General features: G+C 36.1%; 2 protein-coding genes and 1 long non-coding RNA gene across 4 annotated transcripts; 2 read left to right on the top strand and 1 right to left on the bottom strand.

Moving 5' to 3' along the window:
- Positions 1-469: 469 nt before the first annotated feature.
- Positions 470-3553, top strand: LOC125648239 (uncharacterized). Of its 2 annotated transcripts, none has more exons than XR_007360228.2 (5): positions 470-585; positions 1131-1229; positions 2041-2177; positions 2451-2564; positions 2822-3553. It is a non-coding gene; the product is annotated as an uncharacterized LOC125648239 (long non-coding RNA). The 2 variants fall into 2 exon arrangements; XR_007360229.2 differs by lacking the exon at positions 470-585 and adding an exon at positions 610-749.
- Positions 3554-11703: 8150 nt separating this feature from the next.
- Positions 11704-31335, top strand: LOC125656331 (uncharacterized). Its single transcript, XM_056160863.1, has 5 exons — positions 11704-12361; positions 16949-16990; positions 22871-22918; positions 26916-30137; positions 30240-31335. The coding sequence occupies exons 1-5, from the start codon at positions 11713-11715 to the stop codon at positions 30902-30904; spliced, it is 4626 nt and encodes a 1541-aa protein (XP_056016838.1). The 5' UTR covers positions 11704-11712; the 3' UTR covers positions 30905-31335.
- Positions 31336-55882: 24547 nt separating this feature from the next.
- On the bottom strand, positions 55883-57544 carry LOC130053527 (ryncolin-1-like). Its single transcript, XM_056160862.1, has 6 exons — positions 57532-57544; positions 57153-57308; positions 56797-56933; positions 56585-56681; positions 56278-56442; positions 55883-56130 (listed from the first exon to the last, which is right to left on the bottom strand). The coding sequence occupies exons 1-6, from the start codon at positions 57542-57544 to the stop codon at positions 55883-55885; spliced, it is 816 nt and encodes a 271-aa protein (XP_056016837.1).
- Positions 57545-60948: the final 3404 nt, after the last annotated feature.

The following is a 60948-nucleotide window of genomic DNA, read 5'->3' as shown; positions in this document are numbered from 1 at the left end:
GATAACTGTTTCCAATGAATTTCATAAAAATCTACATAGGGGTACATTACTTCAGTAGTGTCTGTAATGAAAATAAATATGGAAATCCTTAACTAATTTGCCTTTTCTCATTACTCTGAATGTTAATCTATTGATTCCAAACAAACAAATGCTACCTAAACCCCAGAAATCCAGGACAAAGGACCCACCTTAAGTTACATTCCCCCATGTATTTCTTTTAAAATCAAACTTGTTTAACCTTGAGGACCGTCATATAACAGTTATGAAGATTAAGATCTAGAACTGCTTTTTAATACTCATGTTATTCAATAATCATAAACAGTTGTCGGGTTAACTAGATGCCGAGTTAACTAGGTACCGAATTTACTAAGTGCCGAATTTACCAGGTGTCGAATCCACCAAGTACCGAGTTTACCTAGTGCCGAGCTCCCGCGAGAAGCGAGGTCAACAGGGTACCAGTTCAAGCTGACTATAGTAATCCTAGCCTGGTACCCGAGGCCTTCCGATGTTCAAAGAACGAAGGCCAGGCATCGGATGTCGAATGGATTCTTCCACTGATCAAAATCCAATATGGCGGACTCAATGGTAAGTAATGGGAATGTACGTAAATGAGCGTATCATGGCTTAATTAGCTGTGTCACTTTCGATTTTATGTCATTAATTGCCAGAGACAGACCTTAGGAAATGTATAATACTTGGTTTTCCATGTGACACGCTTGTTTGATATAGTCTTATCCCTTTGTTTTCAAGTAAGTAGGTGATGATCAACTCGCATATTTTTCACGTGTGTTAAATTAAATCTAACCGTGTCACTTCGTTTTTTCTACTATTGATGGGTTGTATTGGGTTGCTGGCGAAGATACATACTGAGTTTTATAGATGACACGCGCCAGTTTTCTTATTTTAAACCGACAATTTCAGATCGAATTTCCTCGACTCATTTTTGGATAATTTTTTATTACATATAGATCTAATGACGTGCTTTACTTTGATAAGACTATAGGCTATAGCTGAAGTTTATATGATGACTTTCTTGTACGATGATAGGGGTGTTTTAAGCTTTTATTGGACTTATAGTGTACAATTTTACAGATTCTCAATATTATGTATATTAATCGTTTTAATTTCAGATGAATTTCCATACATATGGAAAGAAGAAACACTTGATAGTAGATGAAAAAACACCCTCATATATAATGCTTCATGAATATGCAAAACCATGCCAACAGGTATAATAAGATATATATATATTGCTTGTGTAGCAGATAAGGCTATTTATGCATTTTATAATTCAGTAACAATGGTGTCTGACAATGTAATTATTTAATTCTTATGTTGACCTGCCAACTTTATGCTTGATCCAATAGGCTTGATTTAAAGTTTCTGTTGTTACTTTGGTTTACTGTGAATATTCTTCAGATTTCAGTAGGGGATACTAACAATTTCATTGTCAACAGTTACTATTCCTCACTGATTCACTGTCCTGTTTGTCTAAAATTATATTTGTGGGTCGGTCCACAATTTTTATATTTGCCAAAAGTTATACATTGAGGTATTCTATTTTTGTGTTAGCATTATATTTTGCATTTGTTTGTAACTCAAATTCTTTGTCTTCTTTATGAGAGAACTGAGTTCATACACTTCAATTTAAAAATCTTAGGCTGTAGTAGCCAGGAATTCTGTATCACAACAAAAACAAATTTTACATAATGTGAAGTACACAATATGGCACTATAGTAACATTTCATTGTTATGCTTTTGCACAAACTCATTGTACTGCTTGGATTTGATAATAAAATCACACCTGCTAAAGCTTCAAAGAAAAAATGTAGAAGATCACAATCTGGAGAAACCCAAGACATTCATCCCCAAAAACAAAGTTTTGCATTTCTGTTTCTCTCACTGTATTGCAAATTTCAAGATAGTTTTCAATACATTAAATTTGTGGTACTTGTGTACCAAATTAATGACTCTTAATATAGTTTTGTGGAAAAAGGAAAAGAAAGATAACCAGATTGATCTCTTTATTTTACCATGTAGTCTACAGACTCCAGATGGAAAAAGACAGAGAAAGAAATTCTAAAGGGGTATTCAAGGACCCATCCTCCTCGAAACCAATTCATATCGGAAGGAATTAACATCCAACTTGAATGAAGAATTACAGACTTCCAGAACAGGTTAACAACTAAATCAATTTGTTACAGTCTGTTATTTCAAGTTTCCCACCTCTTACAGCAATAACAAAAACAATTATTTCTGGCATCTAAAGGTGTGAGAAGTTTATCATATTCTAAAATATGTTCTATTTGTTAGTGGAAGAAATTTAATCCCAAATTGATTATATTAGATACTGACAATTTCTGTATTGATAAAACACAATAGTGAAAAATGCATGATTTTTTGTATGGAATGAACTGACCTACCTTGTTTTATTTCATGTGATCATGCAGACCCTTTAAAAAAGGAGAAGCCAGATCTTCAGAAGACTTCCTTGAAAATGAGAATTTTTTGAGTGGAAGTGAAGAATATGGCATGCATACAAGCATTCCCTCCCTCTTGTTTGTGTAAGTAAAACCTGCATGAATATAAAACTTTAGATGAAAAGGGAAATATATTGACATTCAAAATTCACAGTTGGTTGTTCATCTTCTGCAAAAATTACAGACTTGTTTCATTATTTATCTATAGTAAAATACATGTAACGACATAATTAATATTTATGATGTATGTGCATTGTGTATTTACTACTATTCCTGATCCATATCAATGCAAATCTTCACTGATTATACTGATGTTTTGTGACATTGTTTTTAATTTTTAGATCAGAGGTGAGCTTATGGAGGAACTTTGAGAGTGTCAGTTCTCAGATCAAGAAGTTAGCTAACAGTAGGAGGAGTAGTAATTCATTCCACTGTATGGCCAGAGAAATATATGACATAAAAGACCTGAAAAAGGAGATTTGGCATTGTTTCATGTGGAAATTGAAGAATCTTTGAAATGGATACATGCAACACAGACATGTTTCAGTTACTTGGGGATAAAACTTATGAGGAATTTTGCTAACTTTCAGATGGGAATGTGTTGCACAAGAAATGCTTGATCACAACCTTCTTTTATTAGAAACCTTTTCTATGCAAATAATTATTTTAAATGAAATTTAGCTATTTCATTAGACTAGTAAACATGTTTTCTGTGCAAGTGTGTGTAATTGACATTAAATGCTATGATATATTGAAGTATTCTTAAACAATGGAAGATCTCTACTAGTTCTTTCAAAGGAAAGCCAACAACAGGAATCGAACCTGTTCCTCCATCGTACAGATACGAAAGTGTGCACCAGTACACCATGTTGGCATATATTAAGAACTAGTAGCCTTGGAGGGTAAATATTGTATTATTCTTGTACAGTTGATGTGATATATATATATATATATATATATATATATATATATATATATATATGTGTGTATATATATATAATATACATACAGCTTAGTGTATATATAATGTATGCCTCATGTTTGCTAGTCGTCAATAAAGCATTTGAATTGAATATATTCCTTGTTCATGAAGAAAGTCTAATATCCTGAAATTTAGATAAATCTAGCATTTCTGTTTGTGAAATACCTTTAAATCTAGCTGAGAGAAATGTCTTTGTAACCCAGTGATTATCTGGGTCAGAATATGTCCTCTGCACCTGATTGCATATTATGAGAAAAGAGTTAACATAGCGTGATCATTGAATAAGATTGTTAACTGAAATATTGTGGCACAATTAATTAGGAACAGTCTGATCCTCACTGCTCAAAAGGCCAAAGTATCAAGTATAGGTCTAAATACAGGCAATTGATGGTGGCCCTTGAATATGAATGAATTTTAAACAATAGAGAATCAAACAATGACTGTAACTGACATATATACATTGAAATATTCTCGAGAGGGACGTTAAACAATATACAACTATACAGGCAATCGATCTTGAGGCCAAAACTTATTTCCACATTGTGTTTACATAATTAGTGCATGTAGGTTTAACTTGTATCTTTCTAGAATAAAATGTTATCTTTCTTAATATCAATTATTTACAAAATGCAAGGGTGGCTCATAAACAGCTAGCAGTTGCAATAATATTTATACTGCTTAACAAGAATAACCTGTCAAAATTAGTCGAGGAAATTCGATCTGAAATTGTCGGTTTAAAATAAGAAAACTGGTGCGTGTCATCTATAAAACTCAGTATATATCTTCGCCAGCAACCCATCAATAGTAGAAAAAACGAAGTGACACGGTTAGATTTAATTTAACACACGTGAAAAATATGCGAGTTGATCATCACCTACTTACTTGAAAACAAAGGGATAAGACTATATCAAACAAGCGTGTCACATGGAAAACCAAGTATTATACATTTCCTAAGGTCTGTCTCTGGCAATTAATGACATAAAATCGAAAGTGACACAGCTAATTAAGCCATGATACGCTCATTTACGTACATTCCCATTACTTACCATTGAGTCCGCCATATTGGATTTTGATCAGTGGAAGAATCCATTCGACATCCGATGCCTGGCCTTCGTTCTTTGAACATCGGAAGGCCTCGGGTACCAGGCTATAGTAATCCATATCAGTATTGTCGATCAGAACTTTGTGAAGAACAAACGGAGGTGATTGTTGATGACAAATCGATATACAGTTATCAATGACGACATGATCAGGTAAATATATCAATGAATGGAAAAAAAAAGAAATACTATAATTTATACTTTCGATTTGATTTCCTTCCTTAAAATCTCGAAAAACCCATATTCTAACATGAGGGAATGTTTTATACAAAGGCGCTTGAGTTTTAAAGTAGAAACACATAAAAGACGGGTAAATATTCATATTCATCTGGGTATTATAATATTCTGTCGTGAGTTTTTCTTAGAATGACAGCATTTACATTTGGGGCCCTCACAATACATCTATGTACATGTCACCTTTTAAAAATCTCATAGGGGATTTTGTGCGGGGTGGGCAACTTCTCGGGAGTGCGACGTTTCAGTACTTGTCATATACGACATTTCGGAGTTCAGTGACGACAGTTCCGTTGCGCGACGTTTTGGACACGACAGTTCGGAAGCTGGTAAGTAAAATTGGTATTTAATGCTATTTCTCCGTTTTAAAATTGACATGTATACTTCTTTTTGATGTTTTAGATAATGTGACATCTCATAATTTAATTCTTATAAAATCAATGATTACCCAAAGGAAAAGCACGAGTGATGATTATAGGAGCACCATAATGAAGATTGGCTTCTTCTCAATCCCCCCTTTGAGGGAAGGCGATAATTAGGAGCATCTGAGTTAAGATTGGCGTCCCCTCAATTTCAATCTTCTATCGTGTCGTTCTTCTCACAGACTAAGACAGAAGGAAATCCAAATATGCCCAAAAATCATCCTACATGTAAATTTTCTATATCAACCATTTCCAAACTTTCTTCTCCAGAGCCACTTGGCCAATTATAACCAAACCAGGCCAAAAGCACCCGTGGGTGACGGGCTTTCACGTTATTCAAATGAAGGGCCATGCCCGCTTCAAACTGGAGATAATAACAAAAATGCAAATATAGGGTGGGGTCATTTAAAAACATTCTTCTCAAGAACCATTGGGCCAGGAAAGCTGATATTTACATGAAAACGTTCTGACATAGTGCAGATTCAAGTTTGTTAAAAACACAACCCCCGGAGGTAGGATGGGGCCACAATAGGGGATCAAAGTTTTGCATAACTAATAAATAGAAACAAATCTTTAAAAAAAATCTTCTTAAGACCATTGGGACAAAGTTTACATTTGCATGAAAGCTAATCCTGACATAATGCAGATTCAAGTTTGTAAAAATCATGGTCCCCGGGGGTAACATGGGGCCACAATAACTAAGGATCAAAGTTTTACATGCGAATATATAGGAAAAGTCTTTAGATATGAGCCAGGTGACTCAGGTGAACAATGTGGCGCATTGACCTCTTGTTTAATAATTTCAATAATCAACTCCCGAACCGTCGTCACCGAACTCCCGAAATGTCGCATCAGGTGCCGAACAGTCGCGTACCCGAAATGTTGCGCACCCGAACTGTCGGTAATTCTTTGTGCGTAACAGCATTTTGTCAAAGCTCTAGATTTGCGGCATTTTGTTGTGAAGTAGATATTTGTTTTGCAAAATTTTAACTTCAATTCAATTTGTTAACAGCATCATTCATACATTGGTATGTATTCATTTATAGAACAACAAAAAACTGAAAGTGAAACAGTCTGCATGTAGAACTTTGTGTTATACTAACAGGTATACCGCAGATTCCTTGCTTTATGTGAGTAATTGCATGATATTGCGAAATGACTCGTAGACGTCAATAGTGAGAACATAAATTCGCGGATATGAGTATATGGCGAGTACATCGACTAGACCTTTGGAAGCAAGTAGTGAATGTTAAGTTGATAGAACACCTCACTATAGGTTTACAGGACCCGGGATGAATCTCGGTTATGTCTATTAACAATTTTCGCTTTGCGTGATACAGGGTATGCTTATGAGGAAGCACAGTGTAATATCTAAATCATGTCCTTAGTGCATACGTATATATTGCTTTGTAAATAAAAAAAAATTATCAATCAATTTTATCGTATTAGCATTTCTTGCCCGTCTTACCTTTCAATCTACCATATTTACATTTCTAGAATGTATTTTGTGTGTATCCGTTTACTGCACAATGAATTGTGTTGAAAATATGTGTCAATAGGATAAGTCTAGGCCACAATTAATCTCAGTTACGTACAAAAACGTAACAGGCGCAACTGTAAAAGGATGTAACAATTGAGATTTATAATTATTGCATCATTATAGCATATATATATATATATATATATATATATATATATATATATATATATATATATATAAGGTTTAGAAAAACATGCATTCCTTCAACATTTGTATAATGACTTTCAAAGATTCCATGCAGTCATTAAATATTGATGGCGCTGGTGGAGGTGTTAATGTTTACGACACTTGTCATGTATTATCAATATCAATATACTTTGAAGCAACTATTGCAATTGGTAAGATTCCTTTGCTATCAGTAAGAGTTAATGTCCCTCAATATTGATGTTACATGAACCATTATCCCCTCTTTTGTCTCTTTATATTTACGAAAATTATTAATTAAACGAAGCATTTTCATATATTATAAACATCTCCAGATGCTTTGTACACAGAGCATAGGGAATGTAAAAGGGATACTACTGGGATGGAGGTTGTGAAAGGTACCTGAAAGATCAAGTGCTTGACCATCCCCCTTTCACAAATTCCTGGATATTCCTATGATATATATATTTTACATTAGACATTAACACAAAGTCAAAAGGTGTGTTTTACTCCTTTAACTTTAAGGAAACTGAAAAAGAAAATAAAGACACACAATTTGAAAGAAATATATATCGATTTTGATAAAATTATCAAATTAGCAAAAAGCACATCTAATACACAATCACCAAATTTTTAATCACATGGAATTGCAGGGAGCAGCCCGTGTAGTATTCAGCGCATGCTTTTTGACTGTTTTTAAGGATATGCAGGACGTTTCTCAATTTATGTACATCATTTTTCTTGACTTCCTATTTACAATTCACTTGCACTCTATCTGGTTTGTACAAAAAGACACTGTCTTGGGGTATATTGCCAGGTGTAGAATATTTTGATAGTTCCTGGTTGCTGCAAGTAAAATGTAAATTCAGCTCTTATAAGTTATATAAGGAATATTTTAGTGGACAAAAATCATCGGGACAATCTGATATTGAACCTGTGACCCCTGCATTGTTAGTCAGGTGGTATAACCACTGAAGTACCCAACTGTTACACAAAGTCGTGTAATATTATTAGATACAGAAACTCCGAAACCATACAAGAACTCTTCCTATCAAAGAGATGAAAAAAGTAATTTCAGAAATGTCGTATATTTCTTTGACAGTTTTTGATACAAAGTCAACATTGGAGACCAACACCTTGAGGTTAAATTGTGGATGATTCTTACAAGTGCATACCACTTGGTATTCATCAGGGTCTGTATCCAAAGCATAAACTTAAAAACTTAAAACAGATTTCCAACACATAGTGCGAATGCAAGATACACTTTATTGGTTGACCGGTTTCGACCAGTGGTGGTCATCAGCTTTTAATATGTCAATGAAAATGTTGGAAGGTTTGTTCACTTTCACAGTCAACATGTTCTCAGTAGAGGTGTGGAAAGACATAATCTACATCTGCAAATGTTCATGTAGAGAGAACACACACATAACCTACAGCTACAACTATACCTGTCCATTTATCTAATGCTAATACAGACATAACCTATATTTACAACTACACCTGTCCATACATGCCAACTTTCTTGATTTGTGCGGGATTATCCCGATTTGAAGGAACTGAAAAGGCAAATCCTGATATCCCGATCGGGATTGCAAAAATACCCCGAAATCCTGATTTTCTAAAAATATATCCCATTTTACGACAACATACCCCCATTTCCAACCAGAATTTGAAATGCCGCGTCATTTCTGAACTGGCCAATCAGAAATCGGGACAATAGTCAGCCATTGCTGTTTACCTGTGTCGTAATGGTATCGGGGTGGTGTAATTTACCTGGTCTGCCTGTGTCGGGGTGCTTATTGGACAGTGCGAAGCATGTTTTGATAGCAATTAATCGGGAAGACGGATTTTTGCCTCTCGCTGACAGCATCCAAAATTTGCGATAAGGTACGTCAAATATATATTTTTTCCAACTATAATAATATAGGTTATCCAAATCTATCCGTCTATAGCGATGTATTATACAGTCTATATAGTGTATTATAGTGAATAAATAGACTTTGTGATGCGTAATTCGCACAAGTCTGTACTGAATTTTATGTTTAGCAAGTAGCCTTAATTTACAAGTAAAATCGTATATTTTGATGGGTTTTTTTCCTGGTAATTATTTCAGATGTCACGGGTGCAAAGGTTTTGTTACCAAACTTCATAGCAGGGCAGATCACTCCTTTTCTGGTTACAATGCAGATTATTCCATCAGACTCTGCAAGCCCATGTATACAGACAAGCAAGATCGCCTTTATAGTCGTACCTAAATGCATGTGCTTTAATTTAAATTTTGATATATAGACCAGCTAATGTTTATTGTATGGTGTAAAAGGATTCAACTTTAAGTATTATTTGATAATATGTATGTGACTTGTTGTTGGAGAGGATTTTTTGCTGAATGATTTTAATAAAATATTTATGTATATCTTTCAGAGTTTTTATTTTTATATAGTTAATGGTCAAACACACTTGATGTTGTGTTAATATATGATACATTTACAATGATTTGATTGGTATTTTATTTGAAAAGACAAATATTTATTTTCATGGTAAAATGTCGTGAATTTTGAGCTTTGAAAAAAGGTCGTCGCGCGCAAAATCCCTCATGGGGATTTTTAAAAGTTGGCATGTATGCCTGTCTACTTCTCTAATGATAATACAGACTTAACCTACATCTACAACTACACCTGTCTACTTCTCTAATGATAATACAGACTTAACCTACATCTAGAACTATACCTGTCCTTTTATCTAATGAGAATACAGACATAGCCTACATCTACAACCACACCTGTTCACTTCTTTAAAGAGAACACAGTCAGCAGAGCACACGGTGTGGAGTTGTCCAAATCGAATTAAAGTTGGGTCCTTTCATCTGCTCACGTATATTGCTATATATCTAATTTTGATTATTATAGATCGGATCGAGTTGTTCTCGTTTGATCTAGTGTCTGTATGTTTTCATCATGGAGAGCTCAGCATTGGAGTTAAGGATGATCATCACTGTTGTTTAATACCCTAGGTGAGTAATGTATTGCATAGTTAAAGACGATCAGTTGCTAATTTCAGTTTGTTTGGTTTTTATACGCCCGTCTTAAGACGGGACGTATTTTGGTATGGCGTTCATGTCCGTCCGTCTGTCCGTCCGTCTATTAGCTTTTTCGTGTCCGACCCGTAACTTAAATACTACAAGGCCTAGAATCATCAAACTTTGTCTGTAGATACATCTTGGGTAGAAGGCGTGTCGCACATTAAAACCAGGTCACTGTGACTTTTCATTAAGAAGATATGACCATATATGGCAAAAACTTGTCCGGCTCATAACTTGAAAACTATTAGACCTAGAATCTCCAAAATTGGTCAACTAATGCATCTTAGGTAGAAGGTGTGTCACATCCTACTTTAAGGTCACTGTGACATTTAATTAAGGTGATATAAAAAAATGTTTTAATGGGTACAATCTATACTGTTAACAATATGTGATGGGCGTATCATGTGCCGTGGCGGTGCACTTTATTTTTTATTGAAGTGTTTTACACATCGCTGGTTCCCACCGCTATCCCCGACAGTTTCAACAAAACGAAATCCACGTACGAGTACTATACATTTCATTGCCGTTAAAATATATTTTCTGTGGCATTCTAGCATTGCTCATGACCGCTGCAATATTGTTCAATTAAATTCCTGTGCTTCCTGGCATTTATTCCCGTCCATGCGTTACATACCAAGGATGTTCCGATATAACAGCTAAACTGTCATGCTAGCGAAAGCTGTCATTTCATTGGTCAGGTGTGAAAGGTTAAATAACATGACCTCACACGGAATGCTGTCAGATCCTTCTCCAGTGTAACGGTTAGAGAAGATCTAATCTTATTAATATAACCAAGCGACGTAGGTTTTATTAAATTTATTAACAACTAAAGGCAATGGCAGATCTGAAATTAACAAATCACACATACATATGCAACAAAATATACAATTACATAAATTCATATTCGTATTTCCCTTTAAAGAAGTCAAAATATTCCAATGAAATGTATATGATCGACTTTATTACTTTACTTCAAAAAGTAACAAAATTTATAGTCCTTGATCAAAAAACGGTCATTTCATAGTAGAGAAATATACTGATAAAAAAATAGTTCAACGTACATAATTATCAATCAGTTAATAATAAACATTTCAAATATATACCTTAAGGTGTGGCACAACGGGCAGCTACATGTATAGGTCTACTCCCTCTAAAACAAATTTCCCGCACTGATGAAAATAGCCCGCGAAACTTATTTATAGAAGAAAAAGTTATTAAACTGGTTTTAGCTAGAGTGAGTGAATTCCTACAAACAACCTGGCCAATAGAATGTTGTGAATAGATTTCATTCAATTAATATAGCACAGCTTAGTATTGACAAATGTAGAAAATTCAATTAGATATAAAAATCACCCTGCCACATTAAGATTGGGAAATCACCGTTTGTCCCTCAATACATTGAGTAGACCAGTACTCCTTTAATAACCATATACCCATATATAATTTGTCAAAATTTTCCAATCACATTATTTTTCATAGCTTATCATACTGACAAAATACACGGTCTGCTTTTTTAACATCGAACAAAATATGGTTTAATACGGCACACATACCATTAATGAAGCATACTAATGCCATACGCAGACGAAAGTGATTCTTTATAAAGCAGCTGCCGAGTTACACTGTCCTAAACTTGCATCAAAGTAATTGTTAATAGATAGAAATCATACATTAAAAATAATTCCTGTTTACATTCCCTCCACAGACTAGTGCCCGACTTGATATAAGGTAATGACGAGTTCTTATGAATCAACGCCAGAAACAACGAACGCAAACAGAGCGTGTCGAGTTGTACTCGGTCCCTGCACGGATGGTCTACGTGATTTATTGCGTCACTACGTCCCACCACACTCATTCCATCATGTCATTAAACAAAACAAGCTTAATCTTCCTCGACTTAACAGAGATCAACGAGACCTCATCTTACCACGAACTGGGAACTATGCTGGAAACTATGTTGATATGGACATTTCATTACTGTATATCTTATTGAGGAATATATCTAGCATACCACCACAATCCAATGGCTGGGGCAACGATCCTGACCCCAGTGACAAGAGCGTCTCTGCCACCATTGAGAGGATTCGATTGGTTCGGAATCGTTGTGTTCACTCATCTGATCCATCCATGTCCATCTCAGACTTTCATTCCATTTGGTCCACCATTAGGTCTGCAATGGTAGATCTGGATGCTTTCCTCATGAATGGAAACAAATATGAAAAAGATGTGGATTTCCTACATAGAGAGTCGATGGACCCTGAAAATGACCTACATTATGAGGAAGAACTGAAGAAGCAGGTGGAGGAAGATAAGACGACCAGGAAAATGATGGTCAGCCTTAAAAGTATGGCAATATTATGCAATATCAGTTTTGAGTTTTGTAAGTGTATTACTATATCATTATATATCATATCATATTGATCAGCGATTGTTTATTAATGTATGATGGGCCAATGAGTTGTGACCGGTCAACAGGGGATGCTTACTCTTCCTACGCACTTGATTCAAACTCTGGTATACACAGGAGTCCTTATCTTATAATTTTTCTAATGACTACAGATGTTGTGTTGTTACCTTGTAATGGAGACGTGGACTTCTTATAATTTTACTGATGACTAGATTTTGTTTTTGTTACCCTTAATCACTGCAGTTGTATTTTAGATTTGATAAAGGTCACTGATAAATTATGAGGTGAAAATTGTTTACTCTTGCCATAATTCTTCACTGAAGCTGCAAAATAAGGATGAATAATATCCAATATAGTTATTAGGAGTAAACTCAAGTGACCTATATTGCAAATGATCAAAATCCGCTGTGCATCGTTCGTTATCGATTGAACATCTTTAACTTCTCCTTCATAACTGCCATTTCAATTCTTTTCTAATATAATATGAAGCATCTTTGACACAAGGGGGGTATAAATTGAAAATTTCAGGACTCCTGCTTCCCATGGGTCTTAGGGGTGTGGCAAGAACTGTCAGAAATATACCAATTTTCAAAAGAACTGCACATGTGTCAGAAAAACTAAATGCATAAAAGTCAAATTCATGACCTATGTAATAGAGGTTCTGAATCCAGGGCGGGCCACACTTGGTATTCATATAGTATTTATCTGTAAAATAGTTTCAAGAAAATATCTTTAATGTTGTTAATACTAAATTGAAACTAATGGATATTTGAAATGAACAGGTATCCCTTTACCACAATTGGGAATTTCATGATTCCAGAGATAGGGGTTTTGGTATCAGGATAGGGCCAAAAGGTTACATGTTATTGATTAGATGTGTTAACTATTCAACATTTTAACTTCATCTTGATAACTTACCATTCCAATTCTTTTTGAATTTGGTATGAAGTATCTTTGGGACAATGGAGATATATATGATTAATTTCAAGACACCTGCTAATCCCTGAAGCCTCGGTGACTGGGCTAGAACTGCCAAACAATGACTAATGTTTAAAAATGTTCTCTACAAAAACTGTAAATTTCATGATCCCCAAGGTAAAGGATCTGATTTCAGGATGGGGTCAAACTTGGTATATTACATGTATAGTAAAAGTTACATATATTAAGATTTTTAAAACATCTTTAAACTTAATACTATTGATACTGAATTAAAGCTAAATGGATATTTAAAATGAGCAGAAAACCCTCTCCAAATAGATAGATGCATTCAACAAACAAGACGGGACAGTATAGGTATATCCCAATTTCAAATAGATATATGTGAAATTCGGGATGCATAATGTCTTGATGTAACAAATTTATGATCGAGTAGTCTGCAGTCATCTTTCACAGTTGATAATTCTGAGACCACAAAACTTGTCGTAGTCATTGTAGGTGTTGTATGATGCAGATCCCTCCTACCTGCAACAATGCAAACCCTTTCCAATGTTAACTCAGCTATCGGTGTCGGCGGCATCGTTGTAAACTTTTCACATTGTCATCTTCTTCTCCAGAACCACTTGGCCAATTTCAACCAAACGTGGTAAATAGCGTCCTTGGGTAAAGTTGATTCAAGTTTATTCAAATAAAGGGGAGATAATAAAAAAAATGCAAACATTTTCAAAATTCTTCTTCTCAAGAACCACTGGGCCATAAGAGTGGACATTTTTCTGATGTAGAGTAGATTCCAATTTGTTCACATCATGGCCCCCGAGGGTAGGACGGGACCACATTAGGGGATCAAATTTTACATGTTCATGTACGTGTGTAGAAAAATCTTCTCCAAAACTACTGGGCCAATTTTATTCAAGCATGATTCAAATCATCCTTAAGTGAAGGGGATTCAGGTTTGTTAAAATGAAGGGTCATATGCCCCCTTCAAAAGGGAGATAATTACAAAAATGCAAAAATAGTGTGGGGTCATTTAAAAATATTCTTCTCAGGAACCACAGGGCCAGGGAAGCTAAAATTCACATAAAAGCTTCCTGACATATCGCAGAGATTCAAGTATGTAAAATTCGTGATCTCTGGGGTATGTTGGGGCCAGAATAAGGGATCAGAGTTTTATATGCGAATGAATAGGGAACCGAACTTGTCACAGAACATCTTTTACATGAAATTTGTAACTATAAAAGGTCATTACCGTCTACAAAGACAAATGGTAATTGGTGAATTTGTAGTCAAGATTAATGATTAAGTTTTATAATTAATGAATTTTAGATATTACCATTGAATTTCTTTTCTGAACCAAGCTGCTTGTATGATTATAGATTTGCTCAAGCGTTTTTACCTCACCTGAGCTAAAAGCTCATCTTCTCAAGAACCACTGATCCAGAAAAGCTGATATTTACATGAAAGCTTTCTGACATAATGCAGATTCAAGTTTGTTCAAATATTGGCCCCCTGGGGTCGGATGGGGTCATAATAGGGGATCAAAGTTTTATATACAAATATATAGAGAAAAACTTTAAAATCTTCTTCCCAAGAACCACTGAGCCAGAAAAGCTGATATTTGCATGAAAGCTTCCTAACATAGTGCAGAGTTAAGTTTGTTCAAATCATGCCCCCCTGGGGTAGGATGGGGCCACAATAGGGGATCAAAGTTTTACATACAAATATAAAGGGAAAATCTTTAAAAAATCTTCTTCTCAAGAAACACTGCGCCAGAAAAGCTGAGATTTATATGAAAGCTTCCTGATATAGTGCAGATACTAAATTGTTAAACTTCTGGCCCCCGGGGGTCGGATGGGGCCATAAGGGGGATCAAAGTTTTGCATACAAATATATAGGAACAATCTTTAAAATTCATCTTCTCAAGAACCACTGAGCCAGAAAAGCTGAGATTAACATGAAAGCTTCCTGATATAATGCAGATTCAAGTTTGTTAAAATTATGGCCCCCGGGGGTAGGATGGGGCCACAAGGGGGATCAAAGTTTTACATACAAATATATAGGATCAATCTTTAAAAATCTTTTCAAGAACCACTGAGCCAGAAAGAACTGAGATTTATAGCAAAGCTTTCTGATATAGTGCAGATTCGGGTTTCTTAAAATCATGGTACTCGGAGGTCGGATGGGGCCACAATAGGGGATCAAAGTTTTACATACAAATATAAAGGGAAAATCTTTAAAAGTCTTATTCTCAAGAACCACTGCCCCAGGAAAGCTTATATTTACATGAAAGCTTTCTAATATAGTGCAGATTCAGGTTTATTAAAATGATGGCACCCGGGGGTCGGATAGGGCCACAATAGGGGATCAAAGTTTTACATACAAATATATAGAAAAAATCTTCTTCTCAAGAACCACTGAGCCAGAAAAGCTGATATTTACATGAAAGCTTTCTGAGATAATGCAGATTCAAGTTTGTTAAAATCCTGGCCCCCTGGGGTCGGATGGGGCCACAATAGGGGATGAAAGTTTTACATACAAATATATAGGAACAATCTTTCAAAATCTTCTTCCCAAGAACCACTAAGACAGAAAAGCTGATATTTGCATGAAAGCTTCCTAACATAGTGCAGAGTTGAGTTTGTTCAAATCATGACCTCCTGGGGTAGGATGGGGCCACAATAGGGGATCAAAGTTTTACATACAAATATAAAGGGAAAATCTTTAAAAATCTTCTTCTCAAGAACCACTGAGCCAGAAAAGCTGATATTTACATGAAAGTTTCCTGATATAGTGCAGATTCAAGTTTGTTAAAATGACGACCCCGGGGGTCGGATGGGGCCACAAGGGGGGATCAAAGTTTTACATACAAATATATAGAGAAAATCTTTAAAAATCATCTTCTCAAGAACCATGCACTGAGCCAGAAAAGCTTATATTTACATGAAAGCTTTCTGACATAATGCGGATCCAGGTTTGTTAAAATCCTGGCCCCCGGGGGTCGGATGGGGCCCCAATAGGGGATCAAAGTTTTACATACAAATATATAGGAACAATCTTTAAAAATCTTCTTCTCAAGAACCATTGGGCCAAAGAAGTTCACATTTACATGAAAGTTTCTGACATAGTGTAGATTCAAGTTTGCAAAAACCATGGCCTGCTCCAGGGGTATGTTGGGGCCATATTAGTGACTACGGTTTTACATGCAAATATATATGGAAAGTCTTCTGATGTGGACCAAGGTGACTCAGGTGAGCGATGTGGCCCATGGGCTTTTGTTATTGCTAGGAACTGCTGTGCAGTTAAACGTTGTGGCCGGTGGGCCTCTGCGTTTTATTTTGACGTTTCCTGGAGAATGCAGGCAATTCCATATGATCTTCGTAAAAAAAAGTCTGAGAGGGATTCATTATATATTGCAACTAGATCCCTACCAGCTCAAAGGTCATAAGCGTTGAACGTGCAACATGATGCAGGCCTAAATTTCGCGACCTTTCACCAGCAATGGTGACGTCTCCCTATGAGTGAAGAATTATTTAGCGAGACGTGAAACCACAATTTTGTCCAGGGATGTGACATGTTGTATAGAAAGCTTGTTTCAGTAATGAATTATTTTTCATCATATATTTGCAGGGAAGGTTGAGGAAACTGCAGAGGAAACAAAGAAGTTGCATGGTATGACATAAACTTATATTTGATATGTTTGTATGGAGATAGATGGTACTGTAAATACAATATACTAATATGTTTGTATGTTGATAAAATGGGCAAGAATATTGAACTTAGATAGTACAAACATTTGTAGGAAAATGAAAATGTATTCATCACCAAGTATACAGTTTACCCAGATGAATTAAAACTCAGGCTGATTATTTCAAAATATCTAAAGTTAGAAATATGAAACTTGATCTTGGTACATAATACATTTTAGAAAATGTATTTTTGATTCTGATATGATAAAACATAGATGCAAAATTAACTACATTAGTTAGTCTTTGTTTATTTAGTTTGTAATTATATCGTTCACAAAATGACATTGATAATATGTTCAAAGTCCTTGTGCTACATTGAAGTGAAGAAGGGAATTGTGTTTAAATTGCATGTGTTTTACGTATGTACAATATTAGTACACAAGTTGAAACAAGGTACAGCACCATAATTCTAAATACTATTTCAATGTTGGGGCATATTTTTGCTGACATGTTGAAGACAAGATAAGACAGCATTCGACCCCTTTTGAATATAATTTTTATTATTAAAGAAATAAAAACATTTCTTAATTCTAAACAACTTGTTTAGGGACAAATATTAGTGTGTTACCTCTGAAAAGTGATAAAGAACCACACAAAGCAGATAGATAACAACTTCATTGCCGTGGGCTACAAATACTTAAAGGCGAAAAACAAATACATGTATAAGGAATTTACAGTTTGACCAACATGTGATACATTGTTGTGCCATTGGAGAAGGATTACAAGTTTAACGAGAATAAGGATTAATCTGACGAATAAGTCAACTCAGGGGTTTATTTTTTGTGTTTTCATACACTGGTTCACTGACCACGATGGGGGTCAATGTTGAGTATTTCAATATCACTTTTATTGTTCACTTACACTGGTTCACTGACCAAATGATTAAGCAACACTTTTTAATAACTCATTTCAATGTGTGTGGAATTGGTTGGTTGACTGTTTTTGTTAAATAGTCGATTTCAATATGTGTAGAGTTGGTTTATTGCTCGTATTACGTCCCATTAATATTTTTCACTCATATTTAGACATCACCAGCTGTATGTTAAGTACCACATATTTAGACCTATACTAGTTCTGAACCGTAGTTATACTGTAGCCATCGTCGGAAACCGACGGTCGGTCGCACTTCTTTTACCTCCTGTGTGACACAACTTCAACGCCATTTTTTTTCGCTGGAAGGTGTGACGGTTCAGCTTCTTTATGTGTTTTGTCGCTTTACCATTCCTTATTGCGATATTCAACCAATAAAAAGCCCCCTTTTTCCAGTGTTCGGGAGTATAGAAGAACATGGCTTTCAAATGGAAGATTTTGACAAGTTCCTAAGCATTCAGCGATATCTTCTCTGTCAGTTTTTTTAAATAAAATGTATTCAAAATATAAATACTCCTAACAACTTATCTCTTTCCTCTTTCTTCTGGTCCACTTTCGTGACCATTGATTCATTGAATTTGCATATCCTATTTTATTTATTCGTACAAAGACTGCATGCAAACGATACGTCTATTAGGTGAAAGTTGAGACACTCTAGATAATAGCTTTACTGTTCAAGTGACGTTTTTGACAATAGAACCCTGTAACCCCAATCTTTGATAGTGGCACAACAAAACCTACTCTTTCTTGAGCGCCGTCATTACTGCTGACGCATAGTGATTCCCATTTGTCCTCAATACATCATTAAAGGTCATGGATTTTAATGAGTTAAGTGAAAATATCGCCTTTGTGTACCACAGGAGGTAAAAGAAGTGCGACCGATTGTGGGTTTCCAACGATGCGTAGCAGTGTGAGTTCTTTAATGTGTCAACGCCTGCCACAACTCGGTACCTCCATGTTTAAGGTCATATTTGAAAGACTCGAGAATTTCACTTCTAAATGCTGAATGTTAAGCGACAGAATTATGTGTGGAGTAAGCTATAGGCTGATAAATTCATATGAACATACGTTTACAACTATGAAGGAGAAACTTCAAACTTACTGTGAGACTACAGTCCCTGAAGCGTTCTACTTTACCATTTTTCCGTTCGCTCACCGTGCGTTCACCGTGCGCTCTCCGTTCACAGTTTTGCGTTCAGCGTGCGCTCACCGTTCGTTCCCCGTTCACAAAGCGTTCAGCGTGCGCTCACCGTTCATTCATTGTTGAGTTTTTTCATTGTCATTCGGAACACCATGGTGAATGGACCAATCTTGACAGCAAGGCGAAAATGAAAATTGAACGTGTGCGAAAGAGTGGAAGGATACTTTCTTACTATATCAGAAATTTAATTTTAAAGTACAAAATGTCAGGATTATTCACTGTGAATGCCGAAAGGTTCATTTGAGCTTTTGTTAAAACATTCTAAATGAGAGACGAATATAAGATCTTGTCGTTATGAATTTAACCCTAGAAGAACAAAAAATAAGGCAGTTTCAGGTAATGAAAACCTCTTCCCCTGTGTTCACGATTTAGCATTTACAAGTTTGGGCACACATTATTATAATTATTTTGCATTGCTTGACAAGAGTTTTAAACAAGTAACCCCCCTACTTTGAAAAATAAAAACAAACAAACGATGCTACATAATGTACATTGTACCGTATGTACGTGTCAAAATGTCAAACTCATATAGCTCTTTTTATGCCTGCAATCTATGGTCAAATCAATAATAAAAATAGAAAGTTTGGTATTGATTATTTCCTCGAATCGATGTAGCTGTGACAAATGAATGACACATAATGTAAGTAGGAATATTAATACTGTTAGCAGTGTTGAGGTGTTGACACAGGGTATACCGTCCTTATTGTTTGTTTACTTCATCTATCTTGACTCCTTTCGGGGGTGTTTTTTAATTACAGGTATCCCAAACGATCGAGCTCGTAAAATTTGAAGCCATACATGAACACCTGATAATTCTGGATGTCATTACACATGTAGACTATAGTGTTTTCCTTTTCACATGCATTGTTTATATATTATACCCATGCATTAAATGTATCTGTACATGTAATGGTATACACAATGTACATATGAAATTTGCTTTTGTTTGTGTATGACTGTTGCGTGTATTAATGTACAATTTGCGATAATTTCATGAAATATATACATGAATACTCGGTACTTGTACAAAAATATATTACATTGAATATATCCAGAACTGTAAAATATGCTGTATCATGATTCCGGTTTATTTAATTCTTTTTTAGTAATTGATGAAATGTACATGTATTTTATTACATGATTATGAAATAAGTAAAATCTCAGGAAAAAATCAGAAACATTCCGAGTAAATAGATCATTTTGCATTCAGCGTGCGCTCAGCGTTCGTTCACCGTTCACTTTGCGCTCTGCGTTCGCTCACCGTTCACCAAATTGCGTTCACCGTTCACTCTGCGTTCGTTCACCGTTCGCTCTGCGTTCGTTCACCGTTCGCCCACCGTGCGTTCACCGTTCGCTCACCGTTCAAGTGGGAAAGAAGAACGTTTCAGGGACTGTACATATGCCAGAAGTGGTGTTAATCAAATGTGGATTCTAAAAAACTCTAAAACACTTTTAGTAAACTTGAAATCGCAAAACTTTTCCCAAATCAATAACATCAAAATCTATGACTTTTCAACTCTATACACGACCATTTCTCACGATAAATTAAAGACTAGACTTTTTGACATCATATACAGTTGCTTCTTGAACAAAAATGGAAAAAGGAAATATCCATATCTAGTGATCAGTCATCCAAAAACTTACTTTGTGAAACACCACTCTGATTCCACGCTCAAATACTCTAACGATGAAATAAAAAATATGCTAGAGTTCCTCATTGACAATATCTTCGTGGTCTTTGGTGATCGGGTCTTCCAACAGTCTGTTGGAATTCCCATGGGCAAGACTTGTGCTCCTTTGTTAGTTGACATGTTTCTATATTCATATGAAGCAGAATTTATTCAAAAACTTCTACATTGTGGCCTTCAATTCGACATGTAGATATGCGACGTTTTGTCTATTAACAATAATAACTTTCATATGTCGATTCGATTTATCTCTGTGAGCTCGAAATAAAAGACACCACAGAGTCGTCCACTTCTGCTTCATACTTAGATATTTTATTGAAAGTATACATTAACGGCAAACTGACCACTCAACTGTATGACAAACGGGATGATTTTAGCTTCTCCATCGTCAATTTCCCATATTTATGTAGCAATACATGTATTGCATTATTACCTGCACATTGTGTTTATATCTCTCAGCTGATTCGATATGCAAGAGCTTGTTCTGCATATAGTCGGTTTTTAAATTTAGGCAAGCTGCTGACAAACAAGTTGATGGTACAAGGGTTTCAATAGTCTCGATTGAAATCAGCATTTCGCAAATTCTATGGTCGCTATAACGATCTAGTTCCTCAATACAACCTATCATTGGATCAAATGCTGTCTGACGTGATTCATACCGATTGTTAGGCCGTTCTAATGGCACACTGATTTTGACTACGTATAACTCCGTGTACCTGATCAGGATATAGGGCTCACGGCGGGTGTGACCGGTCGACAGGGGATGCTTACTCCTCCTAGGCACCTGATCCTACCTCTGGTGTGTCCAAGGGTCCGTGTTTGCCCAACTTATCTATTTTGTATTGCTTATAGGAGTTATGAGATTTATCACTGTTTGTTATCTTCACCTTCCATGTACAAGAGTGAGGAATTGATATAAGTGCACTTGTCTTCCAATCTCAAAAATTCCAATGTTATGTACTTAATCATGTTTTGTTTCTTTGAAATAAATGCAGTTTAGAATTACATGTAATTGGTTGGTGAAGAACGTTTTGAGGTGTTAGATACTGTGTGGATAAAATCAAGCTTTATACAATATCTTTTTAGTTCACCTGAGCCTTCAGCTCAAGTCAGCTTTTCTGAGCAAAATTTGTCTGTTAAATTGTCTGTCATCAGCGTCGGTGTAAACTTTTCACATTTCCATCTTCTTTACCAGAACCACTGGTAATTTCATCCAAACTTGGTGCAAAGCATCCTTGGGTGCAGGGCTTTTAAATTTGTTCAAATGAGAGGACCATGCTCCCTTCAACGGGGAGACCATCACAAAAATGCGAAAATAGGGTGGGGTAATTTAAGAATTTTCTTCTCCAGAATCACTGGGCCAGAGGAGCTGAAATTTACATGACAGCTTCCTGACATGCAAATCAAAGTTTGTTAAATTCATGGCCCCCAGGGATAAGTTGGGGCGACAATAGGGGATTGAAGTTTTACATGCGAATAAATAGGGAAAATCTTTAAAAATCTTCTTCTCATAAAACACTGAGCCAGAAAAGCTGAAATTTATATGAAAGCTTTCTGACATAGCGCAGATTCAAATTCATCAAACATGGGCCCCCGGGGATAGAATGGGGCCACATTAGAGGAAGATGAAAGTTTTACATGCAAATATATCTAGCGAAAATCATTGAAAATCTTCTGAAGATTTACTGGGCCAGAAAAGTTTACATTGACATGAAAGCTTCCTGACATAGTACAGATTAAGTTTTTTTTTTACAATCATGCCCCCAAAGATAGGATGAGCTCAAAAATGGGGATCAAAGATTTACAGACTACTATAAAAAGAAAATCTTTAAAAATCTTCTTCTCAAGAACCATTGGGCTAAAGAAATTTACATGAAAGTTTCTTGGCATAGTGCAGATTCAAGTTTGTAAAACTCATGGTCCCTGGGGTATTTTACATGCAAATATATAGGAACATTTTTTAGATAGGGGACTTGGTGACTCAGGTGAGTGATGTGGCCCGTGGGCCTCTTATTAAGTAAAATGTTTTATTTCATTGTTTTAGGTAAAGTAGTGAAACTAACTGAGTCCCCAATCCCACCAAATGTGAGAGGTAAGTCAATAGAATAGCCAATCATTAGAAAGTACATTTAAGTCTTTAGTTAAGTTTAATTACATTTATACACAAATATCAACTCTGAACAAGCTTTCCAGATATTCAAAATCGGCAAGCACTGCTAGCATTCAAAATTGTCAAGCACTGCTAGCATTCAAAATTGGCAAGCATTGCTATCATTCGAAATTGGCAAGCATTGCTAGCATTTAAAATCAGCAAGCATTGCTAGTATTTAAAATCGGCAAGTACTGCCTTGCTGTAGTCCACCATGCCAGCAATCTTGCAAAATTGCTTCTGCAGCTACAATTATTAAGTAATCAATTAAATTCTGTACATCTTGGTTTTTTCTCTGACATGCATTGCAGTAGGTGAAATTTTCATAGCATTGATAATATTGCAAGTTTTGAATAATTATAGGATTTGACGCAGTATAGATTTCCAAATCTCGTACTGCTTAAATTTCTTCTAAAATGAACTCATTCACTGCTTGTTCAAATGAAGGGTAACACCCGGAGATAATGGCGAAATAGTGAAAATGAGTTGACGAGTTTTAAAAACCATTTCCAGAACCACTGGCCCTATTTCAACCAAACTTAGCAAAACGCATCTATGGATGAAGGGAATTCAAGTGTGTTCACGTGAAGGGCGACAAGGGGAGATAATAGCAAAATAGTGAAAATGAATGTGAATTTTAAAAAATTTCTTCACTAGAGCCAATAGGCCAATTTCAACCAAACTTGGCAAAAAGCATCCTTCTGCGAAGAGCTTTCAAAGGGAGGATAATCACAAAATAGGGTGGAGTCATTTAAAAATCTTCCTCCCAGGAACCACTCAGCGAGAAAAGTTAAAATTCACCTGAAAGCTTCCTGACATAGTGCAGATTCATGTTGTTCAAATCAAGACTCCCGGGAGTAGACTGGGGTCACAATAGGGGATCACATTTTTGCATGCGAATATATAGGTAAAATCTTTGAAAATCTTCACAAGAACCACTGGGCCGAGAAAATACAAATTTACATAAAAGATTTCTGACGTAGTGCTAATTCAAGTTTGTTAAAATCATGGCTGCCAGGGGTAGGATGGGCCACAATAGGGGATCGAAGTTTTACATACCAATGTATAGAGAAAATATTTAGAAATCTTCTCAAGAAGCATTGGGCCAGAGAAGTTTACATTTACATGAAAGCTTCATGACATGTTACAGATTGAAGTTTGTTGACATCACAGACCCCGGGGTAGGGTGGCGCCACAATAGGGGAGCAAAGTATTACATTCAAATACAGTGGAGCCTCGTTAATCCGGACACTTTGGTTCCAAGCAAAATCGTCCGGATAAATGAAGCGTCCTTATGATTGAATCGCATATTTTCTATCTTTACATAAGTAACCAATATATGTCTACTTTATTGATGCTAGTGAATTAAACACATTCTATCATTGGATTTGACCATTTGCATTAATAAATAAATTATGATAATGTTAATATTTACATGTATTTCAAAGCACTAAAATTTTATGTATGTGTTCAGTGTATTTGCGCATGCTTACATTGTGTATATGAGCCCTACAAATAAATATACAAAACTGTGTACCGTATGCACTAAAACAAATAATGAAGCACTTTATGTAACTATAAGTAAATAAATCATTACATTAGTAACTAACATAATAATTCACACTTCAAACATTTCATCACACTTTTACTTCTTAAAGAGGCCGGTGATTTCCATTTGTCACGATTCACGGGTTCGGCGGTCTGTTAAAACAATCTTCATCGTCCAAAGTTGACATAAGAATTTCGTGATTATCAAGTCAGTTAACAACATTCTTTAACCAAAATTCAATCTGTCAGGGTTTATATTTCTTACTCTATAATTATCCTAGCCAATATCGGGAGCACAGAATCATTGAAGCTCGTAATATCAAGGCCTAATACTGCTTTGATCTAGCCACGCGCACCCATTATTTTCATGATGCGATAATAACGGAACAAAACTCGGGTGAAACTAACATTACGGGTACATACAAAATTTAATTGTCATTTTCCTTAAAATGGTAATTTTCTCACTTCTACCCAGAGTTTAAAAATTCGAAAGCAATAAAGCTCTACAACATCGTAACAAGAATCAATCGTACACAGGTACATTCTACATGCGTGACATTCTAAACGTTAAAAACTTACTACGTATACATGTGCATGAACATACATATATATTTCACGCCAATCAACAGTATAAAATCCAGAATCTAGAAGTATAATCTACACATTTTAGATTTGCATAAGCCGATAATCAATTTACGAATCAATGCAAATGATATGTGTAGCAGTTAAAAAATTATCATTACCGCATGATGTTTAATTTGTTAATACTATTAGGCTATTGATTAAGACTATAAAATAATATGCTACAGATTTATTCACAAAATTCAACACTTCACACAATAAAAATCTTATGTGCGAAAATTGGCGATACAATGTCTCGATCGGCACGTGCTATCTAATTGACATAACATCACACACCACCTAATTATAGAGAGATGTTGACAGGGTACAGGTAATCGCTTCAATTAGAGTTTAGCTTGTTTTCTTTATAATTTGCGCCTTGCTAAAATTGTCCAACACAGACCTTCCTGAAACAAAATTACCGTTCGGATTAACGGTACAATTTTCAACGCAGTATAACGTTTTGTAGTAATAAGTAATCGTCCGGATCCGGAACGCAAATTTCCGGATTAATGATGCAAAATAATGTATAAAAATTCCGTTCCCTAGAAAAATCGTCCGGAAGGTGAATCGTCCGGATTAATGGCGTCCGGATTACCGAGGCTCCACTGTACATAGGGAAAATCTTTAAAATCTTCGAAAGAACAAATGGGCCAGAAAAGTTTACATTTACCTGAAAGGTTCCTTACATAGTGCAGATTCAACTTTGTAAAAGGCATGACCCTTGGGGTAGATTAGGGCTACAATAGGGATCAAAGTTTTACATGCGAATATATAGGTAAAATCTTTAAATATGGGCCAAGGTAACTCAGTTGAGCAATGTGGCCCACGGGTCTCTTATTGTCCTCCAATACTGGTACTTATAATTAATAGTACAATACTAAATTAATTCATAACGATTGACTCAGTTTTCAGCAATGAAGAAAGAAACGAAGTAAAGAAATTAGAAGTGTATACATCCATTGTATGTCTTCTTAGAACTGACTTCCAGACGCTCAACATTCACTTCAATCTACATGTTTGAAATCATAATTTTTTTAAATTGCGTAAGAAAAAGAAATCGGCATTAAAAACAATGTAACTTAAGCTTGTACTGATATTGTTTTATAGTGACTGGCGGGTAGATTTTCATGTTTTGTATTATTTTCTGTCAGAAAACATTTAGATCACTTTGAATAGACTCGGGCACATCATTGTGTGAAATACGGATGCCAGTAAAGAAAATGTAAACCATAATGAAGTAGAGGTACATTATCGTGAAATACATATTAAGATCAGCAAATTCTGCTAACATTCAAAATCAGAAAGCATTGCTACCATTAAATATTGGCAGCTTTCAACGTTTTTCTGTACTGTATGTTATGTGAGCATTGCTGCCCTGCCCCTGCCCCACTATTTAATGCTCAGGGTACATAATGTTTACTAATATGTCTGTATAACCATCGTTCAATGATATTTACCGTGAACTTTCCTCACACTGCTTGACGATATTGAGCTATTCCGTTGTTTGTCGATGAACTACCGAACAAATTAAAGGCCGGACCTGCTTCCGTTCATTTAACCTTCATAAACTATTGATACCATTTTGACATTTGAACTACATAGTTTTGAAATAAACGTATACTGTGTTATATGAATATACATATATCCATACTGAATGTGTCACATCAGGGTGTTGTTTACATTAAAGTAATTCACTTTTACACATCAAGCGTATTATGAAATGAAACATCATTTATTCAGCTGTAAGTTCGTCAATATGTAATTTCAGAGCAATACGATATTGAGGTTCAAAGATGGACAGAGGAAAACAAGCTTTACTATGAAACCCACAGCTTCCCGTCAGTGATGCAGAAAGTGAGAAACCAACCATACGTAACATTTGTCGGAGTACCTGGGTCCGGGAAGTCGGCCACGGCTCATCACATCGCCCTCAAGCTCCAGGAAGAAGGTTATCAGGTTGTACCAATTGATGAAATCAGAGAGCTAAAGCAATACTGTGACACAAAGAATCCGCAGGTTTTTGTTATTGATGATGTAGTGGGTGTCTTTGGCCTCCAAAAAACTAATTTAGATGTGTTGACTAATTATGAAAAGAAAATAACACAGCCTTGCATGGATAAGTCTAGAACTTTGATGACATGTAGAGAGGCTGTGTTCAATGAGACACTGTCTTACAAACCATTCCTTACCAAAGATGAGAATGTGATTAAGTTACACAGTTCTTATAATGCATTAGATGACGAAGACAAAAAACAGATTCTCAAGAAATATGGTTTAAAGGAAGATCTAATATCGCCTGAATTGCTGACATCAACATCTCACATGTTTCCCCTTCTCTGTAAATTATTTTCAAAGGAAACAAAATTCAAAGCTCTTGGTCCAACGTTTTTCCTGAATCCAGTTCAATGTATCATAGATGAACTTGATGATATGCAAAGGCATAACAAACTGAATTATGCAACACTTGTTTTATGTATGCTAAATGAAAACAGCATCTCTAAAGACATTTTAAAAGATAGAAAAAATGAACATTTCATGAATATGAAAAGTGATACTTTGGAAAATTGTGAATTAGAAAACCAAACTGATGCATTCAAGTTTGTGAAAGCCTTGTCAGCAATGGAGGGGACATACACAAAACAGTGTGGTGCACACTACACATTTATACATGACTCCATGTTTGAAATATGTGCTTATCAGTATGGCAAACAGTTTCCGGACAAAATGTTGTTGTATATGAGTAGTAGTTATATTGCTAATTATGTCAAACCACAGACAATTGAACCAGGTATTGTGAACAAAATGATAGAGAAACAGGGGGATTTTCAATCTAGTAAGGGGGATAAAAGTAGCGATGATAGTGATGTAAAAGAGAAACAGAGTGATTCTCAATCTATTGAGAGGGATAGAATTAGTGATGGAAAAGTGAAGGAGAGTGGTACTCAATCTAGTGAGGGAGATGAGAGTACTAATGCTATTGAAGGAAAAAGGAAGGAGAGCGATGATGAAAACGATGAGAGAAAGGAATCGTTTGATCTGTGTATAAGGTTAGATGAGGACCAGTACCCACTGTTAGCAGAGAGATTGTACAGAGACATACAGAACATGGAGCTGTATGATGTTTTCAGGAATGAAGTTTTAGCACATACCCAGGTATGTCAGGCTTTTATTGGTGTGTTAGAGACAAAGTCATACACAGAATTAAAATCCGTATTTCTGTCCAGTCAGGGAGAGGTAGATAAGATAGTGAGTAAACGAGGATGTGTGAAGGAGGAGAGTGATGGGAGTAAGGAGACGAGGGAGCTGATTGAGTATTGGAAACAGACAGTGCTGTTGGATAAGAGGGATAAGGGGATACAATCGAATGAATACAATGTGAGAGTGATCAGCTGGGTGATTTTGTATGGACATTATCATATATTAGAGTACATAGTTCAACAGACTGGACTACACAATGAAATATGTGAATTATTTGAGATAACAGGAAATTCTTCACATCAGTCTAAATCTGGGATAGATACATGTATTAGACAGGAAAATGAAAACAATAGGTTAATAGAAAAGTATAGATTACTTCTGTTGAGTTGTTATAGTGGTGATGTACAGTCAGTCAGACTTTTACTTCCTGTCTGTAAGAAAGCAATCGATGGGAGTAAAGATAGGCCCTGGTTTATTTATTCACCTCTTGGTGCTGCATGTAATGCAGGACATGTGAGTGTGGTGAAGGAGCTGGTGAAGGCGGGTGCTGATGTCAATCTAGAGCATGATTTCGGGATTACACCACTGATAGCTGCATGTGAGGGAGGACATGTGAGTGTGCTGGAGGAGCTGATGAAGGCGGGTGCTGATATCAATCAACAGAATCGTCTGGGGGATACACCACTGATAGCTGCATGTGAAGGAGGACATGTAAGTGTGGTGGAGGAGCTGGTGAAGGTGACGGCTGATCTAAATATATGTGATGTTAATGGGCGTACACCACTGGCAGCTGCAAGTATGCAAGGACATGTGAGTGTGATACAGGAGCTGATGAAGGTGGGGGCTGATATCAATCTGCAGGATAATGACGGGAATAGTCCTCTGAAAACTGCAAGTAAGGCAGGACATGTGAGTGTGGTGGAGGAGCTGGTGAAGGTGGGGGCTGATGTCAATCTACAGGATAATGGCGGGAATAGTCCTCTGAAAGCTGCAAGTAAGGCAGGACATGTGAGTGTGGTGGAGGAGCTGGTGAAGGCGCGGGCTGATGTCAATCTACAGGATAATGGCGGGAATAGTCCTCTGAAAGCTGCAAGTAAGGCAGGACATGTGAGTGTGGTGGAGAAGCTGGTGAAGGCGCGGGCTGATATCAATCTACAGGATAATGACAGGAATACACCACTGACAGCTGCGTGTGAGTTAGGACATGTGAGTGTGGTGGTGGAGCTGGTGAAGGCGGATGCTGATGTCAATCTACAGGATAATGTAAGCTATACACCACTGATAGCTGCATGTAAGGGAGGACATGTGAGTGTGGTGAAGGAGCTGGTGAAGGCGAGGGCTGATATAAATCTACAGGATAATGACGGGAATACACCACTGACAGTTGCATGCGATGGAGGACATGTGAGTGTGGTGGAGGAGCTGGTGACGGCGGGGGCTGATATCAATCTACAGGATAATGACGGGAATACACCACTGACAGTTGCATGTTATGCAGGACATGAGAGTGTGGTGGAGGTGCTGGTGAAGGCGAAAGCTGATATCAATCAACAGAATAGATGGGGGTGTACCCCACTGAGAGCTGCATGTAATGTAGGACATGAGAGTGTGGTGGAGGAGCTGGTGAAGGCGGGGGCTGATACCAATCTACGGGATAATGACGGGAATACACCACTGACAGTTGCATGCATGAGAGGATATGTGAGTATAATGGAGAAGCTGATGAAGGTGGGGGCTGATATCAATCTACAGGATAATGACGGGAATACACCACTGACAGTTGCATGCGAGGGTGAACATGTGGGTGTGGTGGAGGATCTGGTGAAGGCAGTGGCTGATATCAATCTACAGAATCGATGGGGGTATACCCCACTGAGAGCTGCATGTAATGCAGGACATGAGAGTGTGGTGGAGGAGCTGGTGAAGGCGGGGGCTGATATCAATCTACAGGATAATGACGGGAATACACCACTGACAGTTGCATGCGAGGGTGGACATGTGGGTGTGGTGGAGGATCTGGTGAAGGCAGTGGCTGATATCAATCTACAGAATCGATGGGGGTATACCCCACTGAGAGCTGCATGTAATGCAGGACATGAGAGTGTGGTGGAGGAGCTGGTGAAGGCGGGGGCTGATATCAATCTACAGGATAATGACGGGAATACACCACTGACAGTTGCATGCGAGGGTGGACATGTGGGTGTGGTGGAGGATCTGGTGAAGGCAGTGGCTGATATCAATCTACAGAATCGATGGGGGTATACCCCACTGAGAGCTGCATGTAATGCAGGACATGAGAGTGTGGTGGAGGAGCTGGTGAAGGCGGGGGCTGATATCAATCTACAGGATAATGACGGGAATACACCACTGACAGTTGCATGCGAGGGAGGACATGTAAGTATGGTGGAGAAGCTGGTGAAGGCGGGAGCTGATATCAATCTACAGGATAATGACGGGAATACACCACTGACAGTTGCATGCGAGGGAGGACATGTGAGTGTGGTAGAGGAGCTGGTGAAGGCAGGGCGAAGAAGAGCTCTGGAACATATTCACAAATGAGGCATTTTCAGTCAATGAATACCTCAACCCACCCTCACCCCCGAATTATCATTTAAGCATTTTCAAGTTTGAATAAAAGCACAATTTATCAATAAATGTATTTACTCCTTTTCCAAAATTTGAAACGTCTCGAATATAAAGAAGGAATTTTTCTCGTACATAATGTCTGTCCCACATATAATATACGTGTAGTTCAGTACACTAACCAATTTTAACCGCATCAAAAATATACAAATATTGCACAATCTAAATGTAATTTATGGTCACATTATTTGTTTTGTACGTATAGTGAGCCCTTATATGTCCGCCTGCATTATATGTTTGCCTGCACTAAATGTCCACTCAATGTTGAACCGAACTGTCACTATATGTTTGTTTAGACTGAACATACACATGTATTCAAAACAAACATGCAGAACATGCACTTCCCGAATTGTTTATATACTAGTATATATATATATATATATATATATATATATATATATATATATATATATATATATATAGAACGTTTTAGGAATTGTAACTGTTTGGTGTACATCAGACATGCTGCAATTAAAAGAGACAGTAGAGGTGATGTGGTGGTGACCGACATATCAGTGTGGTGTATGAATATAAAGGATGAATACGGAGATTTTAGTAAGGGAAACTGTGAGGCACTAATACATATGTTGTGTGTTGGTCTAGATGTAAAACAGTCGATACGGTTGTATCATAAGTGCAATGATAGTAATTCAAGTGTGAGACATCTGCTGTATGTACACTGATTAATGAGCGGTATTTTGATTATATTACGGAGAAGGTGATGATCCTACTGGGGGTAGGGTGGAGGTGTCGGACGCCAATATCAGGACGAGATATAGAGTATGACTGTGTTAGACAAGGAGGGTATGTCTGTTCTAGAGAGGATGAGGTGACTGGTGTGTAAGTACATTGATGGTGTGGACTTTTATAGTGAATATTCATTTCAACGGAACAGGATGTCAGAGTACAAGCGAGTCTTGTGTGAGATAAAGAAACATGTCAGAAAACACTGTTTTGTCCCTGATAGAATTGTAGAGAGGTTTTGTTACTTAGTACAAGAGAGAGATGTGTGAGATAAAAAAGCATGTCAGAAGACACTATGTATAGTCCCTGATAGAATTGTAGTTAGATGTTGTTTCTGAGTACAAGAGATAAAGAAACATGTCAGAAGACACTCTGTATAGTCCTTGATAGAATTGTAGATAAATGTTGTTACTGAGTACAAGAGAGTGACGTGTGAGATAAAGAAACATGTCAGAAGACACTCTGTATAGTCCCTGAGAGAATTGTAGAGAGATGTTGTTACTGAGTACAAGAGATAAAGAAACATATGTCAGAAGACACTCTGTATAGTCCCTGCTAGGATTGTAGAGATATGTGGTTACTGAGTACAAGAGAGTGGTGTGTGAGATAAAGAAACATGTCAGAAGACACTCTGTATAGTCCCTGAGAGAATTGTAGAGAGATGTTGTTACTGAGTACAAGAGAGTGATGTGTGAGATAAAGAAACCTGTCAGAAGACACTCTGTATAGTCCCTGATAGAATTGTAAAGAGATGGTGTTACTGAGTACAAGGGAGTGATGTGTGAGATAAAAAAAACATGTCAGAATACACTCTGTATAGTCCCTGATAGACTTGTAGAGAGATGTTGTTACTGAGTACAAGAGAGTGATTTGTGAGATAAAGAAACACGTCAGAAGACACTCTGTATAGTCCCTGGTAGAATTGTAGAGAAATGTTGTTACTGACTACAAGAGATAAAGAAACATGTCAGAAGACACTCTGTATAGTCCTTGATAGAATTGTAGAGAGGTGTTACTTTGTCAGTAGATGTACTGAGTATAAAACCCGATAGGTTACTAATGTCTTTGTAGATACATGTGATGATGTTTAATGAATTCTCTCTCGTTACGTTTCCATTTGTCTGTGTATAATAAGAAAGTGTTTTAACATAATCAATAGTCGATGCTTTCTAAAATTATACAGTGTCGTTAGCAACAGTATGTTAAACCTTATCAATTATTGTCAGGATTGTTGGTGATTAGCTGTATGTTTGACGTCACTAGTTGTATGTTTGACGTCACTCAGTATCACTCTCAGTCATTGATTATAATTATGTGTACGTGTGTGTATTGCTTATTGTCATTGTTTATATTTGATATTCTTAGAATCAGTATATAATTCTTTTGTTACATGTCTAAATCAGGTATCTGACATGGATGAAATAAAATATTCTACACGTGTACATATTTGATCAAGCTTTTTGTTCTCCCTGGAATTCGAGCATCTTGAATTTTGATTTAAAGTCAATATCATTGAAACTCCTGTTCTGTAACATAATGTCCGCCTCCGAAAAAAAAAAATCCCAGTCGGATTTTCCGCCTGTTGTGTGTGTTTCGGGGGGTGGGGGCGGTCCAACAATACACAATCCCAGCGTAGCTTCTCTCACAAAGCACTAAAACAACGCCCCATCTAAGTTTGTAATTGTACAGGTTTGTTGACAATTGGTCGTTTTGTTTGTATTCCAATGGTACTAGTAAATATATTCAAGTAAACAAACTCAATCCTGGAATTCGGTAGATGGGAGGTCGCTTGTTAATTAAGGAGGGGGAGGGATAAGGTTTTTGAAAATAAGAAATTATTGTCCTTGAAATGGAACAGATTACTTTTGGTATCTCCCGTAAGGAAGGGGGGCACCCACTCATAAACACCTCCAATATGTTTACTTCTGTCCTTAATTCCAAAGCTCACGATGTATATTTTCATAGGCTTATACATCAATTATGTTGAATTGATCTTATCTGTGTTTTCCTGTTCACACACCGTGTGCCTATACATGTAGTACTTTCATTCTAAAGAAAGAGCATCTACACAAGGTATTAGTCTAGTGACAGTGTTAACTACACAACCGGTCACGATATTAGTCTAGTGGTCAGTGTTTACTACACAACAGGTCACGGTATCAGTCTAGTGGTCAGTGTTAACTACACAATAGGTCACAGTATCAGTCTAGTGGTCAGTGTTAACTACACAACCGGTCACGGTATTACTCTAGTGACCAGTGTTAACTACACAACTGGTCACAGTATTAGTCTAGTGACCAGTGTTAACTACACAACCGCTCACGGTATTAGTAAAGTGAACAGTGTTAACTACAAAACCGGTCACGGTATTAGTCTAGTGATCAGTGTTAACTACACAACCGGTCACGATATTAGTCTATTGATAAGTGTTAACTACACAACCGATCATGGTATTAGTGTCTAATGATCAGTGTTAACTACACAACTGGTAACGATATTATGGTCAAGTGATCAGTGTTACCTACACAACCGGTCACGGTATTATTCTAGTGACCAGCGTTAACTACAGAACCGGTCACGGTATTAGTCAAGTGATCAGTGTGAACTATAAAACAAATCAATGTATTAGTCTAGTGATTAGCGTTAACCACTGTAACCGGCCACGGTATGAGTCTAGTGATTAGTGTTAACTACTGTAACCGGTTACGGTATTAGTCTAGTGATCACTGTTAACTACCCAACCGGTCACAATATTAGTCTGCTGATGAGTGTTAACTACACAACCGGTCACTATATTAGTCTAGTGACCAGGGTTAACTACACAACCGGTCACGGTATTAGTAAAGTGAACAGTGTTAATTACAAAACCGGTCACGATATTAGTATAGTGACCAGTGTTAACTACACAACCGGTCACTATATTAGTCTAGTGACCAGTGTTAACTACACAACCGGTCACGGTATTAGTAAAGTGAACAGTGTTAACTACAAAACCGGTCATGGTATTAGTGTCTAATAATCAGTGTTAACTACACAACCGATCACGGTATTAGTATAGTGACCAGTGTTAACTACAAAACCGGTCACTATATTAGTCTAGTGACCAGTGTTAACTACACAACCGGTCATGGTATTAGTGTCTAATAATCAGTGTTAACTACATAACCGGTCACGGTATTAGTCTAGTGACCAGTGTTAACTACACAACCGCTCACGGTATTAGTAAAGTGAACAGTGTTAACTACAAAACCGGTCACGGTATTAGTCTAGTGATCAGTGTTAACTACACAACCGGTCACAATATTAGTCTATTGATAAGTGTTAACTACACAACCGATCATGGTTTTAGTGTCTAATGATCAGTGTTAACTACACAACTGGTAACGATATTATGGTCAAGTGATCAGTGTTACCTACACAACCGGTCACGGTATTATTCTAGTGACCAGCGTTAACTACAGAACCGGTCACGGTATTAGTCAAGTGATCAGTGTGAACTATAAAACAAATCAATGTATTAGTCTAGTGATTAGCGTTAACCACTGTAACCGGCCACGGTATGAGTCTAGTGATTAGTGTTAACTACTGTAACCGGTTACGGTATTAGTCTAGTGATCACTGTTAACTACCCAACCGGTCACAATATTAGTCTGCTGATGAGTGTTAACTACACAACCGGTCACTATATTAGTCTAGTGACCAGGGTTAACTACACAACCGGTCACGGTATTAGTAAAGTGAACAGTGTTAATTACAAAACCGGTCACGGTATTAGTATAGTGACCAGTGTTAACTACACAACCGGTCACTATATTAGTCTAGTGACCAGTGTTAACTACACAACCGGTCACGGTATTAGTAAAGTGAACAGTGTTAACTACAAAACCGGTCATGGTATTAGTGTCTAATAATCAGTGTTAACTACACAACCGGTCACGGTATTAGTATAGTGACCAGTGTTAACTACAAAACCGGTCACTATATTAGTCTAGTGACCAGTGTTAACTACACAACCGGTCATGGTATTAGTGTCTAATAATCAGTGTTAACTACATAACCGGTCACGGTATTAGTCTAGTGACCAGTGTTAACTACACAACCGCTCACGGTATTAGTAAAGTGAACAGTGTTAACTACAAAACCGGTCACGGTATTAGTCTAGTGATCAGTGTTAACTACACAACCGGTCACAATATTAGTCTATTGATAAGTGTTAACTACACAACCGATCATGGTTTTAGTGTCTAATGATCAGTGTTAACTACACAACTGGTAACGATATTATGGTCAAGTGATCAGTGTTACCTACTAAACCGGTCACGGTATTATTCTAGTGACCAGCGTTAACTACAGAACCGGTCACGGTATTAGTCAAGTGATCAGTGTTAACTATATAACAAATCAATGTATTAGTCTAGTGATTAGTGTTAACCACTGTAACCGGTCACGGTATGAGTCTAGTGATTAGTGTTAACTACTGTAACCGGTTACTGTATTAGTCTAGTGATCACTGTTAACTACCCAACCGGTCACAATATTAGTCTGCTGATCAGTGTTAACTACAGAACCGGTCACTATATTAGTCTAGTGACCAGTGTTAACTACACAACCGGTCACGGTATTAGTAAAGTGAACAGTGTTAACTACAAAACCGGTCACGGCATTAGTATAGTGACCAGTGTTAACTACACAACCGGTCACTATATTAGTCTAGTGACCAGTGTTAACTACACAACCGGTCATGGTATTAGTGTCTAATAATCAGTGTTAACTACACAACCGGTCACGGTATTAGTCTAGTGACCAGTGTTAACTACACAACCGGTCACGGTATTAGTAAAGTGAACAGTGTTAACTACACAACCGGTCACGGTATTAGTAAAGTGACCAGTGTTAACTACACATCCGGTCACAGTATTAGTCCACTCATCAGTGTTAACTACACAACCTGTCACAGTATTACTCTAGTGATCAATGTTAACTACAGAAGCGGTCACAGTATAATCTAGTGACAGGTGTTAACTACACAACAGGACACGGTATTAGTCTAGTGACCAGATTTAACTACACAACCGGTCACGGTATTAGTCTAGTGACCAGTGTTAACTACACAACCGGTCACGGTATTAGTCTAGTGACCAGATTTAACTACACAACCGGTCACGGTATTAGTCTAGTGACCAAAGTTAACTACACAACCGGTCAAGGTATTAGTCTAGTGATCAGTGTTAACTACACAACCGGTCACGGTATTAGTCTAGTGACCAGTGTTAACTACACAAACGGTCACGATATTAGTCAAATGATCAGTGTTGACTACACAACTGGTCACGGTATTAGTGTTTAATGATCAGTGTTAACTACATAACTGGTCAATGTATTAGTCTAGTGACCAGTGTTAACTACACAACCGGTCTCGGTACTAGTCTAGTGATCAGTGTTAACTACACAACCCGTCACGGTATTAGTCTAATGATCAATGTTAACTACACAACTGGTCACGGTATTAGTTAAGTGATCAGTGTTAACTACATAACTGGTCACCATATTAGTCTAGTGATCAGTGTTAACTACAAAACCGGTCACAAAATTAGTCAAGTGATCAGTGGTAACTACACAACCGATCAATGTATTTGTCTACCAGCCGCCATAAAATGGCAGAAATATTGACAAAGCGGCGTAAAACCCCAATCAATCAATCAATCAATCGAGTGATCAATGTTAACTGAACAACCCGTCACGGTATAAGTCTAGTGACCAGTGTTAACTACACAACCAGTCACCATGTTAGTCTAGTGTACAGTGTTAACTACATAACCGGTCAATGTATTACTCTAGTGATCAGTGTTAATTACATAACTGGTCAATGTATTAGTCTAGTGACCAGTGTTAACTACACAACCGATCACGGTATTAGTCTAATGATCAATGTCAACTACACAACCGGTCAATGTATTAATCTAATGATCAGTGTTTACTACACAACCGGTCACGGTATTAGGCTAGTGATCAGTGTTATTTACACAACCGGTCACGGTATTAGTCTAGTGGTCAGTGTTAACTACACAACCGGTCACAGTATTAGTCTAGTGATTAGTGTTAACTACACAACCGGTCACGGTATTAATCTAATGATCAGTGTTTACTACACAACCGGTCACGGTATTAGGCTAGTGATCAGTGTTATTTACACAACCGGTCACGGTATTAGTCTAGTGGTCAGTGTTAACTACACAACCGGTCACAGTATTAGTCTAGTGATTAGTGTTAACTACACAACCGGTCACGGTATTAATCTAATGATCAGTGTTTACTACACAACCGGTCACGGTATTAGGCTAGTGATCAGTACAGAAGCAGTCAAGGTATTAATGTTGTGATCAATAACAACTCACTAACTTATAATACGTGTACAATATCAATATCCGATGCTATTTTCAATGCCGAGCTCAGATCCTACATGGGAATCTCATAACTCTTATAAGCAATACAAAATAGAGAGTTGGGGAAACACGGACCCCTGGGTATAACAGAGGTGGGATCCGATGCTATTTTCAATGCCAAGCTGAATTCTTACACAAGAATGTAAATTGTTACGAAGCAACTGTTCAATCCAAAATCAGTATAACATACCCGATGCTTACTGAATTTGAATGTCAAACGTTGTGCTTACAAATGCTTAATACCACAAACTTACTAAAATCAAGTTTCCAGGGTGTTTGATTCTAGAACGTACAGGTAAGGTAAACCAGGTACTTCTTACGTACATGTAATCGACAAACATCGCTCTTTCTAGAAAGTTATATATGTCAGAGGTGTCAATCAAATACATAATATGTATTACACATTAACCCGGACCCCACTGGATTCCATGATGTGAATGTTTAGTTCTCTGTAATATGTTTTGCTTAATATAATCTAATATGCTGTAAAAATCAATTTCATAAAGGCGTTTAAAATATCATTATCATGGAACGAGTTTCCTCGATAGTTTCATTTCCATTATTCATGACCCCAGCGCCTATGCCCCAACCCACGTCCCCACATTTTCTAACAAATTACATCCCATGGAGAATCCAGAAAAACGGATTTAGGACGAAGCTATGATGGGAGCAAGGAAGCGAAGCTTCTTGCCGTCGTATGACATATGAATCATATTATATGACGACCGTCAGTTATCTTATCTACCAACCACCACTTAATTTTTCAGATGTCCGCCACTTATTTCATCCAGCTAACACCACTTAATTTATCGGGTTCCCGCCAATTATTTTATCTAGCGACCACCACTTACTTTGTCAGATCCCCATCATCTATTTAACTTCATGCCATTTTTCTTCTTTTTTTATCTCATGAGATGAAGTGTACATGTAACCCCCGTAGTCCGCCTCTCTAATAATTAGTAATGCGTATGACATGTGTTTTACAATCGTTTGTCAAACTTGCTGTCGATTTACAAATTTATATGAATATTCATGATATCAAATGTTGACAGATTAATATGCGTATGAGATAAACACATGGCAAAAGCCTTGTTTGCATAACAAAGAATTGTGAGTGTTGTATCTCGCCTGTAACTCAACAACTGATATTCAAACTGACATTCAAATGTTGGTGAAAAACAATATTGTACTTGCCAAAGATATCACTAAAAAGTGCGACCATTCAATATTCTTAATCGATTTGCAATGCACATATCTAATAACTGTTTACCCCTGATTGGTCTTAACGGATTCCAGGGTCGTGGCCATGATGGTATCTTGTGGCAGCTGGTTCCATATCCTGATGGTAGTAGGAAAGAATTAATCTTTGAAGATGGTGATGGGGCAGATTGGGATCCTGTATCGTGTTGGTTTCCCCCCTGTGTTTAATTAATTGATCGTATATTGTTTAACGCCCCTTTCGATATTTTTTCACTCGTCCTCATGTGATTGCACCTGTTTGGCTGAATGGTGGAGGCAGTTCCATGGCAACAAGGGAATGGACAACGCGCTATAGCATGGTACCCTTTGTTCGGACTCTTTGTTGGTGTAAGTTCTCCCACTCTATCATGTCAACCATGGCTGTGAGACTACTAGTGGTGGTGTAGTTGTTTGTCACTAACCTTGCTGCTCTCCGTTGTGTCGCTTCTATTTTCTCGATTTCTTTCTTAGCGTAGGGTCCCAAACAGTGGATGCATATTCCAATTGGGTTCTGACCAGCGTATTGCAGCATTTGTCCTTGATGTTGGTTGGACAAAATGATATATCTCTCCGTAAAAAGACAGTGGTGTTTGCTTTCTTACAATCACTCAATGTGATGGTTCCACCATAGCTTGTTAGAGATGTTGACCGCTAGGTACATGTACTTAGCCTTGGTAGTAAAAGTCAGCTCCTTTCCATGGATGTAGTATGGGCCGATCCGTTGTTTCCGTTTTGGTGGATATGCGGATGACCTCATACTTATCTGGGTTGAAGTGCATTAGCCAGGCTGTTTCCCATTGCTGGAGGTGTTCTAGGTCCATTTGGAGTTGTCTGCCGTCGGCCTCTGTCCTATACAGGAGGAAGTCATCCGCAAATACTCTGGACCCACTTGCACGAAGGTTAGTTAACAGTTAACTTGTCATTAACTCCTATAGTTATATAGTGAATCCCATTCTTATCGAAATCGTTCTGAACCCAAGTCTTATTGACATCGCTCTGAACCCCAGACTTACATTTGTATTGAGATTGATATGAACACCAGGCTTATCATGATCGTCCTGAACTTCAGGCTCATTGAGATCATACAGAACACTAGGCGTATTGAGATCGCTCTGAACCCCAGGTTTATTAAAAATAATTCTGAACCCCAGGCTTATTGAGAGTGATATGAACCCCAGGCTTATTGAGATCGTTCTGAAGCCAGGCTTACTGAGATTGATATGAACCCCTGGCTTATTGAGATCGTTTTGAACTCCAGACTTATTGAAATTGTTCTTAACCCCAGGTTTAATGAGATCATTCTGACCCCAAGCTTATTGAGATTGATATGAACCCCGGGTTTATTGAGATTCATATGAACACCGGGCTTATTGTGATCCTTCTGAGCCCCAGCTTTATTAAAATTGATATAAAGAATTATAAAGCGTAAATTAATCCAAAAGAGATTATTCTCGAACGATATGCTCCAGTCATTCCTTAAATAATTTAGAAATTATTGAGGTTAGAAAAATTTCAGGTACTCATTCAAGCGGAAGTCGTATGACTGATCATATATTTTCAAAATTCAGTTTTTACGTAGATAAAACAAAAATAGATTCGGGATATTGGAAGCTTTATGTAAAATGCAAATTGCAAAAAAGGAATAATATATATTCATAATATTAACTCGTCCCTTAGTCTTATGATGGCATAGGGATTGGTCAAAAGTAAAATTAAAGATTAATCCAACGACTTCGCGAAGCACCAACAAAACTCAATTAAACAAAAAATAAAATCAATGGAAAATGGAATGGAAGATATAGAAAAGGGAAACACTGATGACTGTAACTACAAACGTTTAAAAATATTATTTACGATAAAAAAAATCCAAAAGCTCTCAATTAAGATCTAAAGTATAATGAATTGAGGAGAAAACCTCAGAATATTTTTAATCCCTGAAAAACACAATCAATCATCAAACAAAATTAAGGAACTACAATCACAGACATGGATGAAAATTAAAAAAAAAATACAATATTGGGCAAATGTTTTTTTATAATGATTTTCATACAAGTAAAAAATATCCGAGGAGAAAATAGAAAAATATTTATCTAAAATGGATGATCTTCTAAAACTAAGAAAAAATGAAGTTAAGAATTATTAGAAACTTTTTCTAGATATGAATAGTGTAAAGATGCTGTCAGTTATGTGAACAAGAGTTCCGCAAACGGTACAACATATACCCGTCGGACAGTGACATTAAACCTGGAAGCATATTATGCATATCTAATTGATACCACACACATACTGAATAGAAAAGTCTTAAAGTGGGTCATGGCGCACCAATCCATCTGACATGTGAACTGATTATGTATTTCTCTGAGAGTGAAGTTGTGACAAAATGTCGGTGCAATATCTATCTATGATGATAAAAAGTCCAGGAAACCATTTGATCTACTTTTAGCCCTCAAGTGTGTCATGGTGCACCAAGTAAGTTGAAATGTTTGAAATATGAGCTGATTGTGTATTTCTCTGAGAGGGAGTTTGTCATAAATTTTCAGAGCAATATCTCTGACTGTACCAAAAACAAAATCCGGAAAACTGTAATGTGTGACCTACATTTGCCCCTAAAGTAGGTCAAAGTGCACCAACCAGCTGAAATGCTACCTGCACTTGTATTTCTGTAAGAGGAAGATTATGAATAAATTTCATGGCAATATGTGTATCTGTAGCGAAAAAAGTCCGGAAAATTGTTTGATCTATATGTACTTATAGCCCTAAAGTAGATCAAGGACGGACCAATCTAGCTGAAATGCAAACTTACTCTTATGCTTCTTAAGTGAGAAATTGTTATTAAATGTCAAAGTCGTGCATGCATCGGTTACGAACAAAAGTCTGGAAATATGACTTCGGACGGATGAATAGCTACTCAGATAGATAGACAGACGGCCAGACGACGGACAACAGGCGATCAGAAAATCTCACCTGAGCTTTCAGCTCAGATGAGCTAAAACTGACCACATACAGGACAAGCTCTTCCGCATCGAATCAGTCGAGAGACAAATCTTGATGTTACAGGTTCAATGCTAAACTCGCCATTAAAACCCTTTGATAATATGGTTCACAAAACTTCTCATATGCAAGAGTTTCATCAAAGAAACTGCATCTATGGTCTTTAACATTCACAATTACTGTATAGAAAATAACTTTAATTTTGTTTTGTATGTGTATAAAAATGTGTAATTAGAAAATTCAAATATTCTGCACAATCGTTTGAAACATTGCAAAGAATTCTAAATTCACATGTTTATGATACATTGAAAAAATCTTGCACATACAAAACTTCACATAATACATGTACATATGTATATGATATAATATAAAATAGCTCTAAAACTTCATTGTTATTTCGGATTTCAAACATCTCGGTTGAACATCACTGAAGAGACATTATTTGTCAAAATGCACATCTGGTGCATCAAAATTGGTACCATATAAGTTTTACATTATGACCCCTGGGTCGAGGCCTTTGCTGGTGGACTGTTGGTCCCCGAGGGTCTCTTCAGCCCAGTAGCTCAGTACTTCGTTACTAACTTGAAAATACGGATGTATATTTAATTGCTGTTATAAAATCTAGAAATTCATTTCAAAATTAAGGATTATCTCCCTCACGCATAGCTCTTATCCTAGACGAATTTGACTTCACTTTTTTCGCACGCTGTTTTTCCCTAAAATAGCTCTAAAACTTCATTGTTATTTCGGATTTCAAACATTTCGGTTAAGCATCACTGAAGAGACATTATTTGTCCAAATGCGCATCTGGTGCATCAATAATTGGTACAGTATAAGTTTTACATATAGTTCAAAAAATCATACCATTACCTTTATCATGGAAATTTCAATAGTTCCATATCAGTTGTTGCAAAATTTCATCCGACGAAACTTTAACCAATAAGCTTTTTATATTGCAAAAACGAGCTTCAAGGGTACTTCTTAACATCAGAAATATCGAAACACCATCTCATGTCATGTTTACATAACTTAACTGGTGTCCTCAATCAGACAAACGTTTGATGCCAGATTATTTAAATGTTTTTAATATGTATCAGAAGTCAGTCAGAGGCAAACTAATAATTCTAAATCAAATATATTGTATAAACCCAGGGCAAAAACAGAATAGTTTAGAAGATCTTTCAGCGTTTCAGGGAGCACAATGTGGAATGCCTTGAGTGAAGATCTAAGAAACTCAACAAGTGTTGTGTGTTTTCAGAGAAAATATCTTTTGAATTATCACCATACCTTTTAAGCTTCATTTTGTTCCTGTTTATCTTACATTCATAATTATTTCTTAATCTGTATTTATTTTACTAATATATGTCTGTATATATGTCATATGTAGGACCGTATTGGAAACTAGCGTTATCGCTAAATATGTAATCCTGGATAAATAAAGGCTTTATTATCATTATTATTTATCTAAGGTACACAATTTACACTCAGTAAAGAAACATAACATTTGCCAAAATTTAGTCGTAATATATTTTTCTATTTTCATATTTTCTACCTTTTTAACTGAGAAGCACAATACATATGGTATATTTTTAGTCAGTCGTTTACAACAGCATTCAAATATAGGCTACAAAACGGATTTATACTTTTACGAACCCACGCAGCATTAAGTGCTTTTAATTTACATTCAATATCAACAATCAGTAATTTGAAAAAACTACCTATCAAAACATTAAGCTGAATTCTCTCAGGGAAAGGGGAAGATAACAAACAGCGACCAATTTCATCAGTCTTATTCCAAATATATTTGTATATAAGATGTTGTATTTTCGTAATGTAGGCATTATCCGGTAAACTTAATATTGAAGCAGCATACACACGTTTAGATATAGCTAATGTTTTTAGCATGCACGATTTACCAAATAAAGTTAGTTTTCTTCTTTTCCGTGTTTCAAACCGTTTTGTTTTTTATATCGTGATAGATTTTCATCCAATTTTCATTACAATATATAAACTCCCAAACAGTTTACTGTTTTGTACGTTATCTTAATATAAACCATATAACTCATTATACAGATATTTCAGATTGCCTAATATGATATATTCTGTCCTACTTATATTCATCTTTGATCCTGCATGTTCACAAAATGTATTTAAAACATCTAAAGAAGTGTTGAACATTTGGTCTTTCAAAGCTAACGTTAAATCATCCGCGTGTTGTATATTTTTTATTTCGTGGTTGTATCTTGTAATGTCTTTATAATATTTTCTCTGAGAAGCTGGATTTTCTGCTACAAAGAGACAACCCATAGCTGAGATTCGGCCTGCCGAATGTCTCTTGTCATTTCACAAGTTTTAATTACCCAGCCACTGTTTTTCATCTTAAACAATGGACTTGTGTATATACTTTTTACCCATTTTATGAACGCATTGCCTATGTTGATTTTTTCAACAGTTGTAAAAAGAGCATTCCATTCTACGTAGGCAAAATCTTTCTTCAAAGTTTTGACGAAACTAATATACCATTTGAGTTTTCTGTTTCACATTAGTTGAAAACATCGAGTAGTAATCTAGCGTTTTCTTCAGCACGTATCCCTTGTATGTATGCAGTTTGGTTTTCGTTGATTAATTTGGACAGTATATTCTGAAGTCTTTCCGCTAATAAAAAACCCAATGCTTTTGTAATCTGTGTTTGTCAAACTTATTCCTCTATAATAAGTAATATAGTAGAAAGTCGTTGTGTTTATAGAAGTTTCCCATCATCAAAAATATCTTTAAGGGCTTTAAAAATGACCAAGCTGTTCTTCTAAACACTGAGAGAATTCATTTGGAAGACCACCTAGTCGAGGTAATATTTCCTTTGTATACATCCGTCACTAGACTTGTGTTCTAGCGCTGTCCGTGTGTCTGTCTGTATGTCTCTAAACTTTTAACATTTTCGACTTCTTCTCCAGAACCACTGGGCCAATATCGACCACGCTTGGCAAAAAGCATCCTTGGGTGAAAGGCTTTCAAGCTTTTATAAATGAAGGGCTATGCCCTCTTCATTGGGGAGATAATCACAAAAATGTAAAAATAGGGCGGGGTCATTTAAAAATCTCTAGAATCATTGGGTCAGACGAGCTGAAATTTCCATGAAAGCTTCCTGACATAGTTGAGAATCTGGTTTGTGAAAATCATGACCACGGGGATAGGATGGGGCCACAATAGGGGATCAAAGTTTTACATAGAAATATATGGGAACAATCTTTAAAAATATTCTTCAGAAGAACCACTGGGCAATGAGAGTACACATTTAAATGTAAGCTTCCTGACATTGTTCAGATTCAAGTTTGTTAAATCATGACCCCGGGGATAGGATGGAGCCACAAAAGAAAATCAAAGTTTCAATTACAATTATATAGAGAAAATGGTGTTTTTTAAAAAATCTAATCAGAAACCACTTGGCTAGGAAAGTACATATTTACATGAAAGTCTCCTGACATAGTGTAGATTCAGGTTTGTTAAAATTATGACCCTCCCTGGGGTAAGATGGAGTCACAATGTGGGATCAAAGTTTCATTTAAAAATATCAAGAGAAAATCTTTTAAAATCATCTTCTCAACAACCCCTAGTCTAGGGAGAGCTTTCTACTATAGTGCAGATTCAAATTTGTTAAAACATGACCCCCAGGGTTAGGATGAGGCCATAATAGGAGATCAAAGTTTTACATACAAATATATAGGGAAAATCTTTACAAATCTTCTCGAAAAACACTGGGCTAGCATATTCTGATATAGTGCAGATTCCAATTTGTTAAAACCATGGCCCCCGGGGGTAAGATGGGGCCACAATAGGTGATCAAAGTTTTACATACAAATATATAGACAAAATCATTAAATTTAAATAAAAGCCTTCTGACATAGTGCACATTCAAAATTGTTAAAAGCATGCCCCCCCCCCCTCCCCAAGGGGTAGGATGAGGCCACAATAGGGGATCAAAGTTATACATTTAGATATAGAGGGAAAATCTTTAAAGGCCGAGATTTTCAACCTGTCGGTTTTCCTCAGGTAAGTTAAACGAGGGGCGGAGCTAATTTAAGGCAGGAGTGAAGCCCCGAGCCCGAGAGGACCCTGCTAGCTTGTATATATCACCCCAAATACACAGGATGTTATCTGTGTTACCTGTATTACCTGTACTTTTTTGTATGATTGAAAAATTCATGGTAGTGATTTTTCTTGTGCAGGTTAATCGAAATGTTGATGATTAAATCTAATGAATCAAACGTAAAAATGAAAGCTCGATAGATTTATTTTATATAAATGAGAACGTTAACCATTGAAAACTTAGGCAGGATATTCTTTATTCAAAGTTTTTTTTTGTATGCATTTGACTGTTTTTTATGTATGACTGTCAAACATACAGTTTCCGACGGGAGTTCATGAGTACTGCGGTAGATTTTCTGGCTATGTACAGCTGATGTACCGATTATCGTCCCACGCCCCATGATGGCTATGTATTCCAAAAACAGCTTAGAAAGTTTTATGCTGTTTGAATTAGTTTTTCTGGACCGCACACCAGAAGTCTCTGACTACCAAAGTTGTCTGTGTGACTCGTCCATAACACAAGGTCTACAAAAATAGGGCATTCGTATTTTCCGACAGTTCCTTCAATAACTGCTCTAGACGAATAATTTGTTCTTCCCCTTGATCCCAATTCCAACCATTATACACAAGAAAGAGCCCTTATAGCGGGTAATTTCTCTTCCGATAAGTTGAACTTTTTTGTCGCCATGTTTCGAGGGGAAAATTACGCTTATAAATTTTCAACTGGGTGTAAACAAGATTTCATCAACGTACAATGTTTTTACTCATAATTAATCTGTTTATTGTAAATTATACTCAATAATCCATAATAATTATTATCAATCGTACCCATTCATAAGCATAACCTACTATATTCTATTATAATTTATGTAATTGGTTGCAAACTTTTCTACAATTATTGTGTGACTCTCTCTACATGAAAAAGCCAAAACCGTTTCCCTATCGAGCTGGATTACTCGGTAAGCATCAAACCATTGCACGGACGCCTCGATCGCCAGCTAAGATACATAAGGTATACACAAAGACTAGTACTTAAATGTCCATCAATTTCTAGCATCCAATCTGAAGCTGAATTTCTCCTGATGGACAAGGGTTCACATACCAGGTAAATGTGAAAGTGGTGCTTATTTTCTCGGTCTTTAAACATCTTCTTAAGAACCACTGGGCCATAGAAGTTTACATAAACATGAAAACTTCCTAGCATAGTGCAGTTTTAAGTTTGTAAACACCATGGCCCCTGGGGGTAGGTTGAGGCCAAAATAGGGATTATAGTTTTACATGCGAATATATAGGGACAATCTTTTAAGATGGGCCAAGGTGACACAGGTGGTCAATGTTGCACATGGCCTTCTTGTTAAATCGAGACAGGTTATTAACAAACAAGTTGATGGTGCAGGAGTTTCAATAGTCTCGTTGCAAGTAAGCATTTCGCAAATCTTATGGTCGTTATAGCGATTTAGTTTGTCAATACAAGCTATCATCGGATCTCATGTGTTTCATACCGATTGATATGCCGTTTTTGGTACAGTGATTTTGACTACAAATAAATCCACTTATCTGATCAAGATATATGGCTCACGGCGAATGTGACCGGTCGACAGGGAATGCGTACTCTTCCTAGGCACATGATCCCACCTCTGGTGTCCAGGGTCGTGTTTGCCCAACTCTCTATTTTGTATTGTTGAGTTATGAGATTGATCATTGTTCGTTTTCTTCACATCTCATGTATCAATGTAAATTATTAGGAATTCCTGATAAGCAGTTATCTGAATTTAACCACAGGCTTTTAAATGATATTCTCTGTCAGAAAGCCTAAGTCATTAAATTTGCTACTTTTTCATGTAGCAATAGCTTACATAATATATATAATGTATTGTAAGTTATAATCACTAGAGGAAACTTGTTATAATATTTTTCAACATGCCCAATTTTTAGTTTTAACGTATGCTTATTTTTCCAAAAATCTCAACGAACTTGCTGACTATAAAAGTTATGTAATATTTTGTAGATTATATAGCATAATAGATTTAGATATCTTAAAACACTACATTAAGTCAACTGTATTAAGTTGACAAAACTACCAATTCTTAATTTAACGGACAGGTTTTTCCTCAACTAAATGTTCTATTAAAAGTAACTTGATAAATAGGTTTTCAACATCGAACACAATCTCATAACTCCTATTAGCAATAGAAAATTAAGAATTGTGCAAACGCGGACCCCTGTACATACATGTACCAGAGGTAGGATCAGGTGTATAGGAGGAGTAAGCATCCCCTGTCAACCGGTCACGCCTGCCATGAGCCCTGTATCTTGATCATGTAAACTGAGTTAACCGTAGTCAGAATCGGTGTGCCAACAACGGTCTAACCATCGGTATTAAGCCACTCAGACATCTTTTGACCCAATGATAGCTTGTATTGGCAAACTAGATCGTTATAACTATAATATAATTTGCGAAATGGTAACTTTAAACGAGACTGTTGAAACCCCATCATCTTCAACTTGTCTATCAGTAGCCTGCCTAGATTTGAAAACTGATCATACATAGAATGAGCTCTCGTGTATCTAATCAGTTGAATGATATAAACGCCATATCCCGGCGATGATAGAATATTACTACATGAATATGGGAAGTTGACGATGGAGAACATGTAATCATCCCGTTTATCATAAAGCTGACTTATTAGTTTGCCATTAATATCTTTTTTCAATGAATATCCAAGTATGAAGTAGTAGTGGATGACTCTATTGTGTCTTTATTTCGAGTTAACAGGGATATATCGAATATTCCAATGAATAAAAATTATTATCATTAAGAAAGGAAACGTCGTCGTTATATCTAAATGTTGAATTGAACACCACAGCAAGGTCTTTTTTTTTTCTTCTCACGTAGTTATTTTCAATAAATTCTGCTCATACGAATACAAAAAGGTCAGCTAACAAAGTAGTACAATTCCTGCCCATGGGAATTCCATCAGACTGTTGTTATATTTCATCCCGAAAGTGTACGAAGACATTGTCAATGAGGAATTCCAGCATATTTTTTATCTAAACTTCAGAGTGGAACCAGAGTGGTGTTTAACAACGTAATTTTAGGATGACTGATCGGTAGATATGAATCTTTCTGTTTTCCATTTTGTTGAAGAAGCAACTGTCTATTATTATTATTATTTTATTCATTTACAAAGCGCAAAATTACATATAGTTTCTATGCGCTGTACAATGTCTGTGCTAATAATCAATGAAAGACTTGCAAGAGCTATAAAGTAAATGATCAAACAATAGAAAATTTTTAGATAAAACATGGTAATAAGATGACAGTGCGGTTGGCTTTGACTAGACAAGATACAATTGGCACACAGGTATTCGCATACTGGATCAAAATTCAGTTTATTAAAAGTTCTTTATATTTTTTTAGAATCCACATTTGATTTACACCACTTCTGGCATATGTAGTGGCACAGTACGTTTGAAGCTTCTCCTCCACAGCCATTAACATTTTTGTGAGGAGGAAAGATATTCTTCAAGGTAAAGTTTTCAGGGAATCGTGCCTCATTTAGAAATATCTGCAGATATCTTAATAGATCATATCTTAGCAAGATTTGTCGAATGTCCCGTGCAAATCTGGATACTTGTTTTCCTTCGTCGTTGAAATCAGTGTGCCAAGTCAGTAGTCAAAATCAGTGTGCGACGAAGGACCCAACAATCGTTATGAATTGTTTAATTCTGTTCAAAATTAACTTGTGAATTGACAAATCTGCTTTAAATGAAAGTAGCTTAAGGGTGTACTCTCGTGGGACTTTTACCGCGATTGAGTCTCCATACTTTTAAAGTCGTAACTATGGGGGTGCGTGTGTTTTATTTCGTATGCACAAATAAGAACATTGATATATGTTTTATTTGTAAGTAATCTTAATAAAGTAACAAAAATTAATTAAAACATGACAATGTTTTACTTATTTTCTTATTTTACGACATTCATGATGACGTTACGATTGTAAACAAACTCGAGCTCGAAGACGCGCACTGTACGATGTCGCATTTAGTCTATTCTAAAGCAGTCCAGAAACATACATGGGCGATTCGTTAGAAGTAAAACGGCAGTTATAGATCAGTCTGCATCCGATATTCTCACAAGTGAGTGGCAGACAAAGAAAATTACAGATAAGCAGGCAGAACCACGCACATGGTGACACACTACAGTACTGTACATAGTGTCAGACGAGAGGGGAAAATGGAAGGATGTTAGCGATGTAGTACCCGAATCAGAGGCTGTTGATATAGTATTGAATAAATTTGTAAGTTTTTCAATATCAAGAATTTTTTTTTATGAAAATAAAATCTACAAACTGTGTAGATCTGTACCTAAATTGATCTGCGATCTTCCCCATCCCGCCTAGTCGACCATGAGCGAATCTCGCTCCTAACGTTCAATGTATCATTATTGAAGCATCATTTTGATTAAAAAGTGGAATCTATATCATTGTTTTAAAAAATCGCCAAATTATACAGCGAATTTAATTCATTAAAAAGAGTTCAAAGGGAAAAGAGGGCTTTCTCCCATCTAGAGAATTATGGCGCGCCATTCGTGTACAAATTAGTTAAAACGAAAGATAATTTTGTTGACTAAATATACATGTTTAGATATGTTTCTTTTGGGCTACTAGATCGATAATTTGTTTCTAATCAGTTCTAGAAAATTAAATTATTTTATCTACATTATATTTTAATTATTCCTTCAAAGTGTAATTGTCGAAAAGTTTTAATAATGTTAAAATTTGTTTATAATGTATTGAAAATGCACATTTAAAAAAAATCCTGATTCGAATTTCAGCATATATTTCATAAACAGTGATTTTTGCACTAACAAATTCATATATAACATTTTGCATAATAAATTCTTTTAGGGTAACAATTTGTTGAGCAAGGTATTAAAACATAATCCCTGGCTAGACAAAAATTGGAGTTAGTTGAAGTTGGTGTATTAGCAGTCTGGTGGTAAACCTAATAGTATATTCTGTTCTATTGTTAAGAATTTACAGTATTGATAGAAATTGAGTTCCAATGTTTGTTTTTAGCTACATCCATTTGGTAACCACAGTGAGAGGGATGAGTTGTGCTATCATCATATGAAGAACCATACCAGGAAGTGCAGATTTCTTCCTCATGGCCACATGGAAGTTGACTGTTAAAACTAGTTTCTGGATAAGAACTCAACTACTTTGCATTCTATTCAAACCAAATTTGGACATATGGATACATACAAAGACGGAAAGATGCCTATCAATTTTGGGGTCAGAAGGTCAAAGATCAAGGTCACAGTGCATGGAAATTAGAAAATGCTGATGCAGGGGCATATGTTTTACACATTCTGTAGTTATAAATGAATTAGTATTGTATTTATGCATATATTATTTATGTTTTCTAATTATTTATCATATAATGAAATAAATATATAGAATTTGTAAATATGAATTGAATAATACACATTTTATAACAAATCATATATTGTTATTGTTTAGAATGTATATCAGTGTAAGAAGGGGGGTGGGGACACAAAATGGTTCAAATCTTTGTTCCAATGCACACTACCCCACACATTTTTTTTTCATTTGAATTAAGCAAAAATATGATTCAAATCTACATTAGTAATTTCAGAAAAAGTTTGATACAGATGTTCTCCCTAGGTTGAATTTTTTGATGTAATAGGTCTTCAAATTTGTGTGATATTTTATACAATTATGTTAATTAATACTTGCTTTTTTGAAGAATTCGTGATATATTTTATGTAAAAGTTATTGAAATAATCAATTATGCTTAATTTTCATAAAATAAAAGAAAGCCAAGATTATTCTGTCCTTAACATTTGTTTTATAGTGTGTTTCTTGTGAAAATTGGTGATTTTCATGAAAAATTAAGTTTCAGCAAAGGGGCAACTCGGAGGGGCTGTAATTCTGTAAAGTCCACACTAACATACTCTTTTTTATGTTTTAAATGTCTTTCGGATAAGATGTATCAGTTAAAATGGTTTATCAAAAAAGTTTGATACTTCTGAAAAAAATCAAACCAGGAGAGAACATCCTTAAATAATGAAAACAAAATGCCACAATACTTGTTACTTAGTATCAAAGAATTGTGAGCTCTTTATTTATCTTGTAAGTCGACAACCAGCATTTAGGTTTTTGCTGACCATTAGAAACACCTTAACTAAACATTTTAAAACACAAAATGAAAAAAATAAACTATTGCAGTTACTTTGCTAATTGGAAACTCTGTAAAAGATGGCAGAACTTGAAAGTGTAATTCACGTTCTGATTCTTATACGCCCTTGGTATCCGATATAATTACAGGCCTTGTGAATTTAATCAGAACTGCACAGCCCAATATGCACCGAAGCAAATATATCAAACAATCAAGTACGATTGGTTTCATCCTTTTATAAAAAACCTCAAAGTGTCAAGTTTTCATGGCGTCGGTGGCCTAGTGGTTAGGCCGTCAGACTCTCGACCGAAAGGTCGTGGGTTCGAGTCCTGGCCGCGGCAGGGCTGACGTTGTGTCCTTGGGAAAGGCACTTTACATGACTTTCCTCACTCCACCCAAGTGTAAAAGGGGTACCTGGCTATAGACAGTGAAAGATATTGTTAGAATGCTAGTGCTCTAGTGCTTGTAATGGCAGCTTGCACTGTATGCTTCCTAGGAGGCTGAGAAAGTTCTAGATTGATATAAGGTCTGCCGGGGTAATAATGTACATTGATTATTGTAAAGCGCTTTGAGTAGCATACGCTGGAAAAGGCGCTATATAAAACCAATCATTATTATTATTAAAGTCTTCCGTTTCCAACGGAAGACCTTCTAGTGATTCTACTGTTTATTATTATTATTATTATTATTATTTTTTCCCTTTCGTCTCCGAGACCGTTGGATGGATTTTCCTGAAACTTTCACAGGTTATAGACAACGATGGTACCTCGAGGCGTTTTTTCATTTTTTCAAAATTCACTTCCGTTCGTCAGATACGTCCGATTTTCCGGTTTTTGAAAGAAACTTTGTCCGGGGGTAAACTTGAAAACCACTAAAGATAGTCGAATGAAACTTTCAGGGATGATAGATCTATATTTTCTATGGTGCATGCACGTACTATTTTTTGTCGCCGTCACTTCCGGTCGTCACCGGAAGTGATTAAAGAAATCATAAATTTCAAACTTTTTTCTTTCAAATTGAAATCTATTTCGGTTTACTATATCTCGTACTAATTCTCAAAAAATGTTGACTCCACCGGAAGTTGAATCTCCAACTTCCGGTTATATCAAAGAAAGACCTATTTATTCTCTCATTTTTCAGTGCCATAAATTTCGGTAATGAAACTAGTTAATGAGTTGAGTTTTACATATATTATAGTCACTATAAATGTCTAAAGTAACATCAAATATTTTTGTAAAATTCACTTCCGGTCGGCAAATACGGCTTATGAGCTGTTTTCCTTGTCTAGCGTTTTTCTCAGAAACAGTAAAAGATAGAGTCACCAAATTTTCAGAGTGAATAGATCTCACGTTGTAGGCGTGCAGTAGGGGGTTAAGAATGTCGGCCGTCACTTCCGGTCGTCACCGGAAGTGATTAAAGAATCATAAATTTCAAACTTTTTTCTTTAAAATTGAAACCTATATCGGTTTATTAGTTCTCGTTCTAATTCTCAAAAAATGTTAACTCCACCGGAAGTTGAATCTCCAACTTCCGGTTATATCAAAGAAATACTATTTATTCTCTCATTTTTCAGTGCCATAAATCTCGGTCATAAAAGAAGTTACTGATTTGAATTTTACATATGTTATAGACACTATAAATGTCTAAAGAATATTTAAATATTTTTGTAAATATCACTTCCGGTCGTGAGATAGGGGGTGGACAAATTCAAACTTTGTTTTTTCAGTTTCTCAATAACGAAAATATATAGACGCTTGAAACTTGTAGGGTTGATCAACTAGCATTAGGCCATTGTACACATACTTTCAATTTTTTCGTCCGTCACTTCCGCTCTATACCGGAAGTATTAAAAAATGACGATTTTCCGATTTCTTCGAGTGATTTCTCAGAGATGGCTGGATAGATTTTCTTGAAATTTTCAGGAATAATGTCTTATTACTTATGACTTTGCTGTGGTTATTTTTGTTTTTCCAAAATTCACTTCCGGTGGGAAAATATGGCCGATTTTCTGTTTCTCAAAAGAGATTTTGTCCAGCATTTTTCTTGGAAAGGGTAAAAGATAGGTTCATCAAATATTCAGGGATGATTAATCTCTGTTTGTAAGCATGCAATAGCTGTTGAGCATGTCAACCGTCACTTCCTGTCGTCACCGGAAATGATTGAAATAATCGTAAATTTCAAACTTTTTCTTTTAAATTTAAACTTATACTAGTTTATTAAGTCTCTTTCAAAATGTCAAAAGAATATTAACCCCGTCGGTAGTCAAAACGACTACTTCCGGTTTCTTGATAAAATACTTTTTTACTTTTCGTCTCTTTGTCCCCACCAATCTCGCTTATATTTGAAGTGTTTGATATGATTTTCACATGTCTTAAGAATAGTATCAACTTCCAGTGTTTTGACAATTTCCTTTTTCAAAATTGACTTCCGGTCGGTAGTTACCTACTACTTTTTCTTTCTTTAGTCTACTTCTTTTTGTTGAGAACTCTTCAGATAGAGACGTGAATTTTTCAGGGAATATAGACAGTAAAGAGTCAATGTCATTCATAGGAAAACACATCTAAATAGTACTTCCGGTTGTCACCGGAAGTTACAAGAAATGAGTAAAAAATTCGATAATACACTTCTCATTTATTGTTAAAGCACATTCTCTGATATATTTGAATGGTTTTGTAGGATCAGAAAACTCTTTACCGGAAGTGAACAAACGGAAGACCTACTCATTACTAGTAATGAGTTTCTAGTTGTTATTATTATTATTATTATTATTCTCAGCCATGTACAGATGAAACGGAAAGGCATTGTAATCGGTAAATTTAGGAGAACAGAAATGGGAGCAATATGTACTAGATTAGTTGGTGTCGTCTTATTTTGACCAAATAAAATATTTTCGGTGTGTCATTTGAAACAATAATTACTCAAACAAATGAAGTCGTTTAGTTTAAACATAGTTCAATGAGAAACAAATGATGTAAATAGAACTTTGGAAATCTCTTCACACTGCAGCTCCTCAGACAAATAAAATTACATAGGAATTGCCACACGATGGTTCTAAGGGGTGGGGGGGGGGGATTGTTGCAATCATAGTCAAACAAATATCAATGGATCAATCATGTCATTAGTAAATGACTCTGTTTTTCTTAACCCCATTTTATTTCTCTACTGATCAACAATGTTACAGTAATTTCATTCATTTCAAAGGTCGAATCATCATGGATGTTCTTCTCAATGCTTCGAGCTTATTTCCCCAGTGATACCAACTAAGGTATTTGTCACTAACCACTGCGGATTTAGCATACTGTTCATTGAGGGTGGAGTGAAAACAAGTGTTATACCACCACGCTCCTTTGTGATACGTGGCACAACTTCCCTGACTTTTGCCGTTGTCTTGATCTTTCGTTGAAAACTTCATTCCATTGTGGTACAAAAGACTGTCTCCTAAGAAAATAGTTTTATGAAGAGAAATTAAAGGAAATGTGTAACTGGTACTCGTAGAAAGGTCTCGTTATCAATTTTCAGACAATTTTTGATATGATCTCTGGTAGTTTTAGGTAGAGATATTTGTGAAGGAGAGCACATGCTAACCTGCCGTGCCCCTGTATCCTGACACAGTGAGTCTGTACTTGCTGCTTTCGTCACCAACAGAGAACTTGGAGTATTTAGCGTACGCATTCTGACCGTTAAATTTCTGAAGATCCACATGGAGGACTTGGCTGCCTGACTTTGTCAGCAAGTGTAGGGCGTCGTTTCCTTGTGAAGGATAACATATTGGATTTTTAAAATTTGTTTCAACATTCCCAAAATAACAGTATAAAAGTAACTCTTTAGGTATAGATATCATTTACATTAATATTTTGATTAAATGGGTAATGGGATAATTTGACTAAGATACCTATCCAATACTTTTTGTAGGGGTCGCCGAATCCAGTCCTATATTGATTCCATGTGTTATAAAAATCGGTAGTTCCATCCAGCCTTTTCTGTATGACCTATGAGAGAAAATCATAAATAGATAGATAAGCATATAAATACATGTAGATAGATGTACATTAAAAATGACAAAGTGTCACGAGAAATAATTCATGAGAAATAAATAAACGGTACCGTCCATCCGCCTCCGTCCGTCGTCATGTCACAATAGACCAGCTTCCTATTTTTCAGATGAGGGTAAATTGTGTAGATCGCATCTTTTCCTTTACTGCTTGGATTGTCCTTCAGAATCTCTAAGCAGTCTCTGTATACTGAAATAAATTGAGCAGACAGATTCATGCGTACATACAAACATGCACACAGACACATACACACGAGGTCATCAAAACGAGGCTCCGAGTTATAGCAGGTAAGGCACGATGAAGATCTTCCATGTTCAAACGCCGTTAAGTGCCGAACATAGACCTCGATTTCGAAGCCCTTTACCGGCAATGCTGACATCACATGAGTGAAAAATTCTCCAGTGGGACGTTGAACATATACAACCAACCAACCTTTAAGTTTCCCATACAATCTAAATTTGGATATGACGTCAAAATCAAGTGACACTAGACCGTGAGGTCGGATGACAGTATTTAGATGTTTCCAGTTCCAGTGTATGCTCTTCAATAGCTTTGTAAACTTCCCTGAAATGGTAATGATTAGAGTAAGGTGTGACAGTTACTGAAACGTGACAGTTGTTAAGGCGTGACAGTCACTAAGCGTGACAGTTACTAAAACGTGACAGTTATCAAGGTGTGACAGTTACTAAGGCATGCCATTTATTCAAACGTGACAGTTACTAAGGAATGACCGTTATTAAGGCGTGACAATTACGAACCCTGACAGTTACTAAGTCGTGACAGTTACCACGGCGTGACATTTACTAATGCGTTATGGTTACTATGCCTTAACAGTTACAACTAACGCTACTGATTTATATTAGTATGAATTCTTTTTCTTTGATCTACTTGTTTATTTTTTTTTTCACGACAATTTTGATATACACACTTGAAATAATGTTACGAATGATACTGCAAATCTATGGACCGGCAAATGATTGAAGATATATTTAATGATTTGAAGATATCACTTATTCATTCGATGCGCTCAACAATTCAATGATCTCTTTACATAACTAATGATATCTTCAGTTTTGGATTATTGTGCGCATTAATCTAATTGTCGATAGCAATAATCATTCTGCTAAGTTCGTAAACGTTAAAATTAAATTTTTTGCTCTCTTTACATGAATCTATCATATCACCGGTGTGAAGATATGCGCGCTAAAATTCATTTGAAGATAGCAATAATTCAATGAAAACACGTATCTATTGAATTAATGTGCGCAATAATTGAACTATTCCTCTCTTTAATTGAATTGTAGCGCGCATCAATTCAATGAATGTGCACAATAACTGAATTATTGCATTCTTCAATTGACTTAATGATATAATTAATTCAATTGTTGTGCCTAATTATCTAATTAGATATATGAAAGGTGAAGATAACGAACAATGATCAATCTCATAACTCCTATAAGCAATACAAAATAGATAGTTGGGCAAGCACAGACCCCGAAACACACCAGAGGTGGGATCGGGTGCCTAGGAGGAGTAAGCAGTCCCTGTCGACCGGTCACATCCGCCGTGAGTCTGATATCTTGATCAGATATACGGAGTTATCCGTAGTCAAAATCAGTGTGCCAAGAACGGCCTAACAATCGGTATGAAACACGTCAGACAGCATTTGACCCAATGATAGGTTGTATTGACGTACTAGATTGTTATAACGACCATAGAAATTGCGAAATGCTGACTTCAATCGAGACTGTTGAAACCCCTGTACCATCAACTTGTTTGTCAGTAGCTTACCTCGATTTAAAACCTGACTATACGCATAACAAGCTTTTGCGTATCGAATCAGTTGAAAGATATAAACACTATATGCAGGTGATATTGGAATATTGCTACATAAATATGGGAAGTTGACGATGGAGAAGTTGAAATCATCCCGTTTGTCATACAGTTGAGTTGTCAGGTTGCTGTTAATGTCTACTTTCAATAAAATATTTAACTATGAAGCAGACGCTCACAGGGATATATCGAATCGACATATGAATGAAGGTTATTATTGTTCATAGACAAAACCTCGTCGATATATTTAAATGTCAAAATATTTTTGAGCAACTGGTCATTTGAGTCATTTTGTATGACCTTTGACCTTGTGACTTGAAATCCAATCGGGGTCATCTATTCATAAGAGGGCACCAGTGTTTCAAGTTTTACTTTTGTTTTAATCGCATATTTATTGCAAATTAAAAAAATTCAGAAAAAAGACACATTTGGTAAATTTCTTTGCTTGTCTACGTTATATTTCTATTAAAATTGGTATTTCCATTGAATTAAGCGATGTTGTTATGATTTTGCAACATCAATCGGAAAGAATAACTGATGATGACATCATTTTGGCATAATATTTGCATGGATGTAATGTTGTGTAAGTGTTGAAACATACGTTACATAATTATAGCGCTACTTCATTTACATACAAAAAAGGTATTGTTCTATATCTATTGCTAGTCTTTTGTTTTCATGTTTCATACATATTGAACTGTTTGAAAATATTTGTTAATCAATTTTATTCTCTGCCATTTCAACGATATTGAATGTGATATCTAGTCGTTTATTTTTCGCTCTTAAAATGTTATTGCTGCCCTTTACAGCGGATAATTTCTTGTTGTGTTGATTAAATATTTTCTTCAAAAATCTGTATTTATTGTCTTTCGCAAATTAGAAAAATATATGCTCAGTCAATTCCAATACAAGTTGAATAATACATGGAAAATTAATGTTTATCTTTCACATTATCATGTCAAGGAATCAGTAACGAAGGTTACATGTGAGAAAAATCTCGAAAAACATACCATACTTTGACCTTCTGTAAAATAAAATCTGTCATACTTAACTTGAAACAGTGTTCAACAGATATTTACCATTAATAAACGCATGTTACCATATATGGAGATTGTTTAGATACCAAAACCTTTTTCAGCAGGGCATTAAATGGTTTTGCTTATGTCGTTCATTAAACACAAGAGAAGAAAACGGTGACTAAAAAACATTGGAATTAATAAGTAATTTTCTTTGACCCATAAACCTTGAACTTTGACCCACACAATACCTATGCCTTGGTTAGTTTTAGAAGTTTGAAAAATGAAATAAGGAAATTTCTAATTTATGTTTTTTCTCATCTGCGTACAAATATCGGTTATGCTTTTAAACTTGTACAATTTCAGTTGGTAGGTAGGTAGGTAAGTAGGTAGGTAAGTAATTCCCTGTCCGATAAACTAATATTTATGTCATTTTTTCTTCTCACGTAGAAGTTTTTGAATAAATCCTGCTTCATATGAATATAGAAACAGATCAGCTAACAAAGGAGCACAATGTCCATGGGATTTCCAACAGACTGTTGGAAGACCTTATCACCAAAGACCACGAAGATATTGTCAATGAGGAACTCTAGCATATTTTTGTATTTTTATTTCATAGTACCTGTGCGTGGAATCAGAGTGGTATTTAACAAAATAAGTTTTTTGGGGGATGACTGATCACTAGATATGAATATTTCCTTTTTCCATTTTTGTTGAAGAAGCAGCTGTCTATGATGTCAAGAAGGAGAGTCTTTAATTTATCGTGAGGAATGGTCGTGTATAGTGTTGAAAAGTCATAGGTTTTGATGTTATTAATTTGGGAAAAGTTTTGCTATTTCAAGTTTACTAAAAGTTCTTTACAATTTTTTTAGAAACCACATTTAATTAACACCTATTCTGGCATATGTATGTGATAGTATAAATATGAATTTCTATATGTATTTATTCGTTTTGATATTTTTCATTTATCGTTTTGCTAAATACAATCTTAAAATTCAATTTACCGTAAGTTCAATTGCGCATCTGGATTGAGTTGGCTGAGTAAAGTTTTATTCTGTTATTTCATTGGTTCTTTGATTTCATTGGTCATTTCATATTTCTTTATCCAATAATAGTCTTTCAGTATATGTATAAATCTACCGCGCTTACCTATGTAGTTAGAGCAGTAATACCAGCTGATATCTTCCGCATCTTATGGTATGTTATTTCTATATTTAAGTATATGTTTCATTTCCATATAAAGAGCTGATATACGTAATTATTTTGATTGCAAGTTATTTACTTTATTGTAATTTTGCTTTTAAAGTCGTAATGATTATATGAGTCTGTAAGATCTTAATCTAAATTATTTACAG

This window comes from Ostrea edulis, chromosome 3, assembly GCF_947568905.1.
Source record: "Ostrea edulis chromosome 3, xbOstEdul1.1, whole genome shotgun sequence".
In the NCBI taxonomy this organism is placed as follows: Eukaryota; Metazoa; Mollusca; class Bivalvia; order Ostreida; family Ostreidae; genus Ostrea; species Ostrea edulis.
This window is presented reverse-complemented; position numbering and strand designations above follow the sequence as displayed.

Coding starts and splice junctions, on each gene's coding strand:
- LOC125656331 (XM_056160863.1), top strand. CDS start 11,713: ATGACGAGTTCTTATGAATCAACGCCAGAAACAACGAACGCAAACAGA. Junction 16,991..22,870: donor GGAAACAAAGAAGTTGCATG/GTATGACATAAA, acceptor TCATTGTTTTAG/GTAAAGTAGTGAAACTAACT. Junction 30,138..30,239: donor ACTGACAGTTGCATGCGAGG/GTGAACATGTGG, acceptor CATGTAATGCAG/GACATGAGAGTGTGGTGGAG.
- LOC130053527 (XM_056160862.1), bottom strand. Junction 56,443..56,584: donor CTACAAAAAGTATTGGATAG/GTATCTTAGTCA, acceptor ATCCTTCACAAG/GAAACGACGCCCTACACTTG. Junction 56,131..56,277: donor AGGATACAGGGGCACGGCAG/GTTAGCATGTGC, acceptor CTATTTTCTTAG/GAGACAGTCTTTTGTACCAC.